Source organism: Brachycentrus maculatus, unplaced genomic scaffold, assembly GCF_059751285.1.
Source record: "Brachycentrus maculatus isolate JH-2025_06_01 unplaced genomic scaffold, ASM5975128v1 h1tg000102l, whole genome shotgun sequence".
Classification (NCBI taxonomy): domain Eukaryota; kingdom Metazoa; phylum Arthropoda; class Insecta; order Trichoptera; family Brachycentridae; genus Brachycentrus; species Brachycentrus maculatus.
Window position 1 is genome coordinate 2,613,466 of NW_028280856.1, and position 72,089 is coordinate 2,685,554.

Consider the following 72,089-nt stretch of genomic DNA (forward strand, 5'->3'; position numbering starts at 1 on the left):
TAAAATATTAAATAATTAATGAACTTTTTATTTATGTAGAAAGGATGAGTGAGGAAAGAACGGTAAAACAAATTTATGAGGCGAATGTAATTGGAAAAAGGAGCAGAGGAAAACCTAAAAAAACTTTGCACGATCAGGTATGCCAAATACTTGAAAGCGGTCAGGTTAGGAGTCGAAATAATCGGCGGGTATGTATGAGGAGATGCATGAAAGTAGAAGAGGCGAAGAACGTTTGTAAAGACAGAGTAGTGTGGCGTTCTATTTTCTCTGCCTACTCCTGCGGGGAAGCGGCGTGATGGTTAGTTAGTTTAATTATTTAATTAATTAATTGGTAGTTACTCGAATGTCAAAAATTATGGATGACATGACATGCCCAAATGTCGCGATCTATTTCATTTCCATCCGCCATATTTATTTATGATTAGCTGTTTTATAAATATTTTCTTTATTTAATGGTTTTATAGAAAATAGGACCAGGTCGTAAAGATTTATCACGTCGCTCACTCCTTTCAAGAACGTCACAAATTTAAAAAAACTTGATTTTTCAGGAGAACGTTTTTAAAGTTTAAAAATATAATACGATGGATCAAAAATAAATATCAAGCTACTCATTGAGCTTTTTACTTTGTAACAGATATTTTTAGGTAAAACCTGAAGGTTTTTTCTCCATTTGAAAAATTTTTAGTATATTTTTAAAAAATAATTAAACTATACCTTTTCTTCAAAATGCAAAAACAACACATTCTGCCCTGTAGCGGGTAAATATTAAGTTAAAAATATGCCTCTTTTGCTGGGATATAGTACATTTTCAGGGCATTCCGAAAACATGCACAACTGAAAATTGACGATTTTTGATTTATGACGTTCTTGAATGGAGTTAGCGACGTGATACTCAAAGACCATTGACCAAAAATCGTATAGGTATATTTGGTTGGTTTCTGTGATTTTCTTTTAATTTGCTGTTTCGCTCCATTTTGCTGGATGGAAATTGCAAGAATTTTTAGCCAGCCTGATTTTAGACGATTTAGAATTGATAATGTGGAAAGATAACGAAATGAAAAAGCCGTATTGGCCAAGATTCTCGATTCTGGATCAAAAGAAGACTTTTTACTTAAATTCCGATAGGCACCGCTTTACCTACGTGACTGGAATATGACTAGAGATCACGGACTTCGAGTTTATTGCATTTTTAGCTTAAAGTTCGCCGAATTTATATACAAAACACGATCAAATTCCGTCGCTCCAGTTTTTTAATCCAAATTTCCTAGATAATGCTTTACGACCCAATTGTTTCATCGCAAGCCTAAAAGACCTTGAATGTAAAAAAATATTTATTCATATTACACACGCTCATGTACCTACACTTTTTGATAGCCAATCAATACAAGGTGATCAGGTCTCAGATTAAGGGGGTACTCGCGTTCAGTACGCAACCGGCTGCGCGAGGGGCCACACGTGTCTTCGCACACTTTTTTTTTTTTTTTTAAGAATATATTTTGGAATATGTTTGTTTTTAGAATAAACATGTATTAAAAAAATATTTATATAATTTTTTTTAACTCCTTACCTTTCAATACCTGTTCTTTTCAAAACACAAGACAGCAACACGCGTAATACTAAACATTGCTAATGGCGGAAGCGTATCTCTGGACAGCTGATGTCACTTTTTCAACATTTTCGATTGCATTATTTCATTGGTTCACAAGGTGAAATTTAACATTTTAAAAATGTGTTTTCTATTTTCATTCTTTTCCATTTAACCAGAATGAGCCACAACGCGTGGCGGGTACAGCTAGTACAAAAATAAAATAAAATCATTTTTCCTCGTATTTGGGTAGTAACTTTTAAAATAAATTTGGCATTTTGAAATGTGTGTTTATGTTATAAATTTATTATTTTACATTTTGTTTATAAAGTACATCCTTTGGCTTTTATCTTTTACTTTTCTCGAATGTTTTTCGCAGATACTTTGTGGCACAGTTTATAAACTTTATAAAATAAAACTACTTTTTTTAAACCACTTTTTCACTACTTACACTAATTGTGACACACTCGCTCACAAACGAAGTCACATCCTTGGAGGACCTCTACAGGACTCTGAGAAGGTGAAGCTCCTACCACCAAGACAGGTCGTGAGTTACATGACTCACATAGGTCTTGGCAGTGAGCTGTAATACAGAGGGAGGTCACAATAGACCCAATATGGTGGCGGTGACATAAGGGATGCAAGATCCCTTGACCTCAAAAAAAAAAGAAAAAAAATATATTTACGGTAACCTAATAACCCATTCCTTAAACCTGCCCACTCACGTAACTATGAATATTTCTGTTTTAGAATTAATACATGTTTAGCCCTGATGATGACATGATTCTTGTCGAAAACCAGTTGAAGAAAAGAACCAATAAAAGTGGTTAAAAACAAAGTAGTTTTATTTTATAAAGTTTTTCTTTTACTGCCATAAGTCGGGTAATATGACCACTCAATGTCAGATGATAAAATGATTGTATCTTTACAGAATGAAGTTTATTTTGCAACTTACTTTATTCAGTATATCAGCCTGCTTTCCCAATTAAATTGTAATTTCACATTTCATAAGAAAATAACCATGACAACGAAATAAAACAATTTACTACTAAAAATTCAATATCATTTTATTCAAATTGATTAACAATATATGTAACTATAAAAAATAATGCATTTGTATTTTTAAAAAATAAGGCAACCTTAAACAATATTACATTTAGTTTACTTAAAAGTAAAAGGTACACATATCTTTTAATGAGAGCATTAAATGCAATTCATTTTATCACACTTTTTTTATGCTGGCAACATAGCACCGCTTTTTCCTATGTAATTATGGCCATTAACCTTTTAACCGCGTCAACTTTGTTCCTGAGAAGACGCCTGTACGCGGCGGTATTTCGCCGTTTTTAAAATGATTACTTTTATCATGTATTTAGTTAAGAAATGATTTATTTTCCTAAACAAAAATGTTCCATGGGATTCATTGTGCCTTTTTGGTACTCTATAATACACTGTGTCACATTATTCTTGAAATATATCGTAATATAAACAAATAACATCGTAACATAAATAAATCAAAGCACGCATCGTGTGTCACTCTTACCCGCTGGCGATGCGTAGCGTCGAGTGAGACATATATAGGGCATGATTATGGCGTGGACTAATTACTGACCGCAAGAAAAATCAGGGATCTGCTCTTTTATTTATCCTTGTGATGTTACAAATCATTAGTCAGATATTTCAACAGATGTCATAAGGCCAAGGATTGACGTATTATTTTATCTAAAGTTCCACACCATGAAAAAATCCCTCCAAGTTGAACTGAGGTTCGAAACTTGGAGCAAAGTAAAAACACAAACGCTTATGTCAGCCGCGTATGGGGCATGTCTTGTTAAAACACATACGCTTATGCGAGCCGCGTGGATCCGGTTAATGAGAGCATTAAATGCAATTCATTTTATCACACTTTTTTTTTGCTGACAACATAGCACCGCTTTTTACTATGTAATTATGGCCATTAATAACAAAAATATACCAATGTTTTGTCACTCATTAAATAATAGATTATTAAGAGTTCTGAAGAGTTAAACACAGCGGTTCTCGATAAACGAGTCAATAAATGCATATTTTGAAGAATAAAAAGGATTTTTTACTGGCATAATATAATCTTGGTTACTTAATCAAATACATAAAATAATTGTTTTTCTCAAGATTAAGATCTCATAACCTTTCTTTCAAACAGGCAGGCGCCGTGGCGTAGTTGGGTAGACGCTCAACTGGGAAACTGGCGTCGCGGGTTCGATTCCGGCCAATTGCAAAACAAATTCAAGAAAGATTTATTTTCAATTGGTCTGGATGTTCGTGATGCATTTTTCACATTTACCTAACTCATCCTTACTATTCTATCTGCTGACAAGCCTCTAAAAGTAGAGGTTTTGCGCGTTATTCCTTTAACCTGTTAACCGGGCGGTCCGCTGTCCAATTACGCAACTTGTAACGGGCGCAAATACTGATTCACTCCGTGTCTTAAATTCATTTCGAGACATGTATGGATGACTAATACCTTTGTTGTTCGAAAAATATACGTCCATATATATAATATAATAAACATATTTTTCAAGGCGCATTCATATGTCCTACCCGTACCCGATAGTGTTTACGTTTGACGTATTTGTGCCTCCCGCCCGGTTAACAGGTTAAAAAATTATGAAAATAAAATAAAAAATATGTATGTTGAAAAATATAAGACCGATCGAATTTTTTTTGATTTATCAGTTGCAACACAAGAAAAGACCTCGATAGAAACCGATACACATTAAAAATTGCAAAATTAAAACCATTTTCAAATATTAGCTAATTTAAATAAAAAATTGACGTTTTGTGAATGAGCAATTCTTTCATTTCATATTTAAAATTGTTGGATATCTGGAGCGACAGTGGCGATAGCGACTAGTTCGTGCCATATTTGCACCATGTGGGGCCTATCTGAAGCCCTGTTCTGGACGCATTTGATGCCGATGATGATCATCTTTCTGCACAGGTCGGGGTCATTGTCGCCCATTTCTATGAGCCTTACATCTTGCAAGCCACCTGAAACAATATACAATAACATTTAAGTCAAATACAAGCATAGCGAGCAAAAGGACGGTATTCTACAATAATATTTTTTAGTTAACCATAGCAGCTTCTGAAAATCTGTTTATTAGTCATTTTAAAGAAACAATTGTTTTTTTTAACTATATAAAACAGTGTCACGATTCAAAACTGTTATTATTTAAACAGTTTTTTGTGAAACTAGCTGTCAAAAGTATTAAAAGTCCAACTTTATTAGGTATTTCTCAGCCGACGATGTTATTTATTCAATTAGAGTGTAATCCTTCTGAATTTTTGCCCCATGTGATGAAAAAAAAATGAATTGTGAATCACATAACCCGTTGAAAAAAATCTATGAGATATATGACTGAAATTTATTCACAGTTGACAGAAATATACGAGTACATTTATTGGTTTTTACTAAAGATTGACAAATGGGTAAGCGTTGCTTTTTCAGTTAACCAATTGAGATGGTATTTGTTACTTTTTCTCAGTTTATATTTCTTTCAAGCATAAGTTTTTGTGATATATATGAATGTATTCTTTACTAACTCATATTGGTGGGATTCTCCGTGCAATACTCGATGACATGATCCTTTAAGAAGCGTTGTTTCCTCCTACTGTCGTAAGCTAGCGATCCAGTGACCAGTTCAAAGAGGACAACACCAAAGCTGTAAGCGTCCACCTTAATAGACAGACGACGTCCTCTCAGGAATTCATCGGGAAGGTATGGTCGTGTGCCGTGAACTCTAAAAAGATAGGTTAAAATTACTCTAAATTATATTAAAATTACTATAGTAGAGGTGGGAAACAAGCTTGGAATAATTTGAGTCTAAGTAATTCCGGAACGGGATCGAGCAAATAACTTCTGAGTCCTTCATTCACTCACAGCATTTTTACCGTATACTTCACAAAATTTTCAGCAATTTTCGCAACTTTTTTACCCTTTTTATGGTAAAAAAGCATAACATAGCGTATTTCATCAGATATTTAACTCATTTTTAAATCAATTTAACTTTTACATAAGCAACGCATTACAAAACTATTTGTACAAAAAATGTAAACTGAAATGTCACCTTTTAAGCACATATTCATTTGAAACAACCAGGTGAGTGTTGCCTGATACATATATGGGCATCAACACTATCCAGTGGCAAAAACCCGCGGATTATATGACCTAGATTATTAGACTATTAGACTTTTACAAGTGCAAAATGTAAAAAGACTATTATGAAAGTAGTTGAAGATTCCCGCTTCGGAAACTCCCTCAGACACACGAAACAGATCAATATCCGGTGGTGATCAGTACTGCGCTTCAGATACCAGTCCACGATAAATATAAAATAAATATAAGTATAAACACATTTATATTTATTTTGACCCCCCTGGGAATCAATTCCGGGACCTACAGCATAGTAACCAAATGTGTTAACCACTACGTTATGGAGGCAGAGTTGTTGAACATAATGAAGGCATTTTAAAAGACATCAAACACTTTCTTAATGTGAAAATGTACTGTAAGAAATTCCTCTTTATTAGCCCTGCCAAAAACTTTTCTCAAATTTTATAAGATTGAAACAGAACATAAATACAGTTGAAAACATGTATGTAGTTATTTCTGAATATACAATCAAATTGTGTTAAAAACCCTGAACAGCGGAATGAAGTCAGTGAAATAATAAGTAAAAGTCCCTCTCCAAGCACAAGAGCTTAGTCTCTTCATTGGAGAGAGCTGCCTTATTAATTTTAAGACCGTAAAAGTAAAAGTAGAAATGTCCAGAAAACTAATTTTAAAAAAAAAAATTAAACTTTTGTAACCATATTAACCCCTTGTGTGATTTGCCCGAATGAAATTCGGGTAGGTATTTAGCTGACACAGTGATTTGCCCGAATCCAGTTCGGGCACATTGTACACGAAACTTTTTAGTGATTTTCCGGAATGCAGCTCGGGTCATTCCCTCACCAGTCTAGATATATCCATTCTTCTTTTTTTTTTTCTTTCCTTATATTATTTGTTTATGTTTTATAGTGATTTATTATATTTCAAAATATGATAAAAAAAACATAATAGTGAATAAAAGGGTGGCTTTTTTTGACCTACTTTTTTCCAAGAGGTTAACCACATAAGTGGTTAAAAAAATAATTTATTTTTTTTAGAAAAAGTTAGATACTTGCTTCCTAAATACATTTTACCAACTGACCTTGACACTTTCATATGTGTGAACTCATCAGTGTTGGGTCCTTCTCTTGCCAAGCCGAAATCTCCAATTTTGGGCTCTCCACAAGTGTCCAACAGTATATTGGCCGACTTGATGTCTCCGTGTATCAGTGGTGTTTGCGAAACTGTGTGCAGATATTGAAGTCCTCTGTGAAGCAAACAAACATATTAACACACTCTGTACGGGAATGGTATTTCTACCAGCGACCCAGCAAGTGCTTATCTGCGGGACGGGTAGTTCTACCTTTTACGCCAGCTGCACTTTAAAGGCGGGTAAGGTATTTATACTCAATTATTTCTTATGAGTACTTAATGTCAACACTTGAAGATGTTTCAATCTACGCACACATTTACAAAAAGATAAGATAGCCCATCGTTTATTTTACATACACATATACTCTAGTGCAGCTCACTGCTTCAAAGGGTAATTAGTAATTACTAATCGAGTCAGTGAGTCAATTAAATAATTTATATTGACAGTAATAATTATATCTGCCTTCTTTTCACAGATGATTATTTGAGAAATGAGAGAGGCAATATTTTCAGAATGCATTTTATATACAGTAGAACGGGACTACTTGAACTTTGATGTGTTACTTGAGCCCAATACAATAAAAAAATTAGATCATGGTATCGATCGAAGTATCGTGACAATAAGTGTCACCTGTCAGGGAAACAATGAATCATGTCGATACATTCATTATAGAAGACCAAATACAGATAAATTTTTTTTTGTACTGGGCTCAAGGAACACATCAAAGTTCAAGTACCCCGTTCTACGGTACATAGCTTGTTCTTTATACTGCTAATGTGGTTACTATATTGAGACATTGAAGAAATCTGTTACAGCAATTTTAGTTAAATTTCAATTCAATTCAATTCAAACCCTTATCCGCACCCCAATGGTGCATAGGGCACTGCATTATATAAACACAGTGGGATCTTGATCGTTAACACACGAAGGAAAGATGATAAGCCCTCCGCTTCTGGTACCAGTCCAGGGTAATATTGAATAAATATTAGACTGAAAAAATCACTTGTATTTATTTGACCCCCCCTGGGAATCGAACCCGGGACCTCCAGAACGGTAGCCGAGTAAAATTTAGTTTTGGTTAATTTAATTTTAAATTCTTTCTGCTGGTTTTCGTCTGCTGCACGCACCAATCAGTGTGCCGCGAAGCTCTCACGAAATGCATTAAAAAATATATTTTGCAACAAGACCCATATATATATTTTTTTGTTTGATTGTTATATTGACATACTTGGCAACTCCCTGCGATATTCGCAACCTCTGTTTCCAAGGTAAAGGTGATTGTCCATTTTTACATTTGAGTCTGTCTTCGAGTGATCCTCCGGACATCAGCTGATACACAAGGCATGGTTCCTCACCTGAAAACAACCAATAAACAATTATAAACTTGTGGTCTTAATTCTAAATTGTGCTATAGTCAAAACTAGGCAAATATGTTCTTAGAATGCAGTAGTATAAAAAAAATATCTACTATTACATAGCCTCATTCGCACCCAATTATCCAAAGGGCACTGCATCAAATTGTTGGAATGTCAAGTTGAGTGTTGATGCCTGATCAAATGCCAAGGCAAGGTGATCAGTCTTATTCTCAGGTCTAGGGCAATATCAAATAAATATTTAATTGAAGAAAAAAAACACTTTTCATATTTACGTTATATTTACTTAGACCCCCTGAGAATTGAATATGGGACCTCCACCATGGTAGCCAAAGCTGGAAACCACTACGCATGGAGGCGGACACTATTATTTGCTTTAAAAAAATATACTAAACAATACAAAACATTAAAAAATGTGTTTTTATAAACAATAAGACTAAATATTTGTAAGATGACTTAGAAAAAAAATTTATGTACTCAAGTCATAATTTGTTTGGGAAACAAAAGTTTTGGCCATAAAAATTCACGGGAAAAGTCCCTTTTTTGGATTTCGTAGAATAAGTTTCGTAGAGCAAGTGGCATAGTAAAAAAAATAATGATGATATTTTTTTAAATTTCTGAGCCTTAAAAAAGTACCATTAGAACAGGGTTTGGAATCAAGCCATACAATTATTATATTGCTGACACATATAGGTGAAATTACCTCCGACACTGTACCCATACAGTGGTAGCACATTGTCATGTCTGCAGGCGTTCAGGTATTTCAATTCTCGCAGGCTCTCGGCGGACACTCCACCAGCACCGTTGGGACTCTTCAACCGCTTGATAGCTACTGCCGTATGTTTCCAATCACCTAAACATGGAAATAACAATACAAGGAAATAAACCAATATCTGTACCCGACGGATTCTCCAGTTCTATGGACACGTTACGCGTGGCAACGAGGATAGCCTGGAACGACTAGTTGTGATCGGTAGGTAGCCTGGAGGGAAAGAGAGGGAGAGGAAGATCCCCCACACGATGGACCGATCAAATTAAGGCAGCAGCAGGCACCTCAGTGGTTGGAGCGCTACGTGCAGCGCAGTCAAGGGATAACTGAAGAAGAGTCATTGCTTCTGCAAGGGTCACTACCCTCAGCAATGAGGAATAAGACGGAGAAGAAGAAACATGAAAATACATAAGTAGATTATAATATTTATTCGAAATCATATTTGTTCGTGTTAGCCGTTAGAGTGATGGGAATCGATATATCGACTCTGGACTTGCCAAAAGCGCGGCCGTCGATATATGTACTGATAATGACATTAGTATATTTTAGCGGTCAAGCTGGAAGGTTTTGTGTAGCGTGCACATTTCTAAATTTCCAATTTATGAATAATGTCCGCAAATTTAACTAATTTTTACATTATTTTTTGACATCTCACCATAGGTGAAGAAGAATATGGAAGTCTGGGCAATTACACGGCTTACGACTGTCTTAGGCTTAGTTAAGTGATCACTTAACACACGTGTAACATTCACCAATTCTGCCCATTATTGAATTTTTTTTTCCAGACTTCCATATTCTTCTTCATCTTTTATGAAATGTCAAAAAAAAAAATAATGATATGAAAATAACTCCTGTAATTGGAAATCGAATTGAATTGAATCAGCCATACTAATACCATGCGGCACTTTATCACGAGCGTTTCCTTACCTTTGTAAACCACTCCAAACCCTCCCTTCCCGAGGATATTAGAAGGATCCCACTCCTGGGTGGCGATGAAGAGTTCTTTGTATGGGATCATCAGAAGGGCTCCGGCACTTTCTGCAACTCTCCCATCCGATATTGCCGATGAAGGTGAACGTGTTTCCTATCATGAAATAATTGATAATTGTATTCAATTTTAATTTTAGCATAAACAAGTTCAGAAAATAGAATATTGAAACTGAGTCGTTTTTATGACATTTCTTTGTTCATATTTTTTTATTACAAATGATTTGAAATGATTACTATATGACTTCAAATTTTTACTCATAACTATAATTATATATTTTTTTTAAATACGTGTATAATACTACTTTATTGAGTATATTAATACATTGTTTGTGGGAAACTCTTAAAAGTGTATTTTATATGCTGTTGGTAGTAGGCAACGCTTATAAACATTCTATTTGCTTACTTTTGGTAGAGCGCGAGACGCCAAAAAACATTGTACACATCGGAATTGGAACCCGACATTTTGGAAGAAGAGATTCGAAATGCACTGAAAAAACTAAAATGCAACAAGTCCCCCGGCAATGACTGCATACAGGCCGAGCTTCTAAAAGAACTAGGGGATAAGGGCATAAAAACAGTGCTGGATCTCTGCAACCTCATATGGAGAACGGGAACATGGCCTCAGGAATGGGCTGAATCTGTTTTCATTCCTCTTCACAAAAAAGGCTCATCCAAAAAGTGTGAAAACTATAGGACAATAGCACTTATCTCTCACACCAGCAAGATAATGCTATATGTTCTAAAAGCACGATTACACAGTTACATTGGATGGCAAATACCAAAGGAACAAGCTGGTTTTGTGAAAGGAAGAGGAACAAGAAAGCAGATCCTCAACATCCGCCAAGTGATCGAAAAAAGCCGAGAGTTCCTGACGCCAACAGTTTTATGCTTTATCGATTACAAAAAAGCTTTCGACTGCGTGAAGTGGGAACATCTGTGGAAAGTACTCATGGAGATGGGAGTCCCATCCCATTTGATAAAACTCATCCATGGACTTTATGCCCAAAGTAAGGCAATCGTAAGAATCAATGGCATAAACACTGCAAGCTTCCCCACTGAGAAAGGTGTAAGACAGGGATGCATACTCTCCCCTGACCTGTTTAACATCTATGGGGAATACATCATGCGCAGGGCTCTCTACGAATGGAATGGAGGAGTGTCCATTGGTGGCGTAAAGCTGTCCAATATACGATATGCGGACGACACAACACTTCTGGCCAAAGACCCAAAAGAGATGGTAGATCTCCTTAAACGAGTAGAGATTGAGAGCAAGGCACTGGGACTAGAGATTAACCAAAGCAAGACCAAGATCATGATCATAGATCGATCTAAGAAGTTTGGTGATCTCGGGAACTCACTGGAAGGTTTAGAGATAATAAACGAGTTCCAGTTCCTTGGATCTCAAATCAGCAATGAAGGAACTTGTGAAGGAGAGATTAGACGTCGTATCGCCATCGCCAAAAGTGCCATGTCTAAGCTAGACAAAATTTGGAAAGACCGGGGTGTGAGTAACAACACCAAGATGAACCTTGTCAGGAGCTTGGTCCACTCCATTTTTCTCTATGCTGCTGAAACATGGACTATAAAAGCAGCAGAAAGGAGAAAAATTGATGCCTTCGAAATGTGGTGTTGGAGGCGCATGCTCCGAATTCCATGGACAGCTAGACGCACCAATGAGTCCATTTGCCAGGAACTACGCTTGGATGGCTTGTCTCTGGCCAATATCTGTACCCGACGGATTCTCCAGTTCTTTGGACACGTTGCGCGTGGCAACGAGGATAGCCTGGAACGACTAGTTGTGATCGGTAGCCTGGAGGGAAAGAGGGGGAGAGGAAGATCCCCCACACGATGGACCGATCAAATTAAGGCAGCAGCAGGCACCTCAGTGGTTGGAGCGCTACGTGCAGCGCAGTCAAGGGATAACTGGAGAAGAGTCATTGCTTCTGCAAGGGTCACAACCCTCAGCAATGAGGATTAAGACGGAGAAGAAGTGATTAGAATACGACCCTAATTAGTATGCTAATTAGAGTCCGGATTGGTGAAAAAACCGCCCGACAACAATGTATTAATGTAAACATGACTACTTTTGAGAACATCTGAAGTTCTCAAAACAAGTCATGTTTACATTAAAAAACTCAAAAATGTGGTCTTATATCTCAAGTGTTTTATTTTATTATATTTGAATCATCATGTTATTCAACAAATTAAATGCTTTAACTGTAATTTAATTTATTTGACTTACATTGGAAGTTTTGGTACTCTGGTAAGGTGGACCATTTAATATTTTACTTGAAGACTCTATTTTTACACCCTGGAAGAAAAATATAAAAAATGTAATGACATATCGCCCACTCCTTTCAAGAACGTCATAAATCAAAATACTTGATTTTTCAGGAGAACGATTTTAAAGTTTAAAAATATAACACAATGTATTAAAAATAAATATTAAGCCACTTATTAAACTTTTTACTGTGCAACAGATCTTTTTAGGTAAAACCTGAAGGTTTTTTCTACATTTGAAAAATATTTAATTTATTTATAAAAATAATTAAACAATACATTTTCTTCAAAATGCAAAAACAACATTTTTTGCCCTGTAGCGGGTAAATATAAAGTTAAAAATATGCCTCTTTTGCTGGGATATAGTACATTTTCTGGGCATTCCGAAAACATGCACAACTGAAAATTGACGATTTTTGATTTATGACGTTCTTGAAAGGAGTGAGCGATATATAAATAGCAGTAATATTCACCCTTAGCTCTTCACTCACATCATCTGCGTCAAACATATTCCACTCCTATATCTATGAATATTTGTCAGCCTCCATAGTGTAATATTCAGCATGCTACTGTACTGGAGGTCTCAGGTTCGATTCTCAGAGCGGGTCAAATAAACATAAGTGATTTTTTCTCTCTTATATTTATTCAATATTACCCTGGACTGGTACCTGAAGCGGAGGGCTGATCACCTTTCCTTCATATGTTGACGATCAAGATAACACTGTGTTTATATGATGCAGTGCCCTATACACCATCGGGTGGGGTTAAAGGTTTGAAGAATGAAGAAGAAGATATTTATGAATCTGGAGCCCAAGATTAATGACTCTGCGTTTAAATATTTGTGATCAAGTTAACACAGCGTCATTTGGATTAGATGCCGTATGCACCCTTTTAGTGGGGATAGGAGGAAAAAGAAGAATTACGATATATCAATCCACTGACCTGTTCAATATATTTTACGTGTACAGGAACATTGTTTGACGTGCTGTTGTTGTTATCAGAGGATACTAGTTTTCCGGGAGGTTCCATTTCAGTAGTTGTTTCATTATCTGCAAGAAAAATAATTGAGTGTGAAATATTGGTAAATGGGGAGATTTTGGAACAGGTAGATGATTTCATATATTTGGGTAGTATGTTTTCTAGGGATGGAAAGATTGATAAAGACATAGAAAGGAGAGTGAATGCTGGGAACAGAGTGAATGGTGCACTAAAATCAGTTTAAGCAAATAAAAATCTATCAGCGGAAGCTAAACTGGCAGTACACAATGGAGTTCTGGTTCCAACCCTTATGTATGGAAGCGAAGCATGGAGTTGGCAAAAGAAGGATGAAAGCAGGCTGAATGCAGTCGAAATGCGATCGCTCAGACGAATGTGTGGCAAAACGATATTTGATAGATGTTCGAATGATGAAATAAGGAAAGAATGTAAGGCTGAGATAAGCATTATCGATAAAATTAAGAAAGGTGTGTTGAGATGGTTTGGACATGTGGAGCGTATGAGTGAAGAAAGAACGGTTAAACAAATTTATGAGGCGAATGTAGTTGGAAAAAGAAGCAGAGGACGACCGAGGAAAACTTGGCACAATCAGGTATGTCAAATACTTGAAAGTGGCCGGGTCAGGAGTCATAATAATCGTCGGGTATGTATGAGGAGATGCATGAATGTAGAAGAGGCAAAGAATGTTTGCAAAGACAGAGTGGTGTGGCGTTCGATTCTCTCTGCCTACCCCTACGGGGAAGCGGCGTGATGGTTAGTAAGTTAGTTAAAATAATTGTCAGTTAGTAAAATAAAAGTGGACTATCGGGCAGACAGAATGGGGTCAGCTGGAGGCATTCGAGATACGGTGCTACAGGCGCATGTTAGAAATTCATCGGTCCACACGTGTAGGGAGGAGGTATTAAGCAGGGCTGGGGAGTCTAGATGCTTACTAAATGAAGTAGCATAACAGCGACCCAAATGGATAGGCCATAATATAAAACACTCAGGTCTGATTTTTGCGATTGCGGAGGGTGTGTGCGAAGGCACAAACTACAGAGGACGACTTCGCTTAAACTACATGGACCAAATTATCTCCAACTGCACTGTATCAGGTACGAGTTGAAGAGATGAACGGAGGATAAAGGCGGGTGGAGACTGACAATGAAAGGAGCAAAGGAATCATCACACAGATTGTGACCCGTAAAGAAGAAGAAAATAAAAATTTCAATAAAAACTCAGTTTTTTTTATATGATGCTAAAACAATTCAGAGACCAAAGAAAATTAATCAATAAACTTTTTTTTTTCAAAAATGTTAATAATATAACCGCTCACAGAGATTTTTATGTCTACCGGTTTCGAGACGTACACGTCTCCTCGTCAGGACAATCACTACCACAGCATGCAAACAATTGTGGTAGTGATACCACAGCATGCAAACAATTGTGGTAGTGATACCACAGCATGCAAACAACTGTGGTAGTGATACCACAGCATGCAAACAACTGTGGTAGTGATTGTCCTGATGAGGAGACAGGCAAATCTCGAAACCGTCATAAAAGTGAGTGGTTATATACTAATATTATCAACATTTTGCGACTTATACAAAGACATGGACTGCTCGACGTATGAGGAGCTGAAGAGGACTTAAATAGGCAAGAATGGCGAAAGAGATGTCATCTGTTGCTACAGACCAATCCGCAGGATTGAGACCAAAGAAGAAGATTCCAACTGCTTTTGACAAACAAACTTTATCCCCAGAAAACTAAGCTATCTTAAAAAGATGTTAATTTTTTTTTTTTTTTTAATTCGTGTCTAACCTAACCTAACCTAAGCATTACACTATGGAGGTAAAACATATAACTAGCAGGGTTGAAGGATTATAGTATGGTAAATTCACTACCTGAAAAAATCGAGAATTAAAATCATACACCTAAGTAACTTCACTGCTAACTTAGAATCAATGAAATGTATAAACTCATGCCTCTAGCGAGATAGCGAGTGTTTTTGCCTAGAATTTTCACTCATGAATTACATGAAATTATAGTAACTTTAAACATAAAGACTAAATCCACTCACAAGTAGGCATAGGCTATGAAACTTATAAAGTTGAAGCCTGAGTAGGGACATGATAAACAGTGTTGCATAAGCCGTAGCTAGATTTCAGAGTCACTTGGACGTTAGGTAATTTTAAAAAAAATTATAGTATAGTATATCTGAGAACGAAAAGGTTTGAAAGTGTTACCGTTGATGGGGGCAATCAGACAGTGGTACTGCGGTTCCACGAGGTTCCGGATGCACTCCAGAGCCGGCCTGTGCTTGAAATGAGCCAACAGCACAAACAGTTCCAATACAGTGTGGTTCTGCTGTCCCCAGCGCTCCAACAGCAGGTCTGTAGGTGAAGAGCCACACCGTCTGCTCTCATTCTCCATTTCCTACACAAAAGATCACAAAATGTATCAATACGAACTGCTGGATTTTAACACATGCAGGAGACGCTTAGCCGGTAAACTGCCAAGAGCGTTTTAAGACGCATAATTTTCTGTGAGCGGAGCGCCGCTCATACAAAAATTACGTCTTAAGACGCGATGTTTTAAATGGGCTTTTACCAAAGAAAATCAATTATTTAAAATGTACGAATATATTAAACGCATAGTGACATCTATTGAGAATATTTTTGCATACTTAGAATTGAAACGGAATTTGTTTTTACCACTTTAAACGTAAATTAAAGATAAGTTTGTCATCGGAACAACTAATGGCGCTCAGGGTTGTCCAATAATCCCCGAGCTGCCGTCACTGCCGAATCTGATGACAGTGATTTTAGTGTCGATTCTGATGATATTTAATTTTTAATTTTTTTAAATCATAGTGTGTGTGTGTGTGTGTGTATACTTTTAATATTAAACATAACATAAACATAAACGATTACTTTTGACATAATTTAGTTTTCATATTTTCTATGACAAATTTTGTGACAACCCTGCACCATGAACAATTAATTTTATGATTATGGATAAATGACTGCACGACTGGCGCCCTCTTCATTTATTTAGTAAGTTTTATAAATAAACGTTATTACGCTTTCAATAACGATATGTTTAGAAGGTTTTATTTTTGTCGTAAAATTCGCAGCGTGCTGGGTACCGCCATACATGTACCTGCAGTCAGTCAAAAGGTTAAAGCGTCTTTTACTTACTGTTAGTGGAAAGTGGGAGACGCTTATAAGCGTTCTATTTGCTTACTTTTGGTAGGAACGCGAGAGACGCCAATAACATTGTATGGATCGGAACTGATTAAACTTGACTAAAAATAGTATCTAAAAATAGTGTCTGCCTACGTAGTGTAATGGACAGCACGCTCGGTTACGGTACTGGAGGTCCCGGGTTCGATTCCCAGGAGATGGTCAAATAAATATAAGTGATTTTTTCACTCTAAAGGTGGAGACTGACCGGAGCATTTCGTCGTAACGTAACATGTTACGATGCGAGCATTCAGGCAGTCAGTACACCGAGCCGAGCGCTCCATCCGTAGTTTTGGATGCTCGGTAATGCTCGCCGCGAGCGATGTTACAATGTTATGTTACGATGTTATGTTACGATGTTATGTTAAGACGAAATGCTCCGGTCAGTCTCCACCTTAATATTTATTAATATTACCCTGGACTGGTACCTAAAGCGGAGGGCTGATAACCCTTCCTTCGTGTGTTAACGATCAAGATAACACTGTGTTTATATGATGCAGTGCCCTATGCACCATCGGATGTGGATGAGGGTTTAAAAAGTATATAAAAAAAATAATGTTATTTCAGGCTCTGTCTCCTGATAAATATATAAGTAATTCAGAATGAATCTCACCTACGTTCAAATGGAGCAAGCTTTATAAATACTTCACAAATTTCGCAACTGATGGCGCCACAATCAGGCATACATTCAAATCTATAGAAAATACTACCCGCATGTGGAAAGTACCCGAGACAATTGCATATATATAGGTTTAAAAAAATTAATGCAATATGGATTTTCGATAATGGCCAGAATGGTGTACATTACACAAGTGTATAAATTAATCGCTAAAGCTAGCCAAATGCCAGGTCATAAGCCCTGGGATGCTCAGGCTTTCAACTTCTTTAAAATATAAAGAACAATGGATGTTTCATATTAAGTTGAGACACCTTTAATACTACAAAAATAATATGTATTTGAAATATTTGTGTATTAATAAAAATATCATGAAAAAAAAACCACAGCCTCTTTTATCAATCACATTAAACTGTCAATGGCAGCATTAAATAAAAACTACATTGGCCCAGCCATTAAAACAAGTTTTGCCCAAAAAAATTTTTCATTCCTTGCTCCAAAAATATTTAATTTGCTGCCCGAAACCATAAGATTTCCAGGAGTGATCAGGTCTTTAGAACAGTGTCCGTCGATGGTTACTTGACATTGGAAGGGACAAGGTAGAAAGTGAATTAATTAAAGTCCAGGTGTAATTATCACATTGAAAAACCTTAAACTATAAATTATTTTTGTATCTCCTGTATGTTATGTTTAAAATCTAATCATTAAAAAAAATATATATATATTAAAAAATTTAAAAAAATATATATAAACTATGTATTACCATGTTAGTATTCGGCTCAACACAGGCCATGCCTAAAGAGCCGTAATACGTATAATAAATGTGTATATGAAATGAATATGTATATTGAATGTATCTATGTATTATGAAAATAAATAAATAAATAAATGTTTACTTATTATATAGGTGAATTATTCACTCGGCATCTATAGACCGCAGGTAAACATTTTAATATAAACCAGACGTTCATTACATATGCGTCGCACATAAATTCCCAGATATATTTATTAGGAAAAATCTATGCGTATCTGTCTGCATCAATAAAATGAATCAACAATTTCGTCTGGTAATTTTAAAAGAACAAGAGAAAATGTGCGTAGAATATAAATTGCCTATTTTGTTTACATTTTAAAAAGTGCAAGTTCTTCCTGGAAAAAATGTTTTTTTGTTGAATGCGAGTGTGTAATGTTGCGATCACCGTTCAGGAAAACAATGTACTTTATTCACAGCATGTAAATCCTTTCTTAGAAATCATAAATAGGATATGAGTAATGAAACATCCAACGTATAAAGTTAAAACCACAAGTTTGGTACCTTACTGATTTATACATTTGTTTAAACATAGATAAAACTTTTGTGCCTCGCAACCGCTAAAAAGAAAGAATAGTTTGTAATATAATAATAATAATAAAACCCTTATCCGCACCCCAATGGTGCATAGGGCACTGTGTCATATTAACGCAGTGTTATCTTGATCGTTTTACACATGAAGGAAAGGTGATCAGCCCTCCGCTTCAGGTACCAGTCCAGGGTAATATTGAATAAATATGACAGTGAAAAAATCACTTATATTTATTTTACCCCCCTTGGGAATCGAACCCGGGACCTCCAGAAAGGTAGTGGAGCGTGCTGACCATTACACTACGGAGGCGGACTATAGTTTGTAATAGGTATTTACTAATATGTTACCAGATAATAGCATGTAAAATATCATTAAAATTATTTTAAAATCATCAGTCTACAAACTGATCTCTCTGAAAGCTCCCGCCGTATTCTAGGTCCAGTATAGAAAACCTTTGGATTCCATTTGGACCCATCCATTAAAAAAAACACATTTATTTTATTTTTTTAAATCTTATTATGGTTTTTTATCCGCCTCTATGGTGTAATGGTTAGGTGTTTAGCTACCAAGCTGGAGATCCCGGTTTCGATTCCCAGGGGGGGGTGATAAAAAATATTAGTGATTTTACACTGTAATATTTATTTAATATTACCCTGGACTGGTCCCTGAAGGGCAGGAGTGATCACCTTGCCTTATGTAAGCAATGATCTAGATAAAACTACGTCAATACGACGCAGTGCCCTATGCACCATTGGGTGCGGATAAGGGTAAGAAGATTACAGTATTTGATCAATCATGCAAAAAAATTTGATGTCAAAGATAAATTAAATAAAAAATTATTACTAATACTTTCAAATTCCTTATCACTGTCAGCTGGGCATGTAAGTTAAAACTAATTAGTGTGAGTGTAATTAAATTTGGCCGCCTCCACAGTGTAGTGGTAAGTGCGCTACCATGCTGGAGGTCCCGGAGTCGATTCCCAAGAGGGTCAAAATAAATGTTAGTGACTTTTCAGTCATATTTATTTAATATCACCCTAGACTGGTACCTGGAGCGCAAGGCTGTTCACCTTTCCTTTGTGTATTTAACAATTGAGATAATACTGCTTCTAAACGATGCAGTGCCTTATGCACCATTGGGTGCGGATAAATGTTGGAAGTAATTAAATTAAATTTTGTACCGACAAACAGGTGAATTAGCATCTATTTATTTTATAAACTAATTTAAACTTTATTTGTTAAATACGTTTAAAACTAAGACTTAAAATTTACTAAAATGTTCAGATTTATCTTCTCGTCTGAATCCTTTTTTAGACAATGATGGTGACAATTACAGTGATGAATGTGATGAAAGCGAATAAATTATTGTAATAATATATATATTTTTACAAACATGCTTTTTATAAATAAAAAAAAAATACGTCTTTTTTAGATTCATGTTATAACTTTTTTGTATTTTTTTCGTACTGTGTTTTTACATTAGTAAAAAAAGATAATTCTCAAAATTAAAAAAAAAATCTTTTCTTCTTCTTCTTTTTTTTCTTTTTGTAGATCCTAGGGATCTGTTAGTGCCTCCGCATGTCGCTTTTGGGATGTATTGTCCCAAAAACATTATATTGTGTTGTCCCAAAAACATTGAAAAATATTCAAGTTGAACTAGATACCCGAAATTACACACTGTGCGCCTTGGGAATCGAACCCGGGACCTCCAGTACAGTGACCGAGCGTGCCGACCATTACACTACAGAGGCGGATCCTTTAAACCAGTTTATCTTTAAGATGTTCTGGTTGTTGCAGAATATGTGTTTTTATGAAGCATTATTAATGCTATGTAGGCGTAATGATGACTAATAACTTTTAGCGACTTTTGGCATTTAAGATTTCAGGTTTTTAGCACAATACGAGGACATATTTATATTATTATGTTAATATAGCAATTTCTGGAGAGCGCAAAGCAAACTGAACGTATTTTATGATATTTGCGTAAGGAGTATAATGATACACGGTGGTTTTTGCAAAAAAACATGCAATTTCAAGCATAAGTTTGCAGCGAAATTGTGCGGTCGGTAAAGAATTAAGTTTTTGATATTTAGTTGTAATATTTTGTAAAAAATCTGATGAAGAATATATGCTATTTATTGTTTCGGCATTAACTTTGTGGTAAGACATGTTACAGTGATTAAAGAAAACACTTTGTTTTTTACCGCTTGAGTTTTATTATAGACTACATGTTTCAGAAGTTAAACTTCCATCATTCAGGTCTGTGTAATAACTAAAATATAAAATTGTTCTATAAATAAGGAGAGGGGAAAGTAAGGGGAAGGGGTTAGTCAAGAGACAGAGTTTGAAAACAAAGGAAAAATGGAAAGCAAAGGTGAAGAATTTTGAAACAATATATTATTTAATATACTATTTTTAGAATTTAGGTTTTTTTGGATTTCAAAATTTTCAAGATAATTCATAATAATTAAATTAATAATACCTAAATTCTAATAATAATTTATTAAATATTATATTGTTTCAAAATTCTTCACCTTTGCTTTCCATTTTTCCTTTGTTCTCAAACTCCGTCCCTTGACTAACCCCTTCCCCTTACTTTCCCCTCTCCTTATTTATAGAACAATTTTATATTTTATATTTCAGTTATTATACAGACCTTAATGATGGAAGTTTAACTTCTGAAACGTGTAGTCTATAATAAAACTCAAGTGGTAAAAAACGAAGTGTTTTCTTTAATCATTGTAAGAATATATGCAATGTAGTTCTCACTTCTAGGATATCTTTAAAATCCCCTCATAGTTGAGTTGTGATGTAAAGGTGGCCATTCACCTCCTATACCAGTTCAACGTACCATTAATAACAAGATTTACTTCCTGACCTCCTTTATATCTCTTCCAACACTTTCTCCTTTCTACTATGAATCAGCATATGAGCAAATTTATGAGTGGAAAACATCAAGTAAAGATATTATTTTATTTTATTTATTGTAACTGCAGACAGTTGGTAGAATTCCATATTGAATTGTTGGGTAATATATCCAAAATTAAACAAGGTTTATTTGGTTGAATTCTACATCAAGTGCATTTTTTACAAACACGTGATCATTGACTATTTTGATATCTTACTAGCTTAATATTGCCCTGGAAAAATCCCAAAGGATTTTAAACTTGGAAGTATAATATATTGACTTGTTAAAAATGGCTAACTGCATTGATGTTTATTTTCTTGCCAAGCAAAAGTGACTTAAATGGCCTTCCTGAACATTTAACGTTTTGTTAGTTAGTCACTTTCTCCTGTACGACTACGATATGTTAAAAACATTTTGAGTGTGTCCAAATACTTATTCACAAAATCTGGATTATCTCCAATTACAGGAGTTATTTTCATATTATTTTTTGACATCTCATCAAAGATGAAGAAGAATATGGAAGTCTGGGCATTTACGGGGCTGACGACCGTCATCGGCTGGTTTAAGTGATCACTTTACACACGTGTAACATTCACCAATTCTACCCATTATTGACAACCACACTACTCAAATTCTTGAAAGTTCTATATATATGAACCAATTTAGAAACCTTGTTCTTGAATCACTAGAACTTCACTAGAGACATCTATTGGTGAGATGTAAAGAAGCTTTTTACTAAGCAGAAACTCTTTTATTAGTATGTGAGGTCCGAATCCTGGATTATAAAAAAATAATATGAAAATAACTCCTGTAATTGGAGATAATCCAGATTTTGTGAACAAGTATTTGGACACACTCAAAATGTTGTAAATAAATTATCTGGTCAAATTATAAGCTTAATAATAAAAATGAAAATGGTATTTTCTGGCGTTTCTCATGTGTGTGTTTATAATCCAGGATTCGGACCTCACATACTAATATAAGAGTTTCTGCTTAATAAAAAAGCTTCTTTATATCTCACCAATAGATGTCTCTAGTGAAGTTCTAGTGATTCAAGAACAAGGTTTCTAAATTGGTTCATATATATAGAACTTCCAAGAATTTGAGTAGTGTGGTTGTCAATAATGGGTAGAATTGGTGAATGTTACACGTGTGTAAAGTGATCACTTAAACCAGCCTATGACGGTCGTCAGCCCCGTAAATGCCCAGACTTCCATATCCTTCTTCATCTTTGATGAGATGTCAAAAAATAAAAGGTTTATTTGGTTGAATTCTACATTTATTTATGTGTATCGTAGTAATACAGGAGAAAGTGACCAGTGCATTTTTTACAAACACGTGATCATTGACTATTTTGATATCTTACTAGCTTAATATTGCCCTGAAAAAATCCCAAAGGATTTTAAACTTGGAAGTATAATATATTGACTTGTTAAAAATGGCTAGCTGCATTGATGTTTATTTTCTTGCCAAGCAAAAGCGACTTAAATGGCCTTCCTGAACATTTTACGTTTTGTTAGTTAGTCACTTTCTCCTGTACGACTACGATATGTTAATACGTGATGCGTTTCGTCTTCTTAGGACATTATCAAACACGAGTGATTGATAATGTCCTAAGAAGACGAAACGTGTCACGTATTGACATATATATAAATAAATGCAGAATTCAACCAAATAAACCATGTTTAATTTTGGATATATTACCCAACAAAATTATTTTATATTCATTCTCAGTTAAGATTTTAAATCCTTTGATATGCATGGTTAGCAAGTTATGCGTGAACCAGTCGAAATAAATATACTCAAGTGATTTTTTTCACATTAAAATTTATTTAATACTAGTTGAACTACCCAGCCTTGCGTTGCTGTGGCTCATTTTGGGTGAATGGAAAATAAATCAAATAGAAAGTACACATTGTTATGTTTGATTCCACAATTGTTATAAAGCAAAGAAAATAATAAAAATCTATGAAACAACAATGCAATTAAAAACGCTAAAAATGTTAAGTGGTAACAGCTGTCTAGAAGCATGTTGTCCGCCATAAGCAATGTGTGTTATTGCGTGAGTTGCTATTACGCTCAACAGATGGCGCTGCCATTGCGATAAAAAATCTTTCATTTGTTACATTTTCATTTACATAGATATTGTCTCAAAAATTCAAAGCAATCGGTGAATAACTTTAGATTTTAAATTTTGAATGAAACAAGCATTTATATTTTTCTTTATATACCCCGGACTATATATATATATATATATATATATATATATATATATATATATATATATATATATATATATATATATATATATATATATATATACTATAGTAAATGCTTTACAGGACAGATCACCTTACCCCACATGATTGATGATGCTGTTATGACGACATCTATGTGGATGAGGGTCAGAAAAAGAAGAAAATTTGAATAGGAAAGTGTTTAAGACCCTGTGATATATTGTTGGTTGAAAATGTGAACCAAGTTGTGGCAGAATGGGAAACTAACCATCTAACCCTGACTTTGCAGTCTATGAACACAGGACCACAACCTAAACATTAACTTAGTATTCATTTACTCAAACAGTTCAGAAAATTAATATTTTTAATTAAACATTCAAAAAAATATATAATATTTAAATGTTAAATTCCATAAAGTAGCAAACATGAAAAATAACATGTTAAAAATTCATACATAACACGAAAAATAAATAAGGAAAACCATCCATAAAAATAATATTAAAATATGAGATGTTGACTCATTCAATAAAAACATAAATGTGCTAATAAGAAAATTTTCTCAATAACATTTCATTATTGACCATTTAGAACGAATGTAACATCCGAACGTAAGAACAATAAACAATCACCTTTGTCATTATTTTGTGAGATGATAATTTTATCAGAAAGGGGTTTTTCCAAAGTATAAAGAAAGTTTTGGTATCTAACCTGTATGTCAAATACTTGATATCCCATGTGAAGCCCTCCCAAATCCTTCCAATCGTTATTTAAATCCAAAATGCGACACAATTGTTTTCTTTCCATGTACGGTATTTCGTACACGTACATCGAATTATTATTTTCTCTAGCCATTTTCAACTATTCTCCCGCGAAACGTCACTGGCGACAAACCGAAAACAACTAAATTTCAAACTTGAATCGATGATTCCTGCATTCGGAAAGTTCGCATACGATTCGCGGAACGTAAAATGGCAGATTATTATTTTTATTACTCGCCGTTTGTTATTGTTGGAAATCAATCGGAAAGTTTCGAGCACGAAGAACTGTCATAAACCAAAACACCAAAGGCAGAAAACATCTTGTTCCGAATCTGTTGAATGTAGTACTATTTAATTCCAATAGATGTCTCTATGGTCGCTGCATTCAAGTTTACGTACTAATGTCAATAGATGGCATGACCGCATGACCATAGGGTCATAGGCATACCATAGACATTTTTAACAATGTTCAAAAAATATATTTGTGTTGATTACATTGCGTGTTCTTACATTTAAATTCCATTCGTGAATTACATCAAACGGAACTTTTGTGTCCAATAAATATGATTATTTAGACTTTTTTAAAGTCTTATGTCCTAAGGATGACTTTTGTCGTCCACCTCCGTAGTGTAATGGTCAGCGAGCTCGGCTACCGTTCAGGAGGTCCCGGGTTTGATGCCCAGGGGAGGGGTAAAAAAAAATGAAAGTGATTTTTTCACACCAACGTTTATTCAATATTACTCAGGACTGGTACCTGAAGCGGAGAGCTGATCACCTTTCTTTCATGTGTTAAAGATCAAGATAACACTGCGTTTATATGATGCAGTGCCCTATGCACCATTGGGTGCGGATAAGGGTTTGAATGAAGGACGACTCGAAACTTTTGTTTTTTTTTTTATTTTATTCTATATTCGAGTGAAAATCAAATTACGGTTTAAAATATAACTGATAGTATGATTTTGAAAAAAAAATATAAAGTATTTTGATATGAAAAATGATTCCATACTCATCAAAATGCGCGACTATGCGAAATATATGGAAATTTATGATGATTCGTTAACTTTTTGTCTATGGCCAATACAAATTGTATAAAATCGGTCAACGATCGTAAAAGTGATCAGAGTGATAATGGAACTGAATCGATCTTGTTTTTTAAACGCAACCAGATATACAAACGTCAAAAACGAACAACTTGCGAGCAACTCTGTTTTTTGTTTATTAGTGTCGAATGTTGGAACGGAATATCCGTATCTGAAACTCTGAAATAAAATCTTCGATATGGCGGCCGAAAAAACTGATTGTAATATTTAATTATATTGGTGCTTTTAAATTGAAGTGATTATTCATTGCATGTCTAATATTCCATTATTTATTTTCAGCGAGTTCCGAATCAAGTTTACTGGTTATAGTCATTGATACAAATCCGTACCAAAATTTTATTCAAGACAATCCAAGATTACTTGTTCACTGTCTCGATTCCGTCATCGCCTTCGCAAATTCTCATTTGATGCAAAAAGCCGAGAACAAAGTTGCTATTTTAGGATGTCATCAACATAAAAGGTAGCGGCGTTTTGAGGTTATAATTTTTATACCATTTCTGGGAATTATTATTTATTTATTTGTATTTATTTCCAGCGAATATCTATTTCCTAGCCCCGGGAAGCCTCTGGAAATACGACAAATCGATGGTCAATATGAAATGTTTACATTAGTTGAAAAAACAGTAAAACTGAGGTAAGCTATTGAGGAATTTTATAAGCTGTCCAATAAGCGCAATTTATCTATTAGACACATAAAGCTGTGTATACACTATGCCAACACGTATCTCTCTGCAGTATGGATTGCTATTAGTCACAGTGTGTTCGCTCTCTGATCCGATCAAGATGGGTATATAGAATGTTTTTTTTTAGAGGTTTGATTTTTAAACTGACAACATTGTTTTTGCAGACTGTCAATTTGACAGTTGACAGTTGATTTATAGTCGGCACGTTTTGCCATTTCACCATGAATAGACTGAATGACCATTATGCGCATCGTAGGTTCGGTGAATGGGCCGAAAACAATATTCAGCGTGCTCCTCTTTTTCAATTATTCAATTTTTTTTTTGTCGATAAGTATATTTTTAGTTAAATGGCTATGTCAATAAAGAGAATTGCCAAAAGTGCTATATGGGCAGGTGGAATCATTGACCCATATTTTTTTAAAGACTATGCTGGACAGAATGTTACGGTCAATGGAGAGCACTACAGAACCATGATTACTGACTTCTTCGTACCTCAGTTGAATGGCATTGATGTGACAGGGCTGTGGTTTCGACAAGATGGTGCAACATGCCACACTGCGGGTGCCACCATCAATTTACTGCGGGAAATTTGAATATTACCTTTAAAAAAAATACCCTATATATTCATGGAGTGCGAACCGTTGTACACTTGGAGCTCATGAATGTATCCACTCGTAGCCATCGCAGAATGCTACTTATTAGCAATCTTAGTAGATATATGTACTGCTTTAAAAAATTAATGTTGCTCATTTATTATTTACTCAATAATTATTGCACTTCATTATACCTTCCTAACTCTATGTTCCTGTCATTCCTAATTTGTAAATTGTATGTCCATCGCAGGCCTTTTGATATTGTTGCCAGCTCTGAAAACCACCTTGGTGGGCTAGACACGTTAAAAAATGCCTCTCAAAAGGTACCTACCAGTACCTACTTTTCTAGAAATTTGGATGTTTGTCTGCTAAATTAGATGACAATGGAAGAGGTTGTTACTAAAAAAAGCATTGACTCTCAGTGAGTTATAACCATGAAAAAAAGAAGACCAATTAGGTGTCCATTGTTTTGGCTCAAATATGGCAAACGTATTATTGCTATATATTGTGGGTACTCAAATTATTTATACTCAAATTTATCAAAATTGAAATGTATTGAAAAACTCATTTCATCCACCTTCAATTTAATGTTTGCAATAGATAAGCAATGAAAAAATGAATATCAATAAAAACAGTTAATATTTCTGTTATCTAACCATCCAATGTTTATATAATCAAATGTTTTCTTACAACATTTTGAGTGTGTCCAAATACTTGTTCACAAAATCAAAAATTATTTTTATTTTTTCCAGATTAGGTGAACTGGTTCGAATGTATGAAGACAAAGCAGACTCCACTCCCGGAGAATCTTTATTAGCCGGAACAATAGCTATGGCTCTCTGCTACATTGCTAGGGTGAAAAATATTTATTTAAATATTTGTATTTATTGTAGTACAAGTTTGTAACAATATCGGTAGAAAAAACTAAATGGAATTCTATTTAGTAACCATTTAGACCTGAGCTAATTTCCTTAGATAAAAATAAATTATTGAAGTGTAATAGTGTGTGCTGGGCATGTACAGAAATAAGTTCATGTCAGGTTTTAAATATAACCATATTTGTGAAAAGTTTGTTGAAGTAATTCTTTAAAATAATAAATAGTCAGTATTGATCAGCGAATTTTAGTTAATTATCATAGCATGATATAGAATGACAATCTGCAGTTTCGCAGTTCATTATAATTGCTGTGCCACCATCTCTTTCTTGTTATTTTACTAAATATTCTTTTATAATGTTGAAAATAATATAAAATGTTATAAAATAATGTTGAAAATTTACGAAATTTTGACATTATTTTATACGTATTGAATGTGTTAATGCATTTTCCTGTAAAATTTCATTCCTCAGATGAAACGCCAATTACCTCCCGGGCAAAAGCAAAACAGTCGGGTCCTTGTCATTACTGGCAGCAGTGACACGGCAGCACAATATATCAACTACATGAATGTGTTCTTCACGGCACAGGTGATAATTTTATTTTTATACTATTTTATGTAAATCAAAGCTCTTTTGCCCCATAGAACATTAGCCATTTTTTTCCCATAGACCCCAACCTGCTGAATATTGAATATCTCTACACCTATTAACACGTTATTGTCGTACGGTTTTTTCATCAACCCCGACCCTAATTATGCTCAAACAGTCTGCCGTATGACTTTCAGTTTAATAATCACGAGTAACCGCAAACCGAATTCCGATCTGTACAATGTTTTTTGGCGTCCTGCCCTCTACCAAAAATAAGCAAGTAGAATTCTTATAAGCGTCTCTCGCTCTCTACTAATAGTGTGTAAAAGACGCTTTTAAGTGTTTCCCGCAAACAATGTGTTAATATCAAATGTGTTTTTCATATCTGACATGGTACTACATACTGACTTTAACAGAATTTCATTTTTATTTATTTAGATTAAGAATGAAATATGTCAATGTTACAAACACATAAATTCCAATTTTGAGAGGTCCTTAGTATGTGTGCTATTTGCAGATGCTGGGTCCGAAGAAAATATAAAAAATTACCTATTTTTTTCAGAAACAACAAGTCCTTATTGACGTATGCTCTTTGGATAAGCACCTCAGTTTATTACAGCAAGGTTGTGACATCACCGGAGGACTCTATCTCAAGGTTCCTGCGCTGGAAGGACTATTGCAATATTTGCTTGTAAGGCTGCTTAATTGTTTTTGTGTAATCGATAGCATAATTTCTATTATTATTTTACCTCCTAAATATGTAATATCCTAAATGCTGGTAAAAAAAAATTAATCTTGCTATCTCAACAGAGTAGATTTATGGAAGTCTAGACTTTTGCAAGGTTTATAATCTGTATTTATTGTAATTGCAGACAGTTGGTAGAATTCCATATTGAATTCTTGGGTAATATATCCAAAATAAAACAAGGTTTGTTGGATTGAATTCTACATTTATTTATGTATATGTTAATACGTGACGCGTTTCGTCTTCTTAGGACATTATCAAACACACTCAGGAGTGTTTAATAATTTCCTAAGAAGACGAAACGCGTCACGTATTAACATATTGTACATAAATAAATGTAGAATTCAATCCAACAAACCTTGTTTTATTTTGGATATATTACCCAACAATTATAATCTTTAATCGGCTGTTTTAAATGATCGCTTTATACACTGAGTAACATTCGCTATTCTGCCTATGGTTGAACATCCATATCACCATGATTTTTAAATCTTGTTCGTTCAATAGAAAATTTTGAATTTAATAAACATTTATTGACTACATTTATTTTGTTGAACTCTATATTTATGCTTTAAATATTAATCAAACACTGATTCAAGTCTACTAAAATGTTTGTTTTATTTTTAAAACATAAAAACAAAAATTCTAAGGCAATTGTTTTGATATTACTTTTAAAATGCCCTAACAAGGTAAAACAATTGTCATTATTGCAGAATTGTTTTTTTTTATTTGAGAATATATATTAAACATTTTAGTAGACTCAAATCAGCGTTTGATTTAAATATTTATAGTACAAACATGGAGTTCTATAAAATAAACGCCAAGTGAATAAATACTGCATAAAATTCACCGCTCTACCCATGATTGAACATCCATTTAATTTTGATTTTTAGATCTTGTATAGGAAATTTCGAATTTAATGTACATTATTTAATGTATACACTTTGACCAGCTGATAATTTGTCATAACCATGTAAATGCCCAGACTTCCATATTGACTAACTTACAGACAAATTAAAAAGCACTATGTATTTGTTTCCATGGGATATTAATATGGATTTAATGCTTTTCCAGTGGGTTTTCCTTCCGGAAGGCCCCGTAAGAAAGAAACTAGTTCTGCCACCAGCTGGCCGAGTGGACTACAGAGCCGCCTGCTTCTGTCACAGAGAACTAATCACTATTGGATTCGTATGTTCTGTTTGCCTTAGCGGTACGTTGATAACTTCATACCTATTGAACATTAATTATAATCTTGTAAAAGAAAAACACTTGTTCTTTTACCACTTGAGTTTATTTTATTATGACGACTAGTTTCGGAAGCTATACTTCCATATTCAGTTCTAAATATAAACTTACATTTTATATTTCGACTTGAAGATTGAAGCATAGCTTGCGAAACTAGTTGTCGTAATAAAATAAACTCAAGTGGTTAAAAAACAAGTGTTTTTCTTTTACAATTTCATCATGTCTTACCACAATGTGAATGCCGAAATAATAAATAAAATTATTATCTTGTTTGCTTCTTAACACATTGTTGGCGGGGGGTTTTTTATCTACCCCAACCCCAATTAGTATACATATTAGAGTCGTATAGTAATTCACAAGTATCTGCAAACCAAACTCTGATCTGTACAGTCGTTTATGGCGGCTCGCGCTCTACCAAAATTAAGCAAATAGAAAGCTTATAAGCGTCTCCTGCTCTCTACCAACAGCATGTTAAAGACGCTTTTAAGTGTTTCCCGCAAACAATGTGTTAATGTACAAAAATATAGTTTTCCAAGATACTGAGAATTCTTCATCGATTTGTTGCATACTTGGGATTTCAAATGTGCCAAAAGGAAAATGTCGCAAGGAGTGGAAATGTGTTAACGCTCAAAGCATCCAAATTGGCATACTACGAAGTGTTTAATTTGGGTAGCCTGGAGGGTCCGATATCATTTTTCTCAAAACGTCTTCTTAGGACATTATCAAACACAGCGTTTGATAATGTCCTAAGAAGACAAAACGCGTCACGTATTAACATATACATAAATAAATGTAGAATTCAATCCAACAAACCTTGTTTTGTTTTGGATATATTACCCAACAATTAAATAATCCCTGTTATTTATAGCTTTAAGCCTTAATAAAATACCCGCCATTAAACTAAAAATTAAATTAAAAAACTTGAATTTACTTTTAAAACCACATATGTATATACGACATTTCAAACTAGTTAGTGTATTTTGCCAGGTTATAGAACGTTGGAAACTTTATAATATGCCGAAAATATACAATTTTGACTTATTTATCATTAAGTCAAAATTGTATATTTTCGAGTTAATATTTTTTGCCAGTACACCCACGAAATAACAATTGTTTATAATCCACCTTTATAATTCATTCATTGGTTTTTTTTCAGTTTTCTGCAAATTTAGTCCTATCTGCACAACTTGCCAGTAAGTTTTATTTTTTATATATAATACATGCATTCATTTTAATAATACATGCATTCATTTTGCATTATATTCAAGTACTTTAGTTTTTAAGTATTAAATGACATCATGTGTATGTTTTGATTATTTTTGTTTCAGCACTGTGTTCAAAATGGGTGGTACTCTCCCTATAAAACCAAAGAAGAAAAAACTCAAAACATAATTTACATTATTCTTTATTTACTTTTCCAATCGTATTTGAAAACTTATTGTTTATTACCATAATTTCACATTGTTAAACATAGTTCATATGTATTTTTTTATAATAAGAAATATATAAATTGATCTCCCTATATCAATACATGAGATCGTTGGAAATTTAAGAAATAATTTGTCCTGTTTCTTATTACAAGTGATATTTGTTTTGTATAAAAGTCTTATGTATAATACATATTACATTGTAAAACTGGTGTATTTTTTTAGATGTTTACTTAAAATACTTGAAAGCATCAGTAGATATGTATATGTATTTTTTAATGAAATACATTTGAATCCTGAGAAGTGTAATTCATGTTTCTCCTGCGTCTGATAGTGCGTAGGACACTTATCAAATTGCTGTAGGGTTACATATTTCAGTTAAATTGAACATCTCTTTAATGGAAAAGAGACACAATTTTTTTTAAATGTTCTTACTCTAGTAAATATTATATTTTTTTTACAAAGTTATTTTGTAAATTATAAAATGGAAAACTACAAGGTTAGTGCTTCAACTATTGATTCTATTTTTGTTCTTCTGAGAGAGATTTTGGGTAAGATATATCTATCATCTTTTCCAATGTTTATTCCCCCACTCAAATCGGGATAGAGTTTTTTATGTATGTTTAAGTATGGGAAATATTCACCCTTTATTTTTATCACAGTTTACCTTGTCAATATATGGAGTTTCATAGCTGGCCACCTTATTAAAGTCTTATTTATTACACTGGCTACATTATTCTCTTTTTTTTTTAAATATAGTGATGTAGTTTACATCTACAATGTGTCTTGTCGTATAAATAAGATACCAAAAAAAACATACAAATCGTCAAGTTTTACATAACTTTTATACGAAGTTGATCTTTTAAATATTTTAAAAATAAATATGCTTTATGAGAGCAAGAAAAAATCCCATTAGCAATAAGGTAAGACTTTTTAAAGTGTCATAAACAAGTTTAACTGTACAAAACAAAGATTAACTGAAAGATAAAGGCTTTATTTTACATATCTTAGAACGATATCACCTCCAAAGACAGAATTGGGATTATTTTTGTTAAGTGAACGTTTGAAAATTTTGCAATATTAAACCGTTCTATAAATGATTTAAGTATGGAGGATTTATTCATACCGATGTTGAAATAATGTTTTCTGTTATCTGATTACAGTAAAATTATCATAAATACATTAAAAACAACGTACACAGAATTTTTTTTAAATCAAGAATATTATTGTAGATAGCACCGATTGTCATCTTCTTAATTATAATCATTAATTAAAGTATGTCGTAATATAAATTATATATTTTTCAAATTTTAAGTATATTAAAAACATTTCAAAAGGGTTTGCTGTAATTTTTTTTTTAAAAAACATTCGAAAATCCAGTGAAATGGAGGCATTGTTCAATCTGGGTATTGGTAATACACATTGTATTTTTATAAATAATTTATAAATTCATTCAAATTATTTTTTAAATCAAATAAATTTTGGTGATTTAGAGTATTTTTTAAGACTACCAGCAAATAAGTTGTCAATTTTGCATCTGTTTGATAAACCACGCAATGATTTTGAAATTTTAAATAAAAAACACTTGTTTTTTTACCACTTGAGTTTATTTTATGACTACTAGTTTCGAATGCTATACTTCCATCTTCAGGTCTAAATAGAAATAAATGTAGACCTGAAGATGGAAGTATAGCTTCCAAAACTAGTCGTCATAAAATAAACTCAAGTGGCAAAAAAACAAGTGTTTATTATTTAAAATTTCATCATGTCTTACCACAAAGTGAATGCGGAAACAATAAATAAAATGTTTTTTAAATATTTGATTTTGTTATTTGTATCTTTTAATAACATATTTATAGATAAAAAGTAAGTTATGCACTCGGTTTTAATCTGATTTATATCAATGATTTTTTTTTTTGATGATGAATGTTGATAGAGCTTCAAAAATGGATAACTAATAGCAGGCACTTCATACTCTGCTTCCTTTTATGATCACTATTGTTAGGCACATCATCATGGATTAATTTACTTTGGTTGAAAATTGGTCATAGACATTTATAACTTAAATACTACATTGTTACTTTTTGGGCCCACATATTTTTCAGCCAGTCCTCTTTCAAATTGTGAATAGATTTGTTACCACACCCATTAAGCAATTCAATAATACAAACATATCAATGAAATAACTTGGATACTGCAAACAAAACTGTCTAGGAAGATCCAAATTCATCAGTTTGACATTGATGCACTGTACTAAATATTTCCATATAAGATCTAGCCGGTGCAGACGAATTCAAAGAAATAATAACATAAAAAGAATGCCACAAGACCATCATACTGCCATACAGTGACCGCAACTATTGACTTGTTAAAATCAAAATTTGGCAAAAAGATGATTTTTAAAAATGGGCTCCAAGGTCTTGTGAATTAACCTCGGTTGCCAATTTCCTTACTAACATTTTAAAAGCCGTTTAATTTGAAAAAGAACCTAAAATCTTACATTCAGAATGAGCTTGCCGCAGTGGCCATATGTTTAAAATTATCTTTAATATTAATCTTAGTTCTATAATTTTTTATATGTGAACACTTGCTGCAAGTATTCTCAGATAACAATAGATAACGATAAATTATTAAAAACAATATTTTATAAATAGGCTCTGATGCAATCAATCAATATAAAAATACATAATTATATTAATAATGTCACATATTGCGTACAAAAAAGATAAATATAAAGGTTTCTGCGTCCCTTCATTTGCAAATTGCCCAAAAGCCCAATGCCTACTACCATGATAATATTTTAACAAAAACAATTGTTTTCTTAAAACATTTTGTATGTCGAACATGTCATGTGTTCATACAATCATATAAGTATCTTCATAACATCTTTACCATATGATGGATTGAAAATATTACTGCGTAGCTTAAATAGTTAACACATTGTTGTTGTAGTTTTCTTCAACCCCGACACTAATTAGTATTCTAATTAGGGTTGTATACTAATCACAAGTAACCATAAACCCAATTTCGATCTGTACAATGTTTTTTGGTATCTCTCGCGCTCTACCAAAAGTAAAGTAGAAGTAAAAGTAGAGTGCATAAGCGTTTCCCTCTCCACCAACAGTATGTTAAAGACGCTTTGAAGTATTTCCAGCAAACAATGTGGTAATAATAATCGTCAGCGTGACGTATCATGTGATTTGAAGACGCGAATTAATAAACAAGACTACTGATTAAAATGCTCGTGAGGATTGATTTTTTAACAAAGTAACAGGCTTTTAAAAGTTAACAGATTTCAGGTACCTAATATGTATGACAGTACATATTAGGTACCTGAACGCAGTGAATGTGTTTATTCAGAAGACGCTTTTTGTGGCCTAAATATTAGTCATACATAAGCTATCAAATTATTCTAAATTGTTTTATTACATCCAATCCATGTACATCAAACCTGGATAAAAAAGATCCCAACAGACTTGAGCATTTTTCTCTTATAAAGAGGGGTAAAATGACGGAGCATTAAGCCAGCTGTTTTAAAGAGGTGACACTTCTTATATCCAGGTTCAACTGTATGTACCACGAAGTTTCATCAAGAATTATATATACAAAATAAAATTAAAACGCTGTTTCTTTTAAAATAACAAACGCATTTTCAATTTCTTTATCCATGTCTGTTTTGTCATCCAAACTGACATCGGAAATCTTTCGATCTTTCCTTCGTTCTTTGTCACTGCCGGTATGAGATATGTGCGTACCCCTCCCACTATCTTGAGTAGATATATTATTGGAAAGATGAGATTGGTGTAAGTCCAAGTCCTCCGTGGATCTATTGGTGTTTCCGTTTGATAAGCTGCCTCGCTGACTTTCCAAATAAGATTTTCCATGGACGTGGTATTCGATCTTCGTTTTCTGCTCCTTCGTCTAGAAAAAAATTTCATCGACATTGTTAACAGATATTAATTTAGACATAAATGTTCTTAAAGATATTAATTTGAACCTTTGAATACATCTAATGAAATGATACACATTCTCACAATATTTTGAGTATGTCCAATGTCAAAAAGCTGTAGAAAAATAGAATATGGGAAATATGGTGCCAAATTTACTCCCATAAAGTAGTAAAACGGAGGGCTTGCGAAGATTTGGTCTTATTTTACTCAAACATAAAGATATTCTTGGAATAAAAGTTTCTGTAATTTGGTATTATGATTTATTTACAGTTAAACATTTTTACAAACTTACTGTCAATATTTGTAATATATTTAAAATGTGTTTGCACTATTTTTTATGAATAAATTAAAAAACTTACGTAGATACGTTCCAAAAGATTCCCCGAAATTTAAACAAAATTTAAATTTACAAAACGGGAAATAACCTTTTAGAAAATTCAAAAATGATTCTCTAAATTCAAAAAAACAACGACGCACAGCGAAAATGAGTTTCAGTAACGACGCAAAGCGAGGTCTGAGTGTAAATAAATAAAATAATTGATAAAACTCCTTTAGAAAGTAAACTTTTTTAAACCTCTAAGCGAGTAAGATTTCTTAAAATATACAAGTATATGCAGTGTAATTTTTGTTACGTTTGAAAATTATTTATTAAATTGTGTGGTTAAAAAAAAATTAAATAGAAAATTTCATTTGACAGATAAAAAATAAAGATGGCAGTGCAACATCTATTTTATGTATAATTTCACATGAATATTCAAGAATCAAAGCATCAAATGTACCATGTATGGCCATAGTCTCTTGAGGTATAAATAAACTCACTATGCACCATACGTCGTACTCATTTAAAGATTAACTTTTTAATTCAAAATCTTTATTACGACGTTCTTACGAGATAAGAGATTTATTGTTTTTTACGTAGTAGGGAGGACCTGCATGTTGGCTTAGACATATTTGTTTACTAATTCTTAAAAAATAAACAATCTGATAAAGTGGTGACTGCATAGGTATTATTTTATTCACTCATGATCTCATTACCAATTTATGGAACGTACTCTCTCCAGTGGTGAAATCATGCAAATTCAGTTTCAATGCGCAATATCTCCAAATTGTATGCAAATACAACAGAACCTCTATAATCTCAACCCCCGCTAAACTGAACACCCCTGTAATCCGTACGCCCACTCATCCCTCCTGCTCTTCTTAAAAACAGAAATTCGTGCTACCATCAACATTATGCCAGTTGCTTACTAAATGTCAAGAAGATGCTTTTACGTAAATTGCAAGACAAAGCTTATTATTACTTATCATTTATTAAATCTCGAGCAACTAAAAATTTTTATTTCTTTAAAAAAGTTGAATAAATACATTTAAAATTTCACAATACATATCGCTCACTCCTTTCAAGAACGTCATAAATAAAAAAAACTTGATTTTTCAGGAAAACGTTTTTAAAGTTAAAAAATATTACACAATGTATTAAAAATAAATATCAAGCCACTTATTTTATTAAAATTAAACACTTGAATAATCCACTTTATCGAGTTTTATTTTTATTTACGACTAGTTTCGAAAACGACAATTGTTTTCATCTTCTGGTACAAATTAAAACTAATGAATAAAAATGTATTTAGGTGTATATATAGGTTAATAAATATAGGTAGGGGGGTCGTTTTCGTAACTAGTCGTAATTAAAAATAAAACTCGATAAAGTGGATTATTCAAGTGTTTAATTTTAATAAAATAATCATGTCATTCCACAAAGTTAATGCCGAATTAATAAATAATATCAAGCCACTTATTAAACTTTTTACTGTGCAACAGATCTTTTTAAGTAAAACCTAAAGGTTTTTTCTCCATTTGAAAAATATTAAGTATATTTAAAAAAATAATTAAACAATACCTTTTCTTCAAAATGCAAAAACAACACTTTCTGCCCTGTAGCGGGTAAATATTAAGTTAAAAATATGCCACTTTTACTGGGATGTAGTACATTTTCTGGGCATTCCGAAAACACGTACAACTGAAAATTGTTGATTTTTGATATGTGACGTTGTTGAAAGGAGTGAGTGATATTTTTTTTTATATATTTGATAAAAAATACCCTACAGATTCTCTGTTCTGTAATCCGAACGCTCCACTTATCCGAACAGAGGGTAAATTTTCAGCGTTAGTATTATAGAGATTCTGCTGTATTAGAAATTTTTTTTTCACAAACCTTTGACATTTGGTAAATGATAATGCTAATAAATTTAATGTTTTTACATAATTACAAAAATATTATCATTAAATATGATAGCATTATATTTTCAATGATGAATCATATTCAAATCAGATTAATATTTTTCTTCTGACATTATTTATTGATGGAATTGAATGATAGAATTATTTTAAGATATGTAAGTTGTCTCAAGTGAGGTAGAATATATTTTTTTTACAAATAAATAATTTAATTAAATTTTGTAATATTCACCATTCTGGCCACTAAACATCTGTATTGAATTGATCATCCATGTTGCCTGAATTATTGGAAGTTAGTACATATATGGATTATCATAATAATCGCTTTCATATCTCAATTTGTATTTTGTGAAGTAGATAGCTTTACTTTTCTGGTCATCTTTCTTTATTATTTATTTACAATCTTTATTATTTATTTTCACCTGTTAGGCTAGTTTCAAATACAGGATTTAACCCAATCTAATGAATTGAATCATATTAATTTATGTTTTTAAACACGTTTGAATAGAAAAATAGCAGAAAACAAAACTGTTACATACTCTGCTGTAATATTGATAAGCCTTTAAGCCAGGCCTGGTCAACCCAAATAGAATCCCGGGCCGCATCGATGACTTAAAATTTTCCCAAGGGCCGCATACAGACATTAGAATTGATTTTTATAACAACGAATTTCATACTTATTGATTTTTTGTACACATTATAAATTATTTGAATGCGGAGGTAATCAGAAAGTAAAATCATTTTAATTGTGAAGAAAGAAAACATTACTACGACCAGAAGTGAGTAGAAAACATACAATGAACTAACAAAAATGTATTTGTATAGTAATAAACATTTTGAAATTTTTTAACAATCAAAATTATTAATCAGGACACATAAATCAAACAAAAGTAACATTTTTATTTTAATAAAAACCAATTTATAAATGACCACTCAGTTTGAGATTTGAGTTCTCTTCGCTTACTTAATTTTTCTAAATCTATTTCAATAGTTGAAGTTTCACACTTTTACTGGTTTTCGAGATTTTTTGGGATTGCGTTAAATTGGCAATGCTGAAGAGCGTGGGAACGGATATTGTTCACTGTTTTTATAACAACATGCAACATTTTTATGCATGACTTGGCTCATAGAATACTTGGGGGCATAAATTTTGTTGATGCATGAAACCTTGTATCACAAATATATAAAAATAATAATAATAATAAAACCCTTATCCGCACCCCCAATGGTGCATAGGGCACTGCTTCATATAAACGCAGTGTTATCTTGATCGTTTACAAATGAAGGAAAGGTGATCAGCCCTCCGCTTCAGGTACCAGTCCAGGGTAATATTGAATAAATATTAGAGTGAAAAAATCACTTATATTTATTTGACCCCCCCCTGGGAATCGAACCCGGGACCTCCAGAACGGTAGCCGAGCGTGCTGACCATTACACTACGGAGGCGGACGGAAAATATATCACTGGTTTAAAAATATATTCTTCATACATGGCCGCGGGCCGCACGTAAGGGCGTTGCGAGCCGCATGCTTTAAGCCTTTATTGGTGTCAACCAGCTAGCGCCAGCTTTAATCGATTTTTATGGCTCAGAACCGCTCAGACTTTTAATAGATGTTAGGGCGTCTCGACAAATGCTTCTGGGTTTTCTCCACTCCAAATTCGGCAATTGTGCTTATTGACATATCCTTTTGACCAAAAATGTGCCTCATCGGTGAACAAAATTTTGAGTTGGAAAAAAGGATCAACCTGAATATAAGCTGTAGACATAATGTTACCAGTTTAAAATTAAAACCTTAAAAAAATACCTTATACTTGACTTTACTAAAAAAATTGTATCAGTACACCTCGATTTACATTTGAAATTTTAGAATTGAATCACTTGGTATATTTTGTTTGGCTAGTTAGCACCTTTGTTCACCGTCAGACATCTTCAGACCTATCTGATAAATATATAATTAGATGAGATAAATATCTGTTGAAATTTTCCACTTGATGATTTCCAAGAATATTGTTGTTGAGATACGATAGTATTGAAAGGGGAGTCACATAAAATTAACTGATTGATTAAAAAGATAATATTTTAGTTTTTGTACTAAACGCATGAATAAAGGATTACGCAGATAGCCAGTAATGGATTAGATAACAAATAAATACCTTCAGTAGGAGGTACGATGATAATAAACCCTTACACTAAACTGACTTGTAAGTGTTGTCATTTTTCAATTTTGGTAAAAGATATCGCATTTTTTAATTGATTTTTATATTTGTTTTACTTGAAAACAATTAATTGTGTTGTTATATATGTGAGAGAAGGTAATATCAATACTTATTTACGCATTTTAATAAAAAAATTGATTTAATTATTTGTGTTCTTACTGTACACACAAATATTTCAATTTAACATTTTTTATTTATTAAATTAATGTTTATTTTTGTTCACCCAGATGGACATCTTTAACCTGTCTGGGAATTAGTTTTTGTGGACATAACTATATCTAGGGAGTGAGTTTATTTTTAAAACTTTAAATATTTTTTTATAAGCTACATGTATTCTTGAATGAAAAAAAAAATATTCACAGCAGTAAACGTATTTCATATCAAATTTATAAATGCTTTATTTCTTGGGTTTTTTTGACAATGTCATTACGATGGCGTCGCACAAACTTTATTTTAAGGAAAATGTCATGGTTAGAATAGAAAAATAATCTAAAGTGTGATTTACGTGTTTAAACATAACCACAGATGATAGTACAAGTGCCATTTTAGAAATAAATGTTACCAGGTTTTAGCTTTAAGCACAGCCGTTCATGTACGCCCATATTCCATTGGGAAAAGTATTTTTTTGAACAACCATGTACAGCCACACTTCCGAATGGTTATCACAGCTAACGATATACACATTTACTTGTATATAATAATATGTGAGACCTGAACATTCTCCGTGATTGTTTGAGAAAAGAAATGTTATATTGTTACAAGAGGAAGCTTTAATAAAAACTCATTTTATCCTAAAACTTTTTGTTTACCAATAAATTTACCAATTAGACTCTAATTATTAGAGTATAGGTCGTAAGCCTTGTAAATGATGAAAAAAAGCTATTTATCTCTGTTGAAATATCCATGAATATCTCAATATGGGTGTAAATTCTTCAACTGATCTTTTTTTCAAACTGCCAAATCCTTATCTTTAAAAAAATTAATAGCTAAAAACGTCAGTTAATACTAGTGCAACTTATAGGAAGACATGGGCTGTTCGACGTATGAGGAGCTGAAGAGAGTTTCACAAAATAGAATGGAGTAGAAAAGGAGGTGTCATTTGTTGCTGCAGACCAATCCACAGGATTAAGACAAAAGAAGAATACCAGTGCAGGAGCATACTTACTTCATCTCCATATAAATCCTTTCCTAAAGGCCCTCTCACTTTGAGGTTTTGCTTCATCCTTCCAGAACGCGAGACTGACAGCTTCCGCTTCGTATCGTAAGGAGCGGTAAACTCCTTATTGTCATCTTCGCTCATCAACTCGGGTTTGCTCTTGGAATATTTCTTCTTCTCAGTCGACAGTGATCCATGTGTGAACAGATTCTTGAAAAACTTGGCCATCGTGTCCCATACACTTTCAGCACACTGTCGCAATGATAACAATTATGCCTATATCATCTTATCATTCTCGTTTTAAGTTTTATCAATAAATTGCGAAATTGTCATTTACAAACGTTTAACTTTTAAAACATGACCCTGGCAATAATTACTATACTAATTTACACTTTCGCAGTATACATTTGTTCGCATTCGATTGAAGATTTCAATTTAGTCCAGAAAAAACAAACAAATCAATCACGAGACATTTGTTATGATAATTAATTTATCACAGATTGTTTAATAAGAGTTTTTCAAAAGTTATTAATCACAGGTTTACAAGTGAGAACGTTTAATAATATTTTTTAGTACTATAATTGAGTTTTAACACATACTGGGACTCAACGTCCTAACAAAATATGCGGTGCAAATTTGTGAGGACAGGTGACTTATCACTTAATTATCTTATCTGATCAGCTACAGGGGTATTCAACTTCCACTTCTTAGGATCAGGATTTTATTTTAATAACAACCATATTGTAGCAATGTCCGCCTCCGTGGTGTAATGGTTAGCGTGGTTAGCTACTCTGCTGGAGGTGTGAATTTACACTTTAATATTACCCTGGACTGGTCCCTGAAGCGCAGGAATGATCTCACCTTGCCTTCATGCAAGTAACAATCAAGATAACATTTTGTCAATATGATGCAGTGCCCTATGCACCATTAGGTATGGATAAGGGTTAGATGCTTCTACTGAAGAAGATATTGTAGGGGACTGTATTCAATTTCAAAAAAATAAAAAATTTATGTTGAGATCTGAGATTTTTTTATTATTAATTCAATTTTTTCTAACCCTCATCTGTACCCAATGGTGCAAAGGGTAATTTATTGTATGGAAATAGTGTTCTTGATCATTATATACCAGTCCAGGGTAAAATTCAATGAATATTATTCTTCTTCAAACCCTAATTCGCGCCTGGTGGTGCATAGGGCACTGCATCATATAAACGCAGTGTTATCTTGATCATTAACACATGAAGGAAAGGTGATCAGCCCTCCGCTTCCAGTACCAGTCCAGGGTAATATTTAACATATATTACAGTGAAAAAATCACTTATATTTATTTAAGCCCCCCTGGGAATTGAACCTGGGACCTCCAGTACGGTAGCCGAGCGTGCTGACCATTACGCTACAAAGACAGACAAATAAAAAAATTAATACTACAATGAAAAATCTATTATATTTATTCAGTCGTCTCAGAGAATCTAACCCGGGACCCACGGTGCACTAGCTAAACGAGCTGACCACTACACTACGGAGGCAAACAAAAATACCCACTGAAAATAATAATACCATACCGCCTTTTTTTTTAAAGCTGGCAACTCGGTTTGAGAATCCTATGAACCGTACCCACATTTTTTGGAATAAATATTCAATTTGACAGCCCTGCTGTAGATAATAATATTATATGAAATGGTACACAAATGCAAAGACAATATTATCTGCATGTATTTCAACACAAGACAATATATTTGCCAACTTCTTTGTACCAATATCGGTGATAAGATATGGTTTTTATCAATTTACAAAAATATCAATCCAAACGGGAATATTACCGTACAATTGACTTCAAATTAGATAAGCGTTCAATTATATTGTGTAAATTGATTGATTCTGCTTTGGAATATCTTTACAAGGCTAAAAAGTGATGCAACGCAAAATACCAAAAAAAATGCATCTGGATATGCACACATCGCTCACTCCTTTCAAGAACGTCATAAATCAATAAACTTTATTTTTCAGGAGAATGTTGTTAAAGTTTAATAATATAATACAATCTATTAAAAATAAATATCAAGCCACTTATTGAAGTTTTTACTGTGCAACAGATCTCTTTAGGTAAAATCTGAAGGATTTTTCTCCATTTGAAAAATATTTAGTTTATTTAAAAAATAATTAAACAATAACAAAATATAATATTTAAATACAAAAACAACACTTTCTGCCATGTAGCGGGTAAATATTAAGTTAAAAATATGCCTCTTTTGCTGGGATATAGTACATTTTCTGTGCATTCCGAAAACATGAACAACTGAAAATAGACGATTTTTGATTTATGACGTTCTTGAAAGGAGTGAGCGACATGTATAAAAAAATAACTACTATATAGTTTTTGTCCATTTATTTTATTTACTACTGACCGAGTTTCGTCATTACCGACTCAGACTCATTACCATCATCAGACTTGTGGGAGGCTAGACGAAATTCTATTATATACATACACAACAAGGCAGGGGTTGTAAACCATGATTTTACATAATTTTTCCTACAAAATGTCACTGGTCACAAAGAGTAAAGTTTCAGGAGTAATTTGATTTATTTACACCATGTTTTTTTTACAAATTCACTCTGTGAGAAGATCATTTTGAAATAAAACTACCGGGAGAGCAGATATTTTGTATCAACTTATAATTTATGTTTTTTTTAATGTTCAAGCACTTTCTACCCTCTGATTGCAAACAGCTATATATGGTATCAAACGTTTTGATCAATATCACTAGTCTGTTTTTGATTGGTTGTAAGATATTGCTTATAAGCTATAAGCTTATTTCTTTTTTGCACATGAAGTTTAAATAAATATATATATATATTCTACAAAAATATACTAAGCCAATGATATAATCATTTCCCGATGATGTGTACCTACGATCTACACACACACCCAAAAAGTATTACAGTCTTTTACAGCAAAGTTCCGCAAACTTTTGGTATTCAAGGTACACCTACCAAATTTTAGAAATTTCAGTGGTGCATATTTACCATATTATGGTAACATATTTAACATATTATGTTTAATGCGAAATGTGAGCCCTACTTAACTGAGCACAGGCAATCAAAATTTGGAGCAATTGTGTTATTTTCACAAAACTATACTTTTTTCTGCGGCACACCAACTAATCACGGCACACCAGTGTGGCGCGGCATACACTTTGCGGAACAATATCCTACAGTGAACTTCTGAATATGTCAGTACTCAACTGGGCAAGGTTAATTCTTGCTATACATATATGGCAATACTGCTGAAAGGGTTAATAAAACACATTTATATTCTATTGTTCTTTTTTACCATTTTATTTTTCTCCATGAACAAAATATGATTAAGTCGAATCAAATTTAAGATACCATAATTCAATCATGATTTTTATATACATTTTTTTTCAGTTTACAAGTTGTAAATATAACCATTTTACATTTCACTGGATTACAAGTTGAAAATGTACAATTTTACCATCACACTGGGTTTACAAAATAGAAAATGTAACCGTTTTACTGTTGTAAATACAACCATTTTACTGTCACACTTGATTTATAAGATGTAAATACAATAATTATACTGTCACACTAGGTTTATAAGTCATAAATATAACCATTCAACTGTCACACTAGGTTTACAAGTTGTAAATACCACAATTTTACTATCATACTAGGTTTATAAGTTGTAAATACTATAATTTTACTGTCACATTGAATTCAAAGCAAAAAAAACAACAGTAGATCTATTACTACCCACATTTTTTTAACTGCAATGCTCACAGTATATCAAAAATGTCAAAAGTGTGGTAACCATGAACTTTATTTGCATTTGAAAAACCTATTTAAACGAGCTAATTTACGGCAAAATCATATTTGAAATACGATTGTCAATTTTACAAAGAATTGTGTTTTTATTATTTTGGCGGTGAAAAGTGAAAAGTTATATAATGTACACATATGTCAAGATGTCATCTCCTATGTAGTACTTTAAACAATATTTAAATGAAAGTGCTGACTATTCAATTTCAACTAGTAATGCAATTTTAAAATATAATGTCAATAAAAAACTGCACATTTTCTTTAATTTTTACAAAAAAAATTAATTAATGAAAAAATATTTTTCTCGAGTTAAAAAGAAAATGGGCACTTATAAATTACAAATAATATATAAAGGAAAAAGGCATACATTTAATATAAACCAATGTATTATATCCATAAATGTTAACCTACTAATAAATAAATATTAACACACTTTGTATGGAAAGGTATTTCTACCCGTTCAGTTGATTGATGCTTAAAGACGGGAAGGGTATTTTTACCTTCTGCGCCGGCCTCGTTTCAAAGTCAGAAAACAAGAAATTACATATTTAATGTTTTTATAAGAATATTATGTACCAATCTCTTTGTTAAGGTTTTAACTATACATACACATTTATCAAATCCCGTCGCTAGCGGTCCGCAGGCGTAAAAAACACCCGTCAAAAATGTGTTAAAAAAACAGTTAACTCATGCAAATTTGTTTTTTTGTTGTTGTTGCAATTATTAATAAAAGTCTTAATTTATTATTAATAGTATTACATAAATAATATTATTTCATATTACCTTTTTATTTATGAATACCTATATATATTCTCTTAAGTTATTTTATTATGTTTTTAAGCGTAGGTGTGCAGGAAACAAATAGGGCTATTCATTCCTATCTCAAATTATTTTAAATAAAATTATAATAACAGTGAAACCTCTATAGTTCCTCGAATAATCGTTTTCCCGGATGAGTCGTTTATTTCTCCTACCTCGAATTCATTTCATACAAAAATAGATCGCATTGATCGTTTCTCTATCACCATTTAACCGCATTCATCGTTTGAATTACGCTACATATTCGATATATTTTGTCTGTGTTTGTAACATTCTTATAAATTTTCTCAGATTTGTTACATTCAAAGACAATATTCCAACGTGTGGGGATAGAAATTATCGAAAGCTTGTGTGATGCTAGATTGACGGATACAGCAGAAGAGGAGCCGCTGCCCGTATCTTCATTTTCAGAAGCATGCACACTTTTTGAAAGATTGAAAACTTTCTAATACGTACATTCAAAAACTGATACCGAAAAAAATATTATTAGCCAAGCTGAAAATGTATTGATTTCTTAATCCCGCATTCATAGTTTATTTCAATAGGTCCCCTTAAAAACGATAGAGGTTTCACTGTATGTAAATATATAATGCTATTTTTGATAAATTAATACGAGGTGACATTCTTCAGCAATGCCATTAATTTTTCAAATTCCTATAATGCTTCAATCCAAACTAACTGGCATAGATTAAGAAATTGGATTATTTTCAACTAAAATCTTAAATGTTTAGTAGTATGTATCATTATTAACTTTGTTGTTTAATATTTTATGTGTAAGATGTAGATATTAGATAATTACGATATTAGTCAATTTTTAGTTTTCTGTGATATTGTGAGAAAAATAAATAATATAATTTATTTTTTCCTAAGATAAAGGAAAAGTAAGCATAAATTATTTGCCGAAAGGTTATTAAATTAATAAAAAAACAACTCGTAATAGTTTTGAGATAGAGAATAGCCCTGTATTTATACAAATAAGTTAATTAAAATTATTATTAAATTACCAATAAATACAAACGTATGTTTTAAATTAAATTTAATAATGAAAAGTAAAACATAATAAATTAGTTTTCAGAATCATTTGAATATAATTTAAAAGCTTCACACTTCCTCTTTCCATATACATATTAAAAGGTACATAGAGCATTGTATTGATGCTGTGTTATCTAGAAGGTTATATGTGGGTAAGGTAATTAATTCATCCTGCGCTTCACAAAACCAAAGACGTGAAGAAAAGGTTTATAATAATTGCCTTACTTCAGTAAAAATATTCAACACTATTAATGTATGTATGTAGTACCAACTAGCTTTGATAAGTACGTATTGAAAATGTTATAAATACATATCTACCTAGATTTCTAAAATTGCTTTTTAGTGTATTTAAAAAGCACAAATCTGACAATTTTATTGAATACAAAAATAATCCTGTAATATTCGTCTACTAATGCGCAAAATAGATGATTGTTTGAAAATAGCTACTAGTTTAGGAAGACATCCATCTGATTTAATGTCCATACATCCATTGTGTTGTTTTAGTTTTAATCTTTGGAAACCATTTATGCACTTGTAAATTCAGAAATTACATAATGTAATTGATCACCACAAAATGACTGCTTCCCACAAAGATAAATACAGACGATAGATCACCGAGACTTTTTTATTCTTTAAATCCTTATCCGCACCCCAATGGTGCATAGGGCACTGCATCATATTAACAAATTGTTATCTTGATTGTTAAAACATGAGGGAAAGGTGATCAGCCCTCCGCTTCAGGTACCAACCAGTCCAGGGTAATACATATTGAATAAATATTGGTGTTTTTTTTAATTATTGTAATAAATATTAGAGTGAAAAAATCGCATATATTTATTTGATTCCCCCGTGGGAATTAAACCCGGGACCTCCAGAACGGTAGACGAGGGTGGTGACCATTAAATTATGGAGGCGGAGATCACCAAAACTGCTGCATACATACTTTGCCTTATTCAGATCTCACACACGTACACCGATTATTCCCATTTCTGTCTTACTTGTACTTGATTACCCATATCTTCTTCGGCCTTACTCAGTTTCTACTTTCAGCTTTATTTATACTGTAAATCTGTTTCAATTATTCATCTGCTCCACATGCCCAAACTTCCCTCTTTACAATATCGATAATAAGTCTCAGCCTTGCATTAGATCTGCGTTTCACTGTTTGTGTATCTATTATGTATATGTACAACATTTTGTCACACTTAAGCTGGAAACACATTTTAAATTTTAAAGAAAATTACACTTCCTGATATTGCGACTACAATATCTCAATATAAGTTTTTGAAGATTTCTACGTTAAGAAATTGAAAAACCAAAATGGCTTGTCAATGATTAATCAATCGTTTTTCTAAAATCACAAATGTACAAATGATTATAAAACTGTATAATGAGACAAATATATATGGCTTCCTATTCTGAATTATACTTCTGGTGCAAGATGTATTCGATGTACTATTTATGAAAAAACTGGAATATTATTTGTTGAAAATAACTATTTGAAACACTTAAAAATATATCAATTTAGATTGCCACTACTAGATAATAAATTTATACACATGATTTAAATTAGTGGAAATCGATTCCATGTCTTTGCTTCTTCTACATAATTATTTCAAGTAAATATCAATAAGTATTTTATAAAATATTTATATTATGTTTTTAATCATTCAAATTGTCTCAAGATATGTTAATTACAATATAAGTCAAATACCGAAAAAAAAGTTATAATATTTAAAGTAATTTAAATACTGTCTACCACAGTTATAACAAGCATATTGAAATCTTTGTTATTTGTTAAATCAATAAACAGTAAAACTCGGTTAAAGTGTCATTGAAGAAACCAAATATTATTTATATCATATTAGTAACGTGACCGAATTTAGATGAAAAATAAATTAACAGCCAAATCTCAAAAATACTTTAAAATTGTTATAATTTTTTGTTGTTGTTATTTTTGACTCAATATTTAGTCATTTTTTGATCAATTTTGTATTGAACGATTTACACTAACTATGAAATTCTAGCAGTTGTTGTTAGTCACTATAACTAAGATTCACTATACATTACATATTACAAAAGATAATTCAATGTCTGTTTCTATTATCGTAATAGTGTTCACGTCATCAATCTCAAAGCCTTGTACATCATTAAAAGCGCACTTCTTTTTAATAATAAATAGAGAATTATAAATAAAAGGATTTTTCTAACTACTGTTTAAAATTTAAATTCATCATCTCGTCACCGTGTAAGCGATATTCAGGATTCGAATTCGCATCCCGTTTGATCACACGACCCGTTGTTCCGATGCGAAAATGGCGGAATCGTCGACAATTTGCCCGGAGCTTCGGGCCAAACTGGGGTCGGCACTCGATCTACTCGCTCCCGGCGGTTTATTAACATATTGTCGTACATTCTCTTCCGTATAATCGAGGATCTTTCTCGTTGAATAGCGAATGTGTAATTTCTGTTTGTGATAAATATTCAATGCCCCTTTCACAACGACAAATGTGAGGCCCCCCAGGATCGTCCTGTGGAAATTGTTTTTGACAGAACTAAAAAGAATTTTGCCGACAATCGTTGAAATTGTGGGTAGTATTAAAGCACCGCACAAAACTCTTGTTGGAGAAGCGTATCTGCCATAAATTTGAGGATTTAAATTATTTGGGTCGTTTCCATTCACGGCTTGTTCCGACTGATTGGAGGTTGGTTCTCCTTCGATTCTGTAAAAAAAAGTCAGTTTTAACACTAAATGAAAAGAAATATACATATTTTTAAAATATTTTGACCGCCCTACACATACAAATGTACGTGATGTGCGCAATTTTCCTTCACCATTCTGCGCTAACCCGTTATGACCTACGCGCATGAGAAAAGATATCTGTTCCAAAAATATTTAATGCGTACCGGATAGATACACTGACAAATTTTTGTCAGGTTTCATACCTGACAATATTTTTTGACAAGAAACGTGATTTTTTGCTTGTTTATAGAAAATATGCCTGAAAATAACCTGAAGGTCGGGTAATTAAGTAGAATTTAAAATGGTAATGTGTAACAGACATTAATAGTAAAATAGAGGAAAGGCAATTGCGATGGTATGGGCACATTGGACATAGAGAACCTGAACATATTGTAAACCAGACTATTGCCATTTAAGGTGCTTTATTCCTACGCCACATCTCTATTGGTATCAGTTTTTTTTACTCACTCTCCAAATGGCAGCAGCAGCGTCAGCCCGGGAAGCTTGCGGCAGGTGGTGCGCAGGGCCGCGAGCAGCGCATCCTCCCATCGCAGCGCCCTCCAGCAGACTAGCAGCACTGGAACGGCCGGCAAGAGGACCATCAGCACCAGAGGATCCGCTCCTTCGAGCATCTCCAGGCCTTCCTGATGCCCCACTACCTGCAAATTAAATGACAAATTAAAGGATTAAAAAAAAAACGCATCGTTTGAGTGAAACACTTAACTGGTTTACTGCCAAAAGTGTCTTAAGACGCATAATTTTCTGTTAACGGAGCGCTGCTCATACAAAAATTACGTCTTAAGACACGCCGTTTTAAATGAGCTTTTACTAAACAAAATCAATTATTTAAAATGTACAAATATACGCTCTTCATTTATTTGGTAAGTTTTATAAATAAACGTTATTACACTTTCAATAACGATATGTTTAGAAAGTTTTATTTTTATCGTAAAATTCGCGGCGTGCTGGGTACCGCCATACATGTACCTACCGGCAGTTAACCAGTTAAATGCATCTTTTACATACTGTTGTTAGAGAACGGGAGATGCTTATATGTGTTTTATTTGCTTACTTTTGGTAGAGAGCGAGAGACGCCAAAAAACATTGTACAGATCGGAATAGGGCTTGCAATTAGTATACGACATTAATTAGAATACTAATTAGGGTCAGGGTTGATGAAAAAATCAACTGGCATCGAGATGTGAAATTTTGTATTTTTTTGTAAACAAAGTGGTGTATGCAGTTGATAATAATACTAAAATAGGACGCCAACGCGGTGTATGCCGTAGTTATCCAGTTCTCAGTTTAGTCCGAGTGTGACTCGGCCAAGGAGTATTCCATCATTGTAGTGATGAGCCCGGGTCCAGCTCGGGAAAATCGTATTCCGACTTCTCGGTGTTGATTTGCCTGGGCCAAATATATTTATGTGTTTGTTTTCACTGATCCTATTTTAACCCGAGCGGTGTTCAGGCAGCCTTGTTTCAACTTATTGGTGACGATTTCTTACACCGGCGAATTTTATAGCCAAAATTCAACTGTGGTTAAAGTGTTAGTACAGGCTTTCCACAAAGAATCGTGGAACAAAAGTGGAACTGGTCTGATCAAGTGGCACGTATGTCTGAAGATAGATGGACGAAAAAAGGTGCTTAGCTGGAAGCCTAGAACAGGACGCAGAAGCGTGGATAGGTCCCAAACAAGATGGTCCGATGACATTAAAAAAGTGGCGGGCTGCACTGGAAGAGAGTCACGTCCAACAGACAACTGTGGAAGTTTAAGAGGAAGGCCTTTGATCAATACTGGACACAAGAAGAATGCTGAAGTAAGTAGTAAGTATGAAAAATTGATATTGACCTGCATCACGGTGACTGCCCCGTACGTGATGGCCGTCCAGTAGATGGAGCCCAGCATGACTCCGCCCACGACGAAAGGGCACAGCTTGTGGGTGATCTCTTCCACCGAGTCCAGCACTCCCACCAGCGGGCCCATGGAGTGGAAAACCAGGATATACTCCGCCTTGCACTGCGGGCACGTCACCCGCCGGGATATGCTGCCCTTCTGCATCTCGTTCACCCAGCGCTGCAGGCACGCCTGATGCACCTGGAACGACCATATGACATACTTGGTGTAATACTCGGAGCGGAAACTGAATGGACTGGAAACTCTTTTGCTTTAGTTCAACCGCTTAAGGAGCATACCTGAATATACTCGGGCGGCTATTATGTGCAAAAATACACACACCCGAGTTGACTCGGGCAAGCTTTACATGCAGAAAAGACCACTCATGAATATAATCGGGTGAAAATAAATACGATTTATGGTATTTATCTTATGCGATGCTATTCTAGTTCATTGTTCTGCAAAGTGTATGCCGCGGCACACTGGTGTACCGTGGTGATTAGTTGGTGTGCCGCGGAAAAAAGTCTAGTTTTGTGAAAATAACACAATTGCTCCAAATTTTGATTGCCTGTGCTCAGTTAAGTAGGCTCACATTAAACATAATATGTTAAATATGTAACCATAATATGGTAAATATGCACCACTGAAATTTTTTAATAGGAATAGAAAAAGTTTCCGGAACACTGCTGTAAAAGACTATAATACTTTTGGTGTGTATGTAGATTGTAGGAACACATCATCTAGAAACGATTATTTTGCATTAAGCATAATATGTTAAATATGTTACGATAATATGGTAAATATGCAGCTCTGAAATATGTGCAATTGCATTATTTTCACAAAACTAGAATATTTTCCGTGGCACATCAACTAATCACCACGGTACACCAGTGTACCGCGGCACACACTTTGCGGAACAATGCTGTATGGGACCGGTGGTGGGCATTGAAGACACAAATCCGCAGTCCCGTAAAGGACCACTGGGCAGCTAAAGGTTAAGCGATTTCCAAAAACTTTTGTAGATTTTATACCCTTTTATAATGAGTGATCTTGATGATTCAAACTTTAAGTTTGCAAATTTGAGGACATTGAGGACAGTGATGAAAGCTACGTGTCTTCTGATAGTTCCAGTGATGATGAATATAATGAACCAAGTGTTTGGCTTCGAGTAAATATCGATCCACCTGATGTATCTCCTTCACGATTTCCATTTATCGGCAATACTGGTTGCACTTTTGCTTTACAAGGCGATCATGATGTGCTGCAGTATTTTAGGCTATTTATTGATGATGAATTGTTGTTGATTTTTATTTTATGATAGTCATTTGCATTTAAATTTTCAGTCCCATTTTTGCCCCGAAATGGCTGCTATAGAGTATATATCACTCGCTCCTTTCAACAACGTCATATATCAAAAATCGTCAATTTTCAGTTGTGCATGTTTTCCGAATGCCCAGAAAATTTACTATATCCCAGCAAAAGGGGAATATTTTTAACTTAATATTTACCCGCTACAGGGCAGAAAGTGTTGTTTTTGAAGAAAAGGTATTGTTTAGTTATTTTTTTTAATGTACTAAATATTTTTCAAATGGAGAAACAACATCCAGGTTCTACCTATAAAGATCTGTTGCACAATAAAAAGTTCAATAAGTTGCTTGATATTTAATTTTAATGCATATCATTATATTTTTAAACATTAAAAACGATCTCCTGAAAAATCAAATATTTTGATATATGACATTGTCAAAAGGAGTGAGCGATATGTCAGTAAAAAAAAATTCATTAAAAAAATATGTGTTATTTTTTCCAGTTTATTTATAATTAATTAAGGAGTTAGCGGGTAAAATCAGTACCAACTAATCACGACACTATTTTTTGATAAGCAAATTTAACAAGTGTAAAAGGATGAGGTATTTTTTTTTTTTTTGGATTTCATATTACCGTCGCAACAATGATATCCGACATATAAAAGAAAATTTTTCTTAACAATGTATGTTGGATATTGTTGCACCAGTAATATCTCCTAAGTGACACTTTTCCCAACACATTGTTTACGGCGGAATTAATAGCATAAAAATCTGTGTCACTCTCCTTTTCACATATATTTACAAGCGCTATCGACAGCTTTATAAGGTACAAACCTCAACCAATATTACTAGTCTGTTTTTGGAAGGTTAGAAGATATTGATTCATAGCCTTTTTTAACACAATTTTTATTTTTTATTTGGCTAATACCCATAAATATGTAAGTACCTCTGGGAAGGCTAAACAAACGTAATTTTTATTTCAAGGTGACAAAATGGTTATTTTATATTAATTTGGCTACAAAATTTCATCAGCATTACAATTTCGACATCAGAATGTAAAATATATAATATTATTCGATTATTCGAGAAATAATTTGAAAATAAATATTAATTCAAAAAGAATTATATTTGCGCAATTTCACGCACTTTGCACTTACATAAGTCAGACAATATGTAAAGATTTTTTTGTAGCCTTATTGGATAAGATCTGTTGCCGAAATATTACCGAATAATCACGGCGAAGCATTTAAAACAAAATATTGTATGATTATATTTTTCAAACTTACCCATTTACTAGTTCCTTTGCAATTGCAAGGCTGAACCCAGGATGCTAATGTGTCGTCTGACTCGGTTCCATAGCAAACCCAGCAACATTTTTGCAAAAGACTCGCACTGTCTGGTCTAATATCTTCTCCGGTAACTAATTCACCGACTGATGCTTCAGTTTCCGACATATTTAGTAGTAAAAAACAATAAATAATTCACATGGAACGACGAGACGACACCACCTGTCAAATATCACGGGATTCAAATACGATCTATTTCAAATCAAGCGCAGCTGACGCACTCGCGATTAAAATTTAAATATAGCACAAACATGTATTTACTTGTCGGTAGGAATTTTATTAGCAATATATTCCAATATTGTAATTTTAAGGTAAATATCCCGATAAATATATTTATCGGACGCCGAGAAACCCGCTATCCCGGCACCAGACGAACAAATTGTATACCCGACACGAAAATATTTACTATTTACTAGTATTTACAAGTACCTACGTATCCCACTTAAAACATTCCACATTTCGCATTTTTCGGTTCCCACGAAAGAGTAGAAGAGTACAGCTGTTACGTATATGGTATGAGTAGAAAAGAAATAAAAAATCTACCTACGGGCAGAAAGAATGCAGCGATCGGCAGCGGTTTTGTGAAAGTAGTGAGGGGATTAAACGAATGAAAATAGTAGATATTCTATTATCGCATTCGAGTATTCAATCTGTTTAAAATGATTCATTCTAGAATGGGAGAGATGTTATAAGTTAGTTCAAACAAAATCCGCTAGATGCAAATACTGCGAGTAGAATAAACAACAAAAAGTCAATTTGATTTAAATAAATAAATCAAACTGACTTCATTTCTTCACATTTCTTCAAAACTTCTTCAAAACATCATCCCCACCCGATGGTGCATAGAGCACTGCATCATATAAACGCAGTGTTATCTTGTTGAATAAAAATACAGTGAAAAAATCATATTTATTTGACCCCTAGGAATTGAACCCGGGACCTCCAGCACGGTAGCCGAGCGTGCTGACCATTACACTACGAAGGGTGACAAACATCAGAAACTACTTGATCAAACACTATTTATTGATCTCTTTCGATGACTCTTCCAGTTTACAATAAATCTCATTATATTCCTACCTTTGTCGATAAAAATAATCTCTCACTGAAATTATGATGATTTCCACACCTTCATCGATAGCATTTGAATGCACGGTATTTTATTAAAAATATGAAATATTTCGAATATTTTCATTCGTTTCCATATATCATTCTCCATCGATTATTACATTCATTCGTTTAATCTCATCATTACATTAAAGTACTGTAAGCTTAGTATGATGATGATCAGAGTGATGATGTATCTGTTCTTGTTCCTCTTATATACATATACAAAGTTAGAAAAAGACAACGAATTCAACATTCGTTTATATCAGTAGATATCGTCAGTATACGGGTAGAGTGCACAATTTATTTACTTGTTTCAAATTTGCGTTTGTAATACATTATTATTTAAAATTTTGAATTCTGAATTCGATTAGAATCCACAAATGATTACGATTACGTATTTTAATCAAACTGGCGTGCACAGCCTATTAAAAAAGTATTTTATGAAGTAACCTTAAAATTCAAATATCTCAAAACATGTTTCCTTAACTTAGTGAGTTCTGCTTGTACATTGACGATACTTCAATGCCTACCTTAGAATGCAAGGTGCCTATGGTGTTTTTTAAGACGAATTCTACAGCTGAGACGTCTACGGATTACGACCGAGTCATTTCTGTATAGGTACCGGGTCGAACATAATAACTGTTTAGAACGGATCGTTCATTTTGCTTGAACCCGTTCACACACCTGCCTGCAAATATCTAATAACAATAATCCCAGCAATGTACATTCATTATGTACAAGAGTTATATTAAATAAATAATATGATTCTTTAAATTTAAAAGAAGAAAGCTTTATAAATTTCTATTTCGATATATATTTTTTTAAATTCTGAATATTAAGGAATCGGAGTTACATTTTGGGGTGAAAATAAATCAAAACGAATTTATATGTATTGTATATATTTTAAAATTTGTATTAGTAAGAAACAAATGAATAGGCGGAATTAGAGAATTCATGATGAAATTACACGAATATTACACTAAATATAATTTTATTACTTTCATAACTTAATAATGAACCTATTTTTAATATTGCTATAGTAGAATTTTTAAAATAAACTTCTTAATTTTTAAATTCGTTTCATTATGAATAGTTAAATGAAAATTCACATACTGATTGGTACAATGAAAAAAGTTTTAAAATTCTAATATTGGAATGTTAGCAGATAAGTTTTATTCTGTTAATCTTAAAATTACTAAACGGAAGCCATTCAATGAAAGTTAAAAGCCTCTAATCACCTCATCTACACTGCATAGGGCACCGCATCGAATTGGCACGGTATTGGCTTGATCGATAATTATAAGACAATAAGATCAGTCCTGGGTTACAGATTTTTGAAACTATGAGCACAATACACTTAATGGGATACATCTGACGCTATTGAGTGAGCTCAAAGTGACGGAAATTGCCACAATATGGGAAAAGAAATGAAGAATGAATGTAGGAAAGAGCACTCATTTAAGAGAACGGTTTTTATTCAGATGATTTTCGCCTACTTTCGAGAGTAAGCATAGGGAGTGGATTGGTATTCAATGTGCTGATAATCTCTAACTGCATTATTGATTCAAGATGAAAGAATTGGTCGAAAAGTACAGAAATTGATATCAATCTTTTAAATCAAATATTTTTCCTTCAAATGCCACACTTGAGTAGTCGTGGGTCATGAACGACTAGCTCTTAAAAATCTGTTCACATGATTGAGAACCGGATCCTAATTTTGGAAGCGCGGAGCAAAGGGAACCACAGAAACACTGAATGACGACTTTAAAAAGAATGGAAAGAATGTAAAGAACCTTGGGGATGGGTGTGCACTACTAAAGGTAGGAATAACTGGCGGAGTTTGTGGAAGGCCTGTATCCAAAGCTAAAGTATTATATATATATATATATATATATATATATATATATATATATATATATATATATATATATATATATATATATATATATATATATATATATATATATATATATATATATATATATATATATATATATATATATATATAAATAAATAAATATATATATATATATATATATATATATATATATATATATATATATATATATATATATTTATATATATTTATATATATATATATATATATATATATATATATATATATATATATATATATATATATATATATATATATATGTATATTTATGTATATATGTATATATGTATATATATATATATATATATATATGTATATACATATATATATATATATATATATATATATATATATATATATATATATATATATATATATATATATATATATATATATATATATAAATATATTTCTTTCCATTTCAATTAATATTATATTATTGCTTGGTACTTTAAAAAAAGTGATTAAACAAAATTAAATGCTTAAATACAATATTTTTGCTGTAGGTCTATTGATATTTTGGCCATTTAATCCAATATTCCATCTACGTAATTAAAATAAATAACTTTTTTTTAAAGATCAGTAAAAAGTATTCATAATTAATAATTAACAATAATAACGAGAATACATAGTGTGAACACATCCATAATATACAATAAATTTAAAATTAACACATCTACTGTTTCCTTACAAGTATATAATAATAGTTCAGAAATACGTATAGCTATCGAGACTTATCTAATTCATCATGCACAACCACAATTTTATAACTAACAATAATTATGAGTATTTATGATAAATATGACTAGTTAGATTTCAAAATCTTTGATTAGACAACACAAGTGTTTAGTATTATATCTAATATCACTGCTATGATTTAGTTGAGTAATGTACATTTTTTTTAATTACCCTTCTATCAGTGCCTCCTAGATAGTACAATGACATTATACAAGACAGATTTAGCAACTCGAATAATCTTTTACTATGGTAATCATTGCAAATTCCATGAATTAAAAAAAATCGATATTTTAATATTCAAGAAGGTTAAAAAATCACAAAGAACACAGTTTAACAGATATTAATTTATAATGACAATGTAACTTTCTTTTAAAGTCACTATAAATATTTTATAATAACTTAATTTTAATGTCTACCGGTTTCCAAGCTAACCGCTTCTTTATCAAGACTGATTAATAATAGTATTAATCAGTCTTGATAAAGAAGCGGTTAGCTTCGAAACCGGTAGACATTATAATTAAGTTATAATAAAATACTTTTAGTGATTTTAAAACAAAGTTACATTTTAATTATCAAATGTAAATTTATGAATTATAAATTATATAGCTATTAATTTATATAGTTTTTTAGAAAAAATTATAAAAAAGTACTTTGTACAATTTCATTTAGCATTTGAAACATTATGAAAAAGAAGTATCAAGAAGGGAAGAGTTGGAAGAGGAGGAATTATAAAACAAACTAAATATTTATATAAAAAGGATAGATTTAAGTTATAACATACAATTATAAAATTTGTAAAACTACTAAATAAGGTTTACCGATCGCAGATAAAGTATCATAGCTAAACTTAGGCAACGAATTGTATTCAATTTAGAAGGCACTGCTTCTATATATTGTAACATGGAGAATGTGTTGTTTCTAATTTTACGACACATACAACTAAGATTTTTAAAGAAAAATGGTCAGTTTTAAAAATTAAATTTTATTAAAAATCAGCCCCGTTTAAAGAATAGACAAAAAACTGCTTTGAGATAGTATGTTTATCAACGGGCGGAACTTCACTTACAGAAGCAACAGTCATGTGCTATTGATGAATGTTTAATACGAAGCAATAATGAAGTGAAATGATAAATCGATAAATAATTTATTCTAATGGAATATTAAAACATCGTCGATCGAGTTTAAGTCCCTATCTAACAAGTGCCATAGTGATCTCTTTCAGACTATAATGTTAAAAACCATAATAAAAACATCATAATTATATTCATTTTTCCAGTTACACCTAAGTTAAATTTTGAGCAATAATATTCAGTGCTGCAAACTATGTGCGAAGAAAGGTCACCACGGCACTTTATTCGATAGAATCTTTTGGATGGATGAGGATGCATTTTTTTAATAAAAAATAATATCGTAGGTATTTATAAAATAAAAAAAATAATATCAGGATAAGTTTTTGAAAATGTAAATTCAATATAAGGTCGTTAAATTAATCAATTGTGTTAAATTTTAAATGGAAATAACAAATGATAAAATAGCATTCACATATTTTAATATATGTACTTATAGCAACCGCTCGTTAATTCGAACAAACAAAATTAGAATTTTGCCATAAATAAAAAATATTTTGAAATATGGCAAAATTCAGGTCCCTGCAACTATAACATACATTCAAAACCTTCAATAATTCAAAATAAAATTACAAAAAAAAATACAAAAGTAAATTTGATTTTTTTAAGTGGGTTTTTTAGAGATTTATTTTTTGGTAGATAAAGATTTACGATTTCAAACACAGCTTTTCTTATTTTGTTTAAAAAGTCATCAATTTATATATGAATAATGACTTTTTTGGCGATTTTGCCATATAATCATTTTAAAATTTATCAGTCCATTCGATTTCGAATTAACGAGCTTTTATTGTTTTTAATAACACTTATTTCACATTATTCACTGCATATATTTGTTGTTGTCTTTTTAATGTTTTGACGAGAACATTATAAACTAAAGTACAAAAAACATATTAGATAAAAATGTAAATTTAACAATACATTTTTTATTTGATTTTACATTGAATTTGTGGAATAACAGAATGGTATTAATATAAAAATAAAACGCTTGTAGTAAACCACATTTATGAATAATGTAAAAATTGAGTTAAATTAAGAGTTGTTTAATGTAAACGAGATTAGTCTCGAGAACTACAGATCTTCTCAACAACAGATGAAAACACATAGTTTGTATTTTCACTAGTTGATGAGAACTGTAGATCTCGAAAATAGTAATTTTTACATTAATAAACTCAAAAGTGGTCTTATACAAGGTTTTTTTTTCCATATTTTTCATTTAAATTGAACAATACTTGAAATGGTACTGGACTCAGGACTCACAGGGTATTTTAGTACTTATTTTGGTGGGTAAAATTACCAAGTACAAGTACAATGTTAGCGAATTTGTAAATTCATATGTAACTTGGATATTCATTTATAACTTAGATATTCATTGAAGGTAATATTTTTTACAGTAGTTAGTAAATTTAATAATCATTAACAGTTTGAAGGAATACAATAGAGCGGAATGTAATTAAATCTACTCCAGATAAAAATTACCAAGTACTTTAATATGTTAATCCGAAAAACCTATACGTAACAACCAACACAATAACTTAAATTTTTTTTAAAAACTGTATTATACTACTTATATACTAAGTTTTGTATGCTGAAAAATTGGAGGTTACGAAGTTATTGCTTTGAATATTAATTGGGTTGATCAAAATCTGGTTTTGAAAGGATATGCAGCAAATTTTATTTTACAGCGAATCGAAATATAAAAGTTCTTCAAATGTATTATGTTATAAATAAAAATGTAAATATATCAAATGAATAAAAAAAATAAAAAATAAAATTAGTGTACTTTTATTTTGATAACTATGAGCTGGTTTTGAAATTTTTATTCTTAGCTTCAATCATATTTCAGAATTAATAAAGAGAATCAAGAAGTACTTTGTGTTCAATTTTAATGTTTTATTTACACCAAGGTTTTTTTTTAGACAGAGATAACTGGGATTAAAAATAATTCAATCTCTATATATCTAGATGTCAAATAAATGTTTACACACATCGCTCACTCCTTTCAACAACGTCATATATAAAAAAAACTTGATTTTTCAGGAGATCGTTTTTAAAGTTAAAAAATATAGTAAAATGTATTAAAAATAAATATCAAGCCACCTACTGAACTTTTTACTATGCAACAGATCTTTTTAGGTAAAACCTGAATGTTTTTTCTCTATTTGAAAAATATTTAGTATAGTTAAAAAAATAATTAAACAATACCTTTTCTTCAAAACGCAAAAACAACACTTTCTGCCCGATAGCGGTTAAATATTAAGTTAAAAATATGCCGATTTTGCTGGGATATAGTACATTTTCTGGGCATTCCGAAAACATGCGCAACTGAAAATTTACGATTTTTTTTATATATTTGACGTTGTTGAAAGTAGTGGGCGACATGTTCAATGTGTTTTTGAAGAGTTTTGCGTTTTAACATATAAAAATATTTGATTTTACTTATAGGTACTATTTAAAATGTAATAAATTATGTTTGTAAAATGGTTACGTTGCTCTTCTCCAAATTTGTCTGTTAAATAAATTATAAAATTATTATTAAAAAAAAAGCTTCTTAAAAAAAAGATTTTTACCATTCTAACTTTTATTATAACCGTCATTTTCACAATTCATTCCCAATAAAGCGATTAATTCACAATGATTCTTATCACAGATACTTGTAGATCTATCGACCGCCCGCTTATGTATTATAAGGAGAAATATTAATCCCTAACAGTGGATAGATGGAACTATACGGCCATTAATTATCATGCTTCACTTATTTATAAATTTCGGACTTGGCCTCTGTTCATACTCTCATTATAATAATCAAATACTATACTAATGTTGCTTATATCGTCGTTGATTCTGCATTGATTTATACTGTATGGTACTGTGAGATATCTTTCTCATTTTTCTTCAGTGCCAACAGTAAGAATTCACTCAATATTTATACTCCTCGTCAAATCACGAACCGGTTTTTTTATTAAAATTTGGTCACTTCTTTGGCTTATGGAATCTCGCTTCGCGTTTCCTCATTTGGCTATAAGAATTAAACTTCTCGAATGGTTTACATGACCACTAGCATTTCTATCTCAAATTGTCACAACAATTCACAGAGTTTGCTTTTGTGTTTAGTGGGTTTTTGTTTGACTGGCTGAACTGGGATTGGATTCTCTTTTATGGGGATCTCTTCTACTATCGCCGTGTTCGGTTGCTGATCATTAGTTGTTGAATTTCTTCTCTCAGATGATGCAGCATACAAGGATCTGTAACACATGTATTATTATGAATATTTTATTTTAATATTATTAATATTCAAAGGATTGACTACGTGGTCAAACATTTTGACAAATCATTAGTTACGTTAGTATATTATTTTTTGACATCTCATCAAAGATGAAGAAGAATATGGAAGTCTGGGCATTTACGGAGCTGACGAGCGTTATAGGCTGGTTTAAGTGATCACTTTACAGATGTGTAACATTCACCAATTCTACCCATTATTGACAACCACACTACTTAAATTCTTGGAAGTTCTATACAAATGAACTAATTCTAATTGGATCACTAGAACTTCACTAGAGATATTTATAGGTGAGATGAAAAGAAGCTTTTTATTGAGCAGAAACTTTATTAGTATGTAAAGTCCGGATGGATTTTTCATATAAAATTTAATAATCTTAATAATTTGAATAGAATTTCACCTAGAAAGTCTCGATTTCACTGCCTTCCCAAGTGATTTTCCCTTCCTGAGAGAGTTGAATCTTGGCCGGGTTGAAGTAGTTTCTGCAGTAACTGCATTTTGGCTTTCTTTTTCCTCTTTGTCAATAGAATGGCTGCAGTTCAATGTTGTCACCGTAAATTCTAGGTCTTTAATGACTTCAGAAGAAGCTAAAACGAAAAAAATATTTATTCGATTACGATAAATGTATTAAAAAATTCTCTTCTTTTAGAGGCTTGTATTTAGGTAGAGAAGTAAGGATATGGAAGGTAAATGTGAAAAATACATCACAAACACTCAGGCCAATTAAAAAGATATCTTCCTTGAATTTATTTTGTAATCGGTGGGAATCGAACCCACGAGGTTAGTATCGTAGACTTGCGTATATAATGAGTGACAAAAATTGTAATCTCCTCATTGCGTCACAATTTCATAGTATTAGAGAGTTCTTGAAAACAAGGCGAATTTCATGAATGCTGAGTTCATCTAAGATGAAGGCATTTAGAACACATAACTTAATTAGTCTCCGTTTTGACACATATGGTAGCACTGTTGACAGACCCACATAATTTCTGGATAGAACCAACCTTTAAAATATAAGTGTCAAAAATTCATGGCATTCTTGCTATCAGTTTAAAGATTACAGTGGTTTTAGTAACCCCTTAATTTGTAATTTTCAAAACAATGGATAAAAAAGAATTTCATGTGTTGTTCACATTTATAAGCAGCATTCCAAGCATCAAATTTCCATGTATCTCTTCTTTACAGTTTCTTTTTTTTCATAGTCCATTGTCCAACACTTCACCTTCTTCTTCTGTTCATGTCATGTCAGGTCCACCTGACGTCGACTATCACTTGAAAGTAATTGTCCTTATCTTGGTCAGCCTTAAACAGCGCCTTAATAGTTTGATTCCGTCTAATTTCGTATATTTAGAAGCCAGAAGATCTGTCTTCTGCCCACACCTCGTCGACCTTTTATCTTACGTTTGTGATAAGATACAAAAGCTCGAACTTATCTCCTCTAAGCACATTCCCAGATAGGAAACCTTCCGGACCTTGGTATCAATCAGCAACTGTCTCCCTGCTCTTGCTCTTTGGAGCACAATTTCGTTGCTGACCATATCGGTCCATGGAATGCGCAGCATTCTACTATATATCCACATTTCAAATGCCTCGTACTTCTCTCCTCTTAGCACATTCCTCAGATAGAACACCTTCCAGACACTTGACCACAATATAATACCACTACAGTTTTTTACCTCTAGTTTTTTTTAGTTACATATTTACTTGGCAGCATAAAAAAATACAAAAAAAAAACTAGAGGTGAAATAAGTGTGAAAATTTTTTAAAATTATTTATTTGGCTGTATAAATAATAATAATAATAATAAACTATAGGTAAAATAACTTTGAACAGACTGTACTCTCGAATCCAAACGATCACTAGTTTTTAAATGAACAATGCAAGACAGTTAAGGAGGGTTTTTACCTGAGAATTCCTCTACAGGCTTGTCGATGGTGTCATGATCTATCCACGTTAGACCCATCTCTACCTTCTCAGCCAAGTCCTGCCAGCGCTGTCTGTTCTGAACAGTTCCTTGGTACAGAGGCAGGATCCAAGGGAATGAATCCGATAGCACTTTGTAAAGAGGAAGACATATAACGTCGATGAAACCAACTTGCATCTGAGGAAGCTCATCTTTCCGCTCCCTGAAATGGAAATAAAAAACACGAAAATGAAAAGTTTTCAATAAAATATTATACATATACGTAATTATACTTTGAGCAACGATAAATAAAGAAAAAATGCACCGCAGTATGCACAGTCTGCATTTGAAGAAATTTGTAAAAATTATTTTGTTTGATTTTATGTTTCAAAAATTACTTTGATGTTCAATTATGATTACATGGTTAATATAAGAGATGGGTCGATAGCTGGGAATCGACGTCGCAGGAGGCTAATCCCTCTTAAAAACAGGCCGCAAGGCCTATAATAAGAAGAAGAAGAAGAAGAAGAAAAAGAAGGTTAATGTTACACATTGCATAAAGTGATTGTTGTTGGGTGCATTGCCAATAAAAAGAAAATAATAAAAATATATTGTTGAAACCAGCCAATGACAGGTATTTATATTATTTTTAAATGAAAATGTTTTATATTAAAAAAAAAAACAATAGACTGACCAAATATTTTATCAATGAGGAAGTTTTAAATAAATAAAAAAATCGTTAACATACAACTAGAAATATGGATAAAATCAGACTCCGATTTAAAAAAAAACATAATCGCAAAATTGCATTTCGTTAAAAAATGTAATATGAGATGCCCGAATGTATGAAGAATGAAATGAGTTTGAATGAATTAAAAAATAAACGGTGTATTGTAAAATGATTTAGATGCATATAATTTTAAATTGAGTGTAAATATTAGTTTGTAAATGAAATATAAGTTAGCATAAGAAGTGAAATTTAAAAAAAAAAAAAATGAATGTTAATACCAGTTTCCAGAACTACAAATGTTCTCATCGAAAAGTGTAAATACAAACTGAATTTGCATTTTCAATGAGAACATTTGTACAACTCAAAACTATTCGAGTTTACATTAATAAACTCAAAAGTGGTCTTAAACAAGTGTTTTATTTTTAATAAATTTTCCTTTAAAGAGTGTTACGCAAAAAATGGTCACTAGACACTTGTATGTGGTACTATGTGGTATATTTTTTCAAAATATTTATATTCTGTGTCTAACCTGTCCATCATAGCCACCGGCTGTTGGTTGAGCTGCAGTTTCTCCAGATCTCCCTGATCAAAGAACTCATCTGCTACGAGTTTAGCTACTTTGTGTTGCACTTCCCAGGGCTTGGCTATGGCAGACACGTCACACGCTGTCATCATCATACCACACAATACTGGAACAATTACATGATATAAGTTGGAAATATAAGCAGAGGAAGGCGAACTTATCATTTATTCTATCAGATACTGGATTTACTAATTTTATATCAATTACATATTGGATATATCAATTTTATAGGTTTCTCAACTTGAGATGAAACACCTGTCGTTTTTTTTTTAAATATATAAGTGTAACTTTTTCATCTCAAGTACTCGTAGAGACACCTTTAATATTGATATATCATATAGCTCACTCCTTCCAAGAACGTCATAAATCAAAAATCGTCAATTTTCAGTTGTGCATGTTTTCGGAATGCCCAGAAAATGTACTATAACCCAGGAAAAGCGACAGATGTTTAACTTAATATTTACCCGCTACAGGGCAGAAAGTGTTGTTTTTGAATTTTGAAGAAAAGGTATTGTTTAATAATTTTTTTAAATACACTAAATATTTTTCAAATGCAGAAAAAAAACCTTCAGGTTTTACCTAAGAAGATCTGTTGCACAGTAAAAACTGGCTTCATATTTATTTTTAATACATTGTATTATATTTTTAAACTTTTTTGATTTATGACGTTCTTGAAAGGAGTGAGCGATATGTAGGGTGAATAATCAATTATCTGATAAAATAAATTATATTAAATTGTCAATGATCAACTGGTCAAATAAAAGTAACAAAATATCGAAAGTTTTATTCCTGACTATCTCTTCTAAAAATATCTGTGAACTATTTTGGAATCAATCGCATCTATGTCCAAATGGAGTAAGTATATGTATATACTTCACAAAAATGGAATTTTCAAGTATGTCAAGTACTAAGTCACTAGTCGGAATAATCGGTGGATATCTTTATATATATCTTATATATATATATATATATATATATATATATATATATATATATATATATATATATATATATATATATATATATATTTACACATATATATATATATATATATATATATATATATATATATATATATATATATATATATATATATATATATATATATATATATATATATATATATATATATATATATATATATATTTATATATATATATACATATACATATAAAGATATGCATGAATGTGGAAGGAGCTATGGTTATTGGCAAAGACATATCGATGTGGCGTTCTTTTCTCTGACTACTCCCATGCAGGAAAGCGGCGTGATGGTTTTTAAGTTTTTTTTTTTTTTTTTAAGTACTTACACTCTTTTTTGTCCTCACTCTGCCAGTCAAACTCTCCATTATCCGTGAGGTCCAGAAATTTGCTTCTTTTCTTAAAATACATAGCGAGATCTGTTGAGAGTATCGCTGTCTCTACAACTTTCATGACATGTTTGTAATCTACTGGAGAGAGAGCCTGCAACATAAAATATACTAAAAATATTAAAAATACACTTGTTATTTGCGTTGATCCGAACAGGGTACTGCTTTAAATATTTCTCTTGTTCTTAGATCCATCCTAACTTATCGTCTTTGTAGACTGTTGGGGCCTATTCTTCTCATCCTCAGGTTGTAGGTCCTTCTATCATATATAACGTCACCTAGGCCATGCCTTCGAATCATGTTATCTTATCTGTTATCATGTTATGTTATCTTTCTGCAGCATCCATGATTTTTTGGTATTCCTCTAGATACTAGGATGCTTTTTTTTTTAAATACATTTATAATTATAATTTTAAAAGATACATAAAGGCAAGGTGATCAGTTAATCAGTCATGCACTTCCAAAGACAGTTCAGATTTTATAAATTTAAGCCACTTTGGGTATCAAATCCAGCCACCTTATAAATATAAGCCAAATTTAATAAAAAAACCCCAACCAGATTCGTTGTGTTAACGTGGTTTTCAAAATAAATAAGATGTAATTTGGATAACCCTATGAATTCTTCACGTTCTTTATACTTTTGATCCTTCAAGAAAAATCAGCTTGATAGTGTGTTTTCTATTACTATGAATTTTTGAATTTTTTTCTTTTTTCGATTCTTGACCAACATGTGAACTTATTCTTACTGAATCTCACCCATGTCCAATTGGAAAAAAGCTATATACTTGAACACAAATTTTCAATTGAATCGGCACCATCTGTCAAAATCCCACATCTTTAATACATTAACGCAATATATTATAGATGATCAATAACACGATGCATGATAAACGTCACACAGGTGTATAAAGTAATCACGTCAGCCAGCCAAATACTAGTTCGAAATCCCTGGCAGGCTCAAATATCCATATTTTCCCCCATATAAACGAAAATTATCATCTCAGTTAAGACACTACCCATGATTGACAACCACCCTACTCAAATTATGGAAGTTTCTCATATATATGATCAATCTCTATACGACAACAGCCATCTTTGATCCATATTCTTCTTCATCTGTGTTGAGATGTCAAAACTGCAAAAATAACTCAGTAAAAAGGAGAGAAACCCATATTTGTAAATAAGTATTTTGTAATACTCTGTCCGCCTCCATAGTGTAGTGGTTAGCGCGCTAGGCTACCATGCTAGAGGTCCCGGGTTCGATTCCCAAGAGGGTCAAAATAAATAATTGTGATTTTTCAGTCTAATATTTATTTACATAATATGATCCTGGACTGGTAGCTGAAGCGGAAGGCTGATCACCTTTCCTTCGTGTATTTAACGATCAAGATAACACTGCTTATACGATGCAGTGCCCTATGCACCATTGGGGTGCGGATAAGGGTTAGACCCAAAATGTAAAAAGATGTAAATACATACATATTATGTTAAGTTAAGTGTATACATATTATGTTTTGAATATTGAAAGCATTAACTTTGTGGATCATCTTGATAAATTATTTCGAGAAATAAAAATACTTTGTATTCTGATCCACTCACATTTTTATTGTACCAACTAGTTTCGGCAATAACCTGTTGCCCTCTTCAGGGTTATAAATGTAACCCTGAAGAGGGCAACAGGTTGTTGCCGAAACTAGTTGGTACAATAAAAATGTGAGTGGATCAGAATACAAAGTATTTTTATTTCTCGAAATAATTTAGGTGTATACATATTAGTTTGTATACTAAATGCAATATAGGCTCACATGAGAAATCAAAAAGTAAAAAAGATATTTAAAAAAATTATAAATGTAAACACGACCAGTTTCGACAACTACAGATGTTATCATCAGCAACCGAAAATACAAACTGAATTTGTATTTTCATCTGTCAATGAAAACATTTGTGGAAGTCCTCACTAAAACGTTACATTTCCATCATCATCTCAGTTAAGACACTACCCGTGATTGACAACCACCATATTCAAATTATGGAAGTTTCTCAAATATATGATCAATCTCTATATGACAACAGCCATCCATGATCCATATTCTTCTTCATCTTTGTTGAGATGTCAAAACTGCAAAAAATGCTCAGTAAAAAGGAGAGAAACCCAGATTTGTGAATAAGTATTCTGTAATACTCACAGTGCTGTTGATATATAAAACGTTTTTGTATTATTTATTGACATCTCATAAAAGATGAAGAAGAATATGGAAGTCTGGGCATTTATGGGGCTGACGACCGTCATAGGCTGGTTTTTTATGTGATCACTTTACACAAGTATTTGGACACACTCAAAATGTTAGATACTAGGATACTTTTTTTAAATAATACATTAATAATTATAATTTTATAATAATTAAAAAGATACATAAAGGCAAGGTGATCAGTTAATCAGTCATGCACTTCCAAAGACAGTTCATATTTTATAAATTTAAGCTACTTTGGAAGTCTGGGCATTTACGGGGCTGACGACCGTCATAGGCTGGTTTTTTTATGTGATCACTTTACACAAGTATTTGGACACACTCAAAATGTTGTATATAATTTTTTTCTTGAAAACATCCATTTGTAATACTGGCGTTGGTATTTCTATTACCTGGAAGATATTATTACTCTCGCTGTTGAGGATCATGACGCACTGGTCGAAGTGGTGGTGTTCCATAGTGGAGGTGGTGTAGAGTATGGCCAGGGGGCTCTCCGTCTTGGTTTGGAAGGCGTTGTTGGTGCCCCTGTGGTCCAGGTCGTGGCACAGGCATGCCACCAGCAGACCGAGAATCTCCAGATCTGACATGAACCTGGAAACAGAATAGATCCTGGAGGATTCAAGGGTAATCTGGAAGAATGATGCTTCTCGTTGGAGAGGCAATTCGTTGTGCATTGCATTGCTTCATAAATATGAAATTTAAGAAAGTGCTGCCTGTTGTCGAAGAGTAATTGTCGGTAAACCCCGAAATCTGACGTTTTTTATATTCATCTTAAAATACTTTTGTATCTAATGGTGCATATACAATATATGAGCGGATTTATATATATATATATATATATATATATATATATATATATATATATATATATATATATATATATATATATATATATATATAAATATATATATATAAATAAATATATATATATATATATATATATATATATATATATATATATATACATATATATATATATATATATATATATATATATAAATATATATATATATATATATATATATATATATATATATATATATATATATATATATATATATATATATATATATATATATATATATATATATATATATATATATATATATATATATATATATATATATATATAAATATATATATAAATATATACATTTACAGCAAATAAGGATTTTATTTGAGTACCTTATGTCATATTTGTACTGTAATTATTCTAACACACATTTTTTTCTGAATTCCAATTAATATTGGATATAAAAAATATCATCTCAATAAATTGAGCATTCACAGCCATTAGGCAGGATAAAGAAAATGACAGTTAAGAGCTTTTTTCATCAGCTGTCTTTAAAATGGCTTTAGAGTTGTAATGATCAGTATCTAAGCTTTTTTGAGAACTTGTAAGCTGAAAAACAGAAGCATAATGCGTGCAGAGATCTTGTCGAAAACTAATTCGCCATTCGGCGAATAACTCTGTTTAAAGGAATAATAGAGCAGCATTTCTGTGTATCATTTTGATAGATCTCGCTCAGAAGCGTTCAAATACGAGCTAGCATTGCATCTTAACTTTTCGTTCTTGCAAACAAATTTGAAATTTGACCTGAAAACTCGTTCTGAATAAAATACCTATTATTTACAGAGCGAAGTCTGAAATTGCTTTTGCCGGGAGCACATTTTCAAGAGCTTTTTCTCTGCGAAACTTTTGTTAATGATATTTCATTTTCAGACAAATCTCCCGCGAAATTTATTCTCTAACGTAGGAGCGGCGATACGAGATATAATATGCATAACTAACTAACTAACTAAATATCACGCTTCTTCCCCGTAGAGGTAGGCAGAGGAAACACAACGCCACACTACTCTTTCTTTGCAAACAATATTCGCTTCCTTCACATTCAGGCATTTCCTCGAACATTACTTTACTTACTTATAACCCTTATCCGCACCCAATGGTGCATAGGGCACTGCATCGAATTGACGCTGTGTTATCTTGATCATAACTTGCCTGAAGGCAAGGTGATCACTCTTGCGCTTCAGGAACTAGTCTAGGGTAATATTTAATAAATATTACAGTGTAAAATTACTAATATTTATTTTCACCCCCCTGGGAATCGAACCCGGGACCTGTAGCACGGTAGCTAAACACGCTGACCATTACACGACAGAGGTGGACATACCCGCTGATTATTCCGATTCCTGACCTAACCAAGTATTTGATAATACTATTCCTCGAAAAATTGGCTTGTATTATAAATTAGTATAAAAAAACGGAGCATTTAGGCATTAATGATTACTGAACTAGGAATAATTGAAAAGATTAAGAAAAGTTCTTTAAGGTGGTATGGACATGTAGAACGAATGGATGGAGAGAAAATCACTAAGAATATCTTCGCCTCTTCCACATTCATGAATCTCCTACTTCCCGTAGATTATTCCGACTCATGTCAAGACCATTTTCAAGTATTTGAAATAAAAATCATTCCGAGTTTTCCTCTTCTGTTAATATTACCAATCTCACTTGCCCCATAAATTTATTTTTATTATCCTTTCCTCACTAATTCGATTCATATGCCAAAACCATCTCAACATACCTTTCTTAGTTTTATCGATAGTGCTTATGTTTTGCATTCTTTCCTTATATCACCATTTGAATTTCTATCAATAATTTTTACCGTTTTCGATTGCATTACAATATTGTGATTTTTAACATTTTTAATGATTCACCATATTTGTGAAATAAAACGTATTTAAAATAAATGATTTCATGAAAAAAGCATTCATACAACGTTTTGCTGCAAATTTTCTTGAGAGAATGCAGAAAATAAATAAATAGATATTCCCACACAGTGACTGTCGAATATATTACTCAAATATAACAAAAATTTTAACTCATTTTAGTATATTATTTTTTGACATCTCATCAAAGATGAAGAAGAATATGGAAGT

General features: G+C 32.4%; 4 protein-coding genes across 4 annotated transcripts in view; 1 reads left to right on the forward strand and 3 right to left on the reverse strand.

Annotated features, from left to right (window-relative positions):
* Window positions 1–2,631: 2,631 nt before the first annotated feature.
* LOC148310305 (serine/threonine-protein kinase pelle-like) lies at window positions 2,632–24,507 on the reverse strand. The gene is made up of 10 exons (XM_088258692.1): window positions 24,314–24,507; window positions 15,504–15,693; window positions 13,225–13,331; window positions 12,245–12,313; window positions 9,940–10,096; window positions 8,947–9,096; window positions 8,099–8,225; window positions 6,820–6,984; window positions 5,171–5,367; window positions 2,632–4,615 (listed from the first exon to the last, which is right to left on the reverse strand). Exons 1-10 carry the CDS (start codon window positions 24,455–24,457, stop codon window positions 4,434–4,436), a joined length of 1,488 nt encoding a protein of 495 aa, XP_088114818.1. The 5' UTR covers window positions 24,458–24,507; the 3' UTR covers window positions 2,632–4,433.
* Window positions 24,508–25,418: 911 nt separating this feature from the next.
* Window positions 25,419–31,829, forward strand: LOC148310306 (general transcription factor IIH subunit 3-like). Its single transcript, XM_088258687.1, has 9 exons — window positions 25,419–25,663; window positions 25,743–25,923; window positions 25,999–26,097; window positions 27,492–27,594; window positions 28,088–28,204; window positions 28,767–28,895; window positions 30,024–30,159; window positions 31,351–31,387; window positions 31,523–31,829. Exons 1-9 carry the CDS (start codon window positions 25,642–25,644, stop codon window positions 31,584–31,586), a joined length of 888 nt encoding a protein of 295 aa, XP_088114813.1. The 5' UTR covers window positions 25,419–25,641; the 3' UTR covers window positions 31,587–31,829.
* Window positions 31,830–48,846: 17,017 nt separating this feature from the next.
* LOC148310307 (E3 ubiquitin-protein ligase MARCHF5-like) lies at window positions 48,847–54,650 on the reverse strand. The gene is made up of 4 exons (XM_088258694.1): window positions 54,103–54,650; window positions 51,465–51,710; window positions 50,082–50,272; window positions 48,847–49,593 (listed from the first exon to the last, which is right to left on the reverse strand). Exons 1-4 carry the CDS (start codon window positions 54,268–54,270, stop codon window positions 49,158–49,160), a joined length of 1,041 nt encoding a protein of 346 aa, XP_088114820.1. The 5' UTR covers window positions 54,271–54,650; the 3' UTR covers window positions 48,847–49,157.
* Window positions 54,651–61,508: 6,858 nt separating this feature from the next.
* LOC148310308 (cGMP-specific 3',5'-cyclic phosphodiesterase-like) overlaps window positions 61,509–72,089 on the reverse strand; it is a 123,713-nt gene continuing 113,132 nt past the window's right edge. The window contains exons 12-17 of the mRNA XM_088258688.1: window positions 69,539–69,737; window positions 66,838–66,991; window positions 65,474–65,633; window positions 64,217–64,437; window positions 62,712–62,898; window positions 61,509–62,273 (exon numbers count right to left, since the gene is read on the reverse strand). Coding sequence (XP_088114814.1) covers window positions 62,108–62,273; window positions 62,712–62,898; window positions 64,217–64,437; window positions 65,474–65,633; window positions 66,838–66,991; window positions 69,539–69,737 — 1,087 coding nt within the window. The 3' untranslated portion in view covers window positions 61,509–62,107. The remainder of the gene's footprint in view (window positions 62,274–62,711; window positions 62,899–64,216; window positions 64,438–65,473; window positions 65,634–66,837; window positions 66,992–69,538; window positions 69,738–72,089) is intronic.

Bases quoted from the DNA above. Each gene is read 5' to 3' on its own strand.
- LOC148310305 (XM_088258692.1), bottom strand. From the start codon at position 24,457: ATGGCTAGAGAAAATAATAATTCGATGTACGTGTACGAAATACCGTAC. The intron at 12,314-13,224 runs GTCAGTGGATTG...TTTTTCTTCCAG, and splicing joins ACGTAAAATATATTGAACAG to GGTGTAAAAATAGAGTCTTC. The intron at 5,368-6,819 runs GTCAGTTGGTAA...CTATCTTTTTAG, and splicing joins ACACATATGAAAGTGTCAAG to AGTTCACGGCACACGACCAT.
- LOC148310306 (XM_088258687.1), top strand. From the start codon at position 25,642: ATGGCGGCCGAAAAAACTGATT. The intron at 26,098-27,491 runs GTAAGCTATTGA...TATTTTTTCCAG, and splicing joins GAAAAAACAGTAAAACTGAG to ATTAGGTGAACTGGTTCGAA. The intron at 28,896-30,023 runs GTAAGGCTGCTT...ATGCTTTTCCAG, and splicing joins GACTATTGCAATATTTGCTT to TGGGTTTTCCTTCCGGAAGG.
- LOC148310307 (XM_088258694.1), bottom strand. From the start codon at position 54,270: ATGTCGGAAACTGAAGCATCAGTCGGTGAATTAGTTACCGGAGAAGAT. The intron at 51,711-54,102 runs GTAAGTTTGAAA...TGGTCGTTCCAG, and splicing joins GCAAAGGAACTAGTAAATGG to GTGCATCAGGCGTGCCTGCA. The intron at 49,594-50,081 runs GTGAGTAAAAAA...TTTTTTTTACAG, and splicing joins CTGCTGCTGCCATTTGGAGA to AATCGAAGGAGAACCAACCT.